This window comes from Mus musculus, chromosome 11, assembly GCF_000001635.26.
Source record: "Mus musculus strain C57BL/6J chromosome 11, GRCm38.p6 C57BL/6J".
Classification (NCBI taxonomy): Eukaryota; Metazoa; Chordata; class Mammalia; order Rodentia; family Muridae; genus Mus; species Mus musculus.
The window spans coordinates 64,156,364-64,228,452 of NC_000077.6; the positions used below are offsets into that span (position 1 = coordinate 64,156,364).

A 72,089-nucleotide genomic window follows, 5' to 3' on the forward strand; every position below is an offset into this window, starting at 1 on the left:
TGTAACTCCTTCCATGGGTGTTTTGTTCCCAAATCTAAGGAGGGGCATAGTGTCCACACTTCAGTCTTCATTCTCCTTGAGTTTCATGTGTTTAGCAAATTATATCTTATATCTTGGGTATCCTAGGTTTGGGGCTAATATCCACTTATCAGTGAATACATATTGTGTGAGTTTCTTTTTAATCCACCTCCAGCATTTGGCCTTTAGCCAATTATATCAAGGCCTTCCTACCGGAGCTTTGTTATCTGTGGATGGTAGGGTGGTTTGGGGAACCTCCATAGTAAATGAGAGTTTCAAGTTAAGTCTCTCTTTTTCTTCTATAAATGCCTGTGCGGAGGCAGGGAGGAAGAAGGCGAGCTAGAGACTCGATAACATCTTTAGAAACCAAGTAAGGAGCCATTAGGAGGGCTGGCAGTAAATAAATGCATTTTCCACCCAGTGTCTCTGTGGCCATCGGGAGAAACACGTGACTAGGAAAATGTAATGAAAGCAATTGTAACTCTGGGTAGAGAGGTAATTACAGTCCGTGGCTGCCTGACTGATGAAAATTACACAGCTTATAATAAATCGCCACACAGCTAAGTCTTTTCTGAAGCCCTTTGTATGATTTGTGTTTGTGCACTTACTTAAAACATCAGGGAACAATTTATAAACATGAGTCTTTTTGGACAGTGCCAGGACCAGCATTTACGATTAGAGAGCCTGTTGAAGACTTTCTGATTTATAGAGGACAGATCATATTTTCCCGACACTCTCATGGTCAATTACAAACCTGCATGGCACATTTGGTAACATAAAAGCAAATTTAATCATTTTCTTTCTTTCTTGTTTTTTTTTTCCTGTATATTTGTGAGCACATGACATGCCAAGCAAACATTTTTCTCTCAGGTTGGTGGAGAACCACGTTTTAGAGACATCTCACTATACTGATGGAACTGTCACTACTACACATCACTCATCTTCCTGTAGAACTGGCAACCTCCTTATGGAAATAAGGGGCTATGCGGTGAGCGCTTGAGTCCTCAGGCCTCCATTATAGGAATGTTCAAGAAGGCTGAATGACTTTGGTGTGGCCTCTCAGACACCAAGAATGAATGTGAGACATAGGGAGTGGTGGACTAGATAGAGCTTGTAGGGTACAGGTTCCAAGCACGCTTGTGCAGTGATCAGCCTGTGGCGGGAGGTGGTGGGTAGTCATCTCCTTTCTGGGTTCTGGTTCTCTCATAGTGGGTATGGAGTGTTTTCTTTTGAAAAAAAAATAAATAAAACAGGTCACTGGGACCACTTCTGTTCCAACTTAACATTGCCAACCCTCTTTGAACAACAGAAAGCAAGGCATGGAAGCAGATGACTCTAATGCCAGCTATCCAAGAGCCCGATACAGGAGGATTTCCAGCTAGGTCTCAGCTTTAACATGTCAGCAAGACCTAGCTTAAAAGAAAAGCATGAAAAGCCAGTGTTTAAGGCGCAGGCCAGGGCTAGTGCATGTGTGCATGTGTGCAGGTCAGGGCTAGTGCATGTGTTCATGGGTCCAGGGGTAGTGCATGTGGGCATGTGTGCATGTGTGCAGGCCAGGGATAGTGCATGTGGGCATGGGTCCAGGAGTAGTGCATGTGTGCATGTGTGCAGGTCAGGGCTAGTGCATGTGTGAATGAGTGCAGGGGTTGGCCATGTGTACAGGCCATGTTTCAGTCTCTAATACCATTCATACTTCAGATCAGTTAAGCCAGAAAATCCAGAGGTAAATATTACTGCTTTGGCCATTCTGGTGAATATTAGGATGTGGACCCTGCTCTGGTTTTATAACTCTTGAGCCAGTGGCTAGAACCAGTCAGGATGAAGCACAAGGTCCTACAAAATGAATCATTTCTGCTGTCCTGATCAGACAAGATGAGGAGACCACTCGCAGTCCTTCAGAAAATGAGTAGACTAAGGGATATGTGGGAGGAAGGGCTTCTAGGAGAGGTTCTAAAGAGCTATACCATTTAAACTAGTTTCTACTGGAGCCATTGCGGGCTATCCTGGTTCTGCATCTCTCTCAGGCTCATGATTCATGGAGAGATGAGCTGGCCTGGTGCTGAGCTGAGTGGAGTCACTCGGTGTTTAGCAGCCAGAATGTTCCTGCCCACGGTTTTCCTCCTGGGTGTTCTGGAGCTGCTGGAGAACTCTGCACTCGGGCTCACTTACTTTGGTTTGCACAATGTTTCATTGGCAGCTGGAATGAGGTTGCCCATGTGTTAGCTACACAATGGGAACTGCAATCCCGTGACTCTCAAAGCCAGTGACTGCCCATCTATCAGCACAAGTCTGAAGACTTGGAAATTGGGCACTGTCCTAGTGACAGTGTCTCCTATTACTATGAGGAGACACCATGGCCAAGGCAACTTATGAAAGAAAGTGTTTAATTTGGGGGGCTTGCTTACAATCAATTATGGTTAGTCCATGATCATCATGTTAGGAAGCAGACAGGCATGGTAACTGTTTAGTAGCTAAGATATTTACATTCTTAGAGGGGGGCGATGGAAAGGGAGAAGGAGAGGAGAAGAGAGGAGAGGAGAGGAGAGGAGAGGAGAGGAGAGGAGAGGAGAGGAGAGGAGAGGAGAGGAGAGGAGAGGAGAGGAGAGGAGAGGCTGGACCTGGCCTTGGCTTTTGAAACTTCAAAGCCTACCCCAGTTACACACTTTCTCTAATAAGGCCATACCTCCTAATCATTTCCAAATAGTTCATCAACTGAGGGCTAGGCCTGCAAAATATGAGCCTTTGGAGGCTATTTTTACCTTCTCATATATGGTTGAACAGGAAAAGATCCAGGGTCAATATTTAACAATGCATATTAACTCTGAGGGTAGACTGTTGCCTATTGGTAAGATAGCAGAACTATTTTCTGAGATAGATTAGCCTTAAAAGAAGTAGGAAGCACTATCTTTTTTCATGGATGACCTCCACCTTAATGGTAGGGGTACCTCATGGGCAACAAAGCAGAGAATACTATAGACATCATGGTAAAGGTATGTCATGGGCATCAAGGCAGAGCTACATCTTGGACATCATGGTAGAGATACAACAAGGACATAATGGTAGGGGTACATCCTGGACATCTAGTAGAGGCACATTATAGCATCATGGTAGGGGCGCATCACAGACATCATGAAAGGAGCACATTATGAATATTGTAGTAGGGGCATATCATGGACATTATGGTAGGAGCATGTCATGGTGGAAGAACTTGCACGGAAGAAGCTGATTACCTGCCCATGGCATGGAAGCAAAAGAAAGACCGTGACCTCTCAGCAGATCAAGCCTCTAAAAGGTTCCACCTTCTGTCAATAATACTAAGAAGGGACCAAGTCTTTAAGACATGAGCCTTTGGAGGACTTTGTGGGACGAAACTCCATCAGTCTTCTTCTATATAAGTTGTGAAGCCCACACACACCCACTATTTTGCTAACAATCTACTAATGCTTGAGCTTTGTCATCATTTTCTTGTGCCTTTATATTCTAGAATATGTTTTAGAGTGGCCACAGTAGGTCTACGACATGACTTATTGAATTTTTTAAAACTTGGCTATTGAAGTTCTCAGCAGGTATGATCTCCTACATTGACGATATTTGCCACAGAAGCCATGCAGCTGGAGAATATTTATCTGAGAGGAAGCTTTTAGAACTGGAAGCATCATACGTGATGCATAGTCATGTTGGTCTGATGTGCTGCTAAATTGTCCCACCATGTTGCATCTTGCTGGATTGAGTAGAGAGGCTGTTTCTATAGAAGCATTGGGCATTGTAAGTTACTGTCTTTCTATTGTCTGCTTTGTGAATCAGTAGAAGAGAAGAGCTAGAAGATGCCAGACACAAAGTTCTGATAAAGAGCTGGAGATATTTATTACCCTGATTTGATCAGTACATAGCATATATATTCATATTGAAATATCATGGTGTACCCTATAAATATGTATAATTATTTCATATTATACAAAAACATAAAGCCATGTGTAACAAGATGGAAATGTTCACTATCTTGATTTAACCATCATACATCTTATACGTGTATGAAATTGTCATACTGTACCCCATAAATTTGTACAACTAAAATAATAATTTTTCCAAAGTCATAACTATTGGGTATTATCACTTTAAAATATCTTTTTAACTTACTTGGCGAGAAGACATTTGAATGCTCATGTTTCCATGTCATTGGCCCCTGGTTAAGCTGAACGCCTGCCTTGCATTGGAAAGTTGACCTGAGGTGTTATTACAAGGAATCTGCAGGGCGATCATCCCAAGAAAGACTGAGCAAGCACCATCAAGCCAGGGACAGGATGGTGTAACCTGGGTCATCTTGAGAGTTTCCCGGAGACCAGTACCAGGAGGAAGGGTTTCTGCCTGGAGGGACACAAGCAAGGAGAGACAACTAGCTTTGCTCAAGAAAAGGGGCTTTCAAGAAAGACCCTCTAGCAGAACCCCAGCAGCCAAGTCTTGATCCATCTGGCACTGTGCTGGACACCCTATGGTACCCTCTACTTACAACACTACTTTATGTGGCTGGACAGGAGATCTGGAGTTGAAGAAATCAATGAATTCCCATTCCAACTTTCAACTCATGGCATATACTCATTGTTTTCTATGGCCACATAACCCCTTTTTATTTTACAAAGAGCTGTTTCCATTTCAAAGACATTAACTCTTCATTACATAGTAAAACATTTTCTCCCATTCGCCACTTGCCTTTTGGTTTCATGGTTTCATTTTTGTGATATATAGACCTTTCTAATTTTTATACGGTCCAATCTATCCATCTTTTCTCTGTTGCTTGTCTGTTCAATAAATCTCTGCAATACCCAGATCAGAGAATGCTTATTCCTGTGTCTTTTCCACCAGATTCTTTTCGGTTTTATTTCTTCCATTTGCCTCTTTCATCCATCTGGAAGGTATTTGGGCTTAGAGCATGGGGCAGAGCTCTAACTTATTTTTTTTCTAAGAAGACCCCTTTCTCTCACTCTGATGGGTGTGGATTTTATTTAGAAGCTGATGGGGAGTCTCTGAAGAAAGCTGAACAGGGCAGGGATGTGGTGAGGGTTGCTCTAAGGGCGGGCTGCTGCCTGTGCCACCTGGAGGTGCATGCAGATGAATTTTGATTGTGGCTATGAAGTTCCTACCATAATCCCCATGGCATCCCCATCATTCTGGAAGGTTGCCTTTGGCTTTCGCAGGTTAAAGAAGATCCACGGACACTTCAGGAACGCATCAGGGAAATGCATCAAGAGTTTGCTCCAATTCAGCACTTGCCAGAAGCTGGCCGGGAGACATTTGATGTGTGTAAGAGACTGGCGAGGTTCGTGTTAAACAGCCATTCATCTGCATTCTTTGAGCTCAGGCCTGATATTGAGTTAGCTCTTCAGAAAGCCATGTGTCTGGTCCATATTATCTCAGTCCCCTCCAGAACTGCCTCTCTCCATTAAGATTTAATGCCTTTCCCTAGCTTTTATCTAAGGGGTGTGCATGAAACATCCATTTTGAGAATCTTTCTGTATTTTTCATTAAAACACATGGCAGCCAAGGCTTGGTCTTTCTTTGTCTGAAGAAAATATTTTGCATGCGTTTTAAAGTTAAAAGAAAAAAATGTTTTTGAGAGGAGATCTTACTAGCTGTTGCAGCTGACATTGACTTTGAACTCACTATGTAGACCAGGCTGGTCTCAAACTCATAGGGAGCTAATTGCTTCTGCCTTGTGTGTGCTAGGATTAAAGGCATGTTACCACCATGTCTGTCCTTGAGGTTAAAATTTGTGTCAAATTCTTCTTGTGACTTATGAGCAATGGGCATAGAAATCAATGACTTCCAAAAAATCAAAAGCTTCCAAAGAGGTCTGGGGCCTCGTCTGAGTTCTGATTTCTGGAGGAGATAGCCGTAGACTGAATGACATAAAGAACAAGAATATATCTCTTATAGTTCTGACGGCTGGTGAGTTCAAGGTCAAGTCGATCCTTAGCATCTGGCTTGGGTCCCGGTTTGCCCAGGGGTGCCTTATCTAATTTCTTCCTAAGGAATTATCCCTCAGTGTATTTTAAAGCAAATGTTAATCTCATTCACGAGGTCTGTATTCCATAATACAATCATTCCCCAAATCTTCACTTTTTTTTTATATAATCCCACGAAGGCTTAGAATTCCAACACAGAAGTTTGTGATACATAATCATTTATTGCATAGTGTATCCTTTGAGATCCACCTGGTTAAGATTCTAGAATTTACCTAGTGACTGATATGGGCTGTAAGATATGGCAGCCATGCTGTCTACCTGGCTACCTTCTTTGATCTTCACCAGCTTGGGGGTTTGTGTGGGGGGGAGGGTCAAACAAGGCCTCAATTGCTTGAGCCAGTGTGGTGACATGTCACACCCAAACCATCACACTGGAGTTTCAAGAGTCAGGTACCTCTGTGTCATTGCTCAGTTGGTAGAGCAACCGCATAACATGTAGGAAACCCTGAATTGGATTTTATCCTCAGCATTGCATAAAATCAGCATGTTAGATGCCTGTAATTCCAGCATTTGAGAGCTACAAGCAGGAGAATCTGAAGTTCAAGGTGATTCTTGGCTACAAAGTAAGTTGGAGGGCAGCCTGGGCTACATGAGACTGTCTTAAAAACCCAGCAAAACAAAACCTACACAATGGAATATGGGTAAGTGATGGGGTTGGGCTGGGGCAGCTAGAGCCATTTAGTTAGGTAAGTAAAAGATGGAGTCTTAAAAGGTCTAAGCAAACAGATGTTCACTCTGAGACGAAGAGATCGGCCTAATCCAAGTTAGCCTGGGTGGGGCCACCACCCCATTCCTGTCGCACTAATCATTGCATCCATTGCTTTGGGGGTGATGGACCTAGACTCAGGGTGGGCATGTAGTGAGTGAAGGGGTTCTAGGGAGTAGCCAGTATTCAGCAAGGCTGGGCCTGTCGGGGGTGGGGCAGCAGTTATGGGGATGGAGAACAGGCCTCCTGCAAGTTCCTCCACTGCCAAGATAATGGGAGGAACCTCTTGGAAAGATATGAAAGCTAAAATGTACGGCACTGGGAACTGCGTGGAAGCCATAAACAAGAACTTCTACAGACTTCCCTGATCGGAAAAGTGCTTACCTCCTTGGCATCCCAACACACAGATGTGAATATAAAATACAAGTTGTGGGTGGGAAAGAAAATGATGTGGCACCCATTCTAACTCTTGATTTCCCCTCATCTCCTTCAGTGCAGGGACAGTACGCACTTTAGGGAGGGAGTCCCCACTCAGAGGGATCTTGCCAGGCTTTGGGAGGAAGGATGTAGCCTTAGGAGCAGTTTGAGGCAGGGAACTGATTACTGTCCCCTTTCCCCTGTCATATAAAGACAATGGCGTGGAATAGACACAGCAGTTTTAAATGAAGGTGCTTCTGTACTATCACTTCAAAGAGCTGTCAGGTTGTTCAACTTTCTTGGTTGTATAGACAGAATATTCCTTGAAATGTAAAGAGCCTGGGGTCCTAGCTCCTCAATGTCATGGAGGAGGAAGGCCATCGTAGTGTTTTGAGTTATTATAGTGTTTATCCTTCAAATATTCCGGGAAATGAAAATGTCTCCTGGGGACATAGAAACTTCTCAAGTGGCTTACAACCATCCCTAACTCCAGTTTAAGTGATCCAATCCCTTTTCTAGTTCCTGTGGAAACTGCACACATTTGGTGTACATACTACATACAGGCAAAACACCCTTACACAGAAAATAAAAGCACCTCCTACATGGCTCCTCAGAACCACTTGTAAATCTAGTTTCAGGGGATCTGAGGTCCTCTTAAATGTGTATGGTTCCCACATAATCAAGTAGGATCACACATATGCACATACATTAAAAATAAATAAGTCTTTGCCTTTAAAGGAATACTAGTATTTTAAAATTAATATAATAAATATTATATTAATATAAACATAAATTTTAAATAAATAAAAGTATTTTAAATAAATATTTCATTTTTAAAGGTACACAGTGATGCAAGCACCTTTAATGTTGAGACAATTAAGAAGAAGGGAATGGGAGAAAGGTATTTTTATTGAGTGAGAAAACAACTGAAATCAACACACATACACACACACACACACACACACACACACACACACACACACACACACACACACACTTCACAATTTTGTCCTTTTAAAATTACCATCCAAGGGTAAAAGGGAACATGAAAACACATGGAGAATTCCAGGGCCTGAGCATTTTGTCTCGATTCTCACTCTAGGCCATCTTGAGTCTGACTGCAATCTCAAGGTGTACGGTTTCGGATTAAATGTGGGACGAGAGGCCACACAGACAGAAATTAGTTTCGTGACTTCCGTTTGAGCTCTGCTCTCTCCCGTCACAGGTAACTTAATTCAGTCTGCTTAGCAGAACCTTCAAAGCTGCACAGCTGAATTCTTTTCCCTTCTTCCCACTGTGGCTGATTATAAAACAACAGCCCGGGCCAGGTGTTGGAGTCTGGGAGGAGAGGTGTCCTGTTTGAAGGGCTCTTTTAAGATTATCATGGGGGCTGTTGTCCTTGTGGCTCACCCCCAACTTGGCACAGAAGGGACTCTTCCGTGGCTCTGGGGTAGCACACCTGATTGCAGTGCGGATTTGGCACCAAGGTTCCTAAACAGATGCGCGGGCTCCGCCTCACATTTGGCAAGTAGCCCAGCATCTTGCTTTGATGTGTTTCCTTTCATTCAACTGGAGGCTTGCTGGGGCTGGTCAAGGCAACCTGTTAGCTACCTTCTGACCCTTGCTGTGGGCCCCAGCAAACTGAAAAGCTCCTTCTTGTTCCATTCCCAGGCTATTACAAAAGTCCCAGGTCCATTTAGGTATCTCATATTTAAACATGCCTTTCCCTTCCCTTCCTCTCCTCCCATCTGTCTCCTTCCCTCCCTTGTCTCCCTCTCTCTTTTTCATCTGCTTCAAACACCATCAGGGAGCCAACCTGTCCACTCCCCTTTCTTCCTGTATCCCAAGTATCCTGGGCATCCCCTCCCTCTCTCTTCTCTCCCCTTTGACTCGGAACATCCTGCCTCTTGCACATCACTTTGTCCTTTCTTGCCCCTTCCATCGTCTCAAACCATAATTCTTTCCTTGTTGTTTTGAATTGATATTATTGAGTCTCAGGATGTCAACCTCATTGTCAAGATTTTTTTTATATATATACGTATAAATTCATGTTTAACATCTTTGATGCTGACAATGGCTACTTGTCAGGAGAGATGGGGGAAAGCCATAGGAAGGGTGAAGTCAATAGGAGTGGGGTTGTTTAGGTAATATGCCGTGCCTGGAAACTCTCCTGTGCCATATTAATTAACCACTTTTGTAATAGAAAATAATTTGTAGGATTAAATTAAATAAATGTGTGGGAGTCCCATCATGTCTAGCTCACAAGATGAGACATACAGAGGTGGATGGTCCCATAAGCACAATCCTGTAGCTACTGTAGCTACTCAGTTGCTGCACACTGACATTACTTCCTGTCTTCCCACACATGCAGCCTGCTTTGTCAGTGTTCCTTGCTAGGCCATAGATGGAATTCCAGAGATGCCCAGAGCCTTTCTGGCTACTTTTCTTTGGGTAACAATGATCACACAACTCAGGCTAGGCTCTTTTCTCTTTCTCCTTGAGCTTGGGTTGTGGAGCTATGTCTGGGTGGTAGCTGAGTCTGTCAGCTCACCAACTCTTCTGCGCCATGCCACCAGGGCCAGCTCTCCTGCCTGCTGCAAGTTCTCCCATTCTTATGTCCTCTGTGCCATAGCTGGTTTTGTATGTCCCCTCCCTTACCTCCTCTCTCGTGACCAGGTCAGCTTTGGGGTGGGAGTACTAGACACTGAAGAAAAACAAACTCAAAGATTCATGTACAGAAAAGTTGGGATTGGATGAGCCATGGCAGCTGATGGAGAGGCACCAGAAGCCCAGAGATTCCTCTTGTTTGTTATATACAGCTGAACAAGAAGGCTGGTTGATAGGAATGAAGTGGACATGGGTTAGCTAATCTCCATAGGGAGTTTCTGTAGGGGAACAGTTCTAGGCTTCAGTCATCTGGGAGGGGGAAGCTGTGGTTGACAGTTTCTACACACATTACATTCAGCTAAAGATCAGTCCTTTCTAAGGTTTGCACTTGGACCAGAGAAAGGCTTTGCTAGTCCCCCAGGTCTGAGGCATTGCTGTTCTTGATATGGCTGTGTTCATGTCAATGGTGCATATGTACTCAGGGCTTCGTCCACTCCCTACACGTGTCCTAGCTGGGTAAGTTGAGGTAAACCTAGAGGGGAGCATGTCCCATGGGGTGGTGATACTGAGCCTGGCATGTATGTTCTGTCTGAGATACAAGGAACGCCTAGTACTTCTTTTAAAGCAAGGATTTTGCTAATTTATTTTCATGTGTATGCTTGTGTGTGAGCCTGAGTATGTGGGTACCACGTACAGATAGGGAACCTCAGCTCCCCTGGATCTGGATTACAGGTGGTTCTGAGCAGCCATGTGGCAGATGGAAAGCAAACTTAGATCCCTGCAAGAGCAGTAAGTCCTCCCAGAGATATCCTTCTACACACTCCCTCATCTGCTGCCTGCTTCTAAGCTCTCTACCATAGTTCCACTGAGTAGGAAGGAGCTCCTTGCCTGGCTTCTGATCAACCCTCATTGGACTCACCTTGCTGCTTAAGGGTAAATATATATATATATATATAGAGAGAGAGAGTCAACAGTTTTTGCTTATTTGTTTGTTTGCTTGCTTACTTGTCTGTTTACTTATTTCTTTTTATTTTATGTGCATTGGTGTTTTGCCTGCCTCATATGTATGTCCATTTGAGGGTGTTGGAATCCCCTAGAACTGGAGTTACAGACAGTTGTAAGCTGCCGTGTGGGTGGTAGGAATTGAACTTGGGTCCTCTGGAAGAACAGACAGTACTTTTAACCACGGAGTCCAGATGCAGCTAGTTTTAAAGTCTTGGCTAGGTCAGAAGGCGTGAACCTCATTGAAGGTAGCGGGTGTGCATTCCTTCCCCACACTCTGAGATTGCAGACCATCAGTCAAGCTCTTCTTGCTCTCTTTGGCTACACAAGGACCCTACTTACCAGTTCCTGTTCTGGGTGAAGCACTTACTCAGCCTGGTGGTCCCTAAATCTGTGGAGGGTAAGCTCAAGTGTCTGAATTGCAGAATATGGATGAAGACGGAGGAGGGGCAGTCTACATCTCTGTTCTTTGGGCAAGAAAACAGATACAGTGTCCTTTTGAGAAGAATTTGGATGCTCTATACTCTTTCACTATAACCTTGTGGTCAGTAACAAGGCAAGGTGGACCTGGTGCCTCTGGACCACTGACTACATAATGAAGCCCCTCACAAGTGAGGTTGGGCCAGGATTGGTGCCTCTGTTTATGACCCTAGATTCTCTGCTGAGATAACAGGAAAAATATTTCTTGGTTATTGATTGTCCCCAAACAAGTTTCTTATCCTAACTTCTGAAAGAATGCTCTCCAGAAAAAAGCTCACAATTTCAAGTCTTGATGGAGGTGACACCACAGGCCTTCATGTGGTCTTCTCTTCTCCCCACCCTCATTCCCTCCTCTTTCTTCCTCTCACCTGTCCCTGGTATATGCTTCTTACCTCACAGGACACATCTTTCCTCAGCCCCTGCTTCTGCAGAAGCACACAAACATCTGCAAATTGCTGCTGCCCGCTGTAGAAGGAAATACAGATCCCAGACTTGCTATACCTCTGGATACTCTTTTGGGCTTAACTTCAGCTGCAGGGATACAGGGAACTCAGGAGACATCTCCCGAGACTGATCTTAGGCAGTCTTTAGGTTTCTTTCCATGGTATTTTCTCTAGTGAGCAAATGCACCACTCGGGATTTGCGCTGTATAAAAGCTGGCATTTGAAAATGTGGAGATCCCAGAGACGCTGTCTTCTTTTCTCACGTACTCTTCTTAGATCCCAGGATGCGGTGGGTGGGCTAAGTAGAGAAAGGGCCACTGAGGAAGGAACACTCTTTGTTCTTTGGCTTTATGAGCATACCTGTTTTATTTTTTAAACGCCTGACTCTTTCCAGCATCTTCTGCAGATCACTTCTTGCGTCACCACAAGAGAGTCACAAGGATATGAGAAGTCATGAGTGCTCAAGGTTAACTTCAAACTCAAGCAGCTATCAGAGCATGCATGCATTCTGCACACACACACACACACACACACACACACACATACACACACACACATGAGCACACCCTCTAAGATAAGTATTCTCTTATTAAATGTAGTTGGAACTCCCCGGGGAAATTAACTGTTGTTATAAAGGGGGGGGGGGCGAGATGCCATTGGCCTTGGCCCCAAGATAAGCATCAGCCATCGGAGATTTGAATCATGCAGGGAGGAACGCTTTTTCCTCTGGGAGTAGTTAAATCCTGGCAGCTTTGGCATCCCGCCCAGAGGAACTATCTCTTTCTGCCTCAAGCTGGGGCTCTGCTCAGAGTCTGGGTGCTCATTCTCAGCCCTGGACATGATGTTTTGATTAAGTCCAAACAAGAAGGCTGAGCTATTATCTAAGGAATTTGGGGCGATCTCCGGTATCATAGTGGGAATTCTGGCCTCCACGGGGGCTCCCTCATCCCTTGATTTGTTCATGTCAGTATCTCATTAAGTGATGAGTGGAGAGCCAGCTTGTGTCAGGCAGAGAATCACCTAATTGAGTGCATGTGATGGGCTGAGGCTCACGGATCCTGTGGTTCTCTTAAGGTGTGGAGAGAGAAGAAATAAAATGGATGAATATTGGTGGCAAACCAAGGGAGCTTATGGAACTGGCTGGAGATGCGGGGACATCCTGGTCGCCATGTACTGATGAAGTGAATTTAAATTCAAGGCCACAAACATTTAAGTTTTATTTGTCTGAAGATCAGGATGACCGAGCTTAAGTAGCAGGTGTATTGGATTGGCCTAGGGATACCCTTTGGTTCTGTCTATGGCGTCAGCTAACCCTGGGCCCCCAAATACTTAAAGTGGTGGGAAGGTGGTTCAGTGGACAAAACACCTTGGTCTGCAAGTGTGAGGAGCTGAGTTTAAATACCCAGCACCCACATAAAAAGCTTGCAATCCCAGTGTTGAATGATAGAAGCAGGCAGACCTTGTATATGCACCAGAGAGCCAAAAGCTCATTGATGTCACTGACTATTGCAGCAGTCAGGTGTCAAGCCTCCCATATCAAAGGTGTGGCTGTAAACAAGGAAATGTGATGTTCATTTCATGCTCCCATGACTGGAATACAAAGCATTTCCATGTGCCTTGGTCCCTTTTTTGTTGCTATAACACAATACCCGAAACTGGATATTTTATGTTTATTGAGGGTCTCCATTCTGGAGGCTAGGAAGTCTAAGACTGGTCAGCTCTATTTAGTGAGCGCCTCACAGTACTTTGATGCATGGTGGAAAATGGAAGGGCTAGAGAGTGCCAAAGAGATAGAGCTTCACTTTCTAACACCCTGCTCTCTGTACATGAGTCAGTCTCAGGAGATAAAGGTTTAATCCCTCATAGCCTAGTTACCTCTTAACGCCCCCTTCAGTGCTGTCACATTGTGACTGGAGTAGGAGAAGGCAAGTCAGATCAAACAAGAGTCCTGGGTGTGTCTGTGAGGTGTTTCTGGGAAGAGTTCACCTTTGAGTAGCTGTTTTCTTTCTCCCAGGGAGTGTGGCGAATTACCCAGTAGGAGGCTAATCTTGTCTCCTCCTTGCTATAAGGATATGCTGAAGCAAAATGCTGTTGATGATGTAGGAGTCCCATGATCTCATGGTTCTGGGTGATGGAGCTTCGTGATGATAATGATGGTTTGGAACGACTCTGAACGTGGTTCATTTCAGGACTCTAGTCAAACTGTTTTGTTTGTGATCCACTATGTTTAATTAAGCTTAATTATAAGGCTATGTAGGATTGTGGACAACGTACAGTGGCTATACCACTGAATTAAAAACGACTCCTCTTCCTCAGGAGCCATTTCTTACAGCTCTTCAGGGAGAGGAGGGGAAGGCTAGAGGAGCCCCTCCCCCACCGGTGGTGGACAGTGTTGATTGCCCAGTCTCGTACCAGTTTTGTGCTGCTAACCACAGGCTATGAGGTCACCATTGCAATGTCCTTAAGACAATCTTGCAGCACTCTGAGATATCCTTCAGCTCTTACAACCTTTCTGCTCCCTCCTGGGTCATGCTTCCTGGGCCCTGGAGGAGGTAGTATTAGCATCTCACTTAGGGACAAGCAGTCACTCCTTTTCAGCTCCTTAACCTTTCAGCTCTTTTTCTGCATTAACTGCCGCCCACTGCGATAAGAAGCTTCACGGACCAAGGTGGAGAGAGTAGCATGGATCTATCGACATTAAGCAGAAAAACTTAGAGGCATTTTGACAACATGCCCATGTTAGTCATGGTTAGTAGGTTCTCCTTAGAGTCTGAGACATTTCCCAGCCATGGGCTTTAGGCTGAATTTACAGCACCAGGCATGAGTTCTGTCACATGAAGTGGTCCTCAAGTCCAGTCAGAAAGAATTAAAGTCATGCTGCTGTTATCCCTGTAGCCATATCCTACCTGGAAGATTAATACTGCAGCTTACAGAGCCAATAGTTGGGGAAATCCCTTGATGACTTTTCTCCTCCAGCAGCCTGCATGGCACCATCTGATCCTATGAAAGTTAGGCATCAGGGAAGAAGAGTCCAGCCCAGTTCCAATTTGATTGATTTCTCTTTGTCTTGCAATAATGGTATATTACACCTTTAACGGGATCTTAACCATCTATTTCTGTTGGGCAGCCAGGAGCAAGGGCAATAGCTAATACTGTTTGGGGGTGCCTCCAGGACATCCAGGGCCAACGACTCATAGGAAGTACTGCATGAGTGTCTTGCCTGCCTCGGTGTCTGTGCACCACATATGTGCTTTGCCCAAGTAGGCCAGAAGGCAGTGCTGGATACCTTGCAACTGGGATGAAGGTGTTGGGAATTGAGCCTGGATGCTTTGGAAGATCCCCCAGTGCTCTGAGTAGCTAAGGCACTGCTCCAATCCCAGGGACTCTGATTTTAGCTATCTATGGCAGCAGTGAGTAGCATTATCTGCCTACTTAGCTTATAGAGAAGCAGGTTTTATATAGTTCTCCCATGCATTCTTACTTTTGGTTAATTGTCCTGTCTATCCCATTCTCCCCCTCTTTACTCACACCTCTCTGCCCCCAGCACACACCCCCCATGTGCATTTATATAAAAACACATGCACTTCTATCCCTTCCCCCTGTGATCTCCCTTGACCTGGATTCACTCTTGTGTTCAAGTCTCTACTACAGTCACTTGAACGAAAACACACCAATCTAAAAATTGAACCCTTGGATACCCATATAAAAGAGAACACACAGTATTTGTCAGGGCTTGAGCTACCTCACATATTGTATTTTTTTTCTCTAGTTCTACCCATTTTCTTAAGATTTTAAGTTTTCTTTATGGTTGAATAAAGTTTTATTATGTTTATATTTCACATTTTTTAAAAACATTTTATTTTATTTTTTACTTATTCACTTTATATCCCACTCACTGCTCCGCTCCTGATCACTGCCCCCACAATCCTTCCCCTATCTATCCCTTGCCCCCTTTTCCTCTGAGCAGGTGGGGGTGTCCCCTGGGTACCCCCAACTCTGGCACTTCAAGTCTCTTTGAGGCTAGGCGCTTCCTCTCCTGCTGAGGCCAGGCAAGGCATCCCAGCTAGAAGAACATAGCCCATGCACAGGCAACAGCTTTGGAGATGGCCCCCACTCCAGTTACTCAGGACCCACATGAAGGTCAAGCTGCACATCTGCTACATATGTGCAGGGAATCCTAGGTTCAGCCTGTGTGTGTTCTTCGGTTGATGGTTCAAATTCTGAGAGCCCCAAGGGTCTGGGATAGTTGACTCTGTGGTCTTCCTGTGGAGTTCCCATACCTTACAGGGCTCGTATATTTCCACATTTTTATTATCTATTCATTAGTCATGGACATCCAGGCTATTTCCATTTCCTACCAGTTATGAACAGAGCAGCACTGAACATGGACGCAAGTGTCTCTGTTATGGGATATATGCTCAGGAGGGGTTAGGAGAGTCACATGTAAGCTCTATTTTTAACTATTTGAGGAACCTTTGCAATGATTGCCACTGAGGTTGTACCAGTCAGTCCTCCTGTTGGCAGTGGAGAAGAGGTTCTTTCCTCCCATGTCTTTGCCAGTATTGGTGGTAACTTTTTCTTGATGGTGGCTGTTTGGATATGGGTGAGAGAATCTCAAAGTCATGTTAACTTCCATTTCCTTGATGGCTAAGGATGTCGGGCACTTTTTTGTTATAGTTGGTTTTTGTTTTTGTTTTGTTTTGTTTGTTCTGAGACAAGGTTTCTTGGTGTAGCCCTGGTCGTCCTGGAACTTGCTCTGTAGGCTGGCCTCAAACTCATAGATCCTCCTGCCTCTGCCTCCCAAGTATCAGGTTTAAAAGTGTGCACCACAACCACTGCCGGACTTGGACACTTTAAAAATGTTAATTGGCCATTAGTGTTTTCTTTTGAGAACTCTTTCTTCAGCTCCTCATTCTGTTTTATAGTTTAAGAAACAGGTTGTCTGTTTTCCCCAGGCTTAGTTTTTGAACTTTTTGTGTTTCTAAATATCCTTTTCTAAAATAAAATGCCCACCTTTCTGATGAGGCTTGTTTTTCCGTGGAATCGTCACCATGGCAACCCAGTATAGATGCTAGTCTGCTGCCCATCACGGCCAGCCATCTGTCTTCCTTTGTCACTCATATGGCTTCTTTCTACACTAGTTTGGGTCACAAAGAGCATAAAAGAAAAAAATAAATTTTATTTTTAAAAATTTTACTTCTTTTTATCATGGAGATGATAAAACCTCACGATGGGGGAGACTCTGTCGTTTTATAACCTTGCATACTGGGCTCTGATGTGATTCATCACATTTGTGGCTCCAGAGCCCTGCTGCCTTTTGTAAACCTCAGATCCCAATTGAGGATTATGGTCTACTGCAGGCTCTGGGGTGGGGGTGGGGGGGTGGGGATTGACAAAGGGGCATTTTCAACACTTGCTTCTGTGAGTCTGGAACATTTGGTAAAAATGCGTTCATTACCTTATAGTAACACCTCATAAAGTTGCCCTCAGAATCCAGATCTGGCCTCTGAGAAGTCTTAGTGAAAATGGTTTCTGCAAGTGAGCTGAGGTTACTAACCAGACCACCATTTGGCCTTGATCTGGTTTGGTCTGTAAGGGAGCCAGATCCTGCACAGTGGGGTCCCTTCCTCCCGAGGATGACCTGGAGTTGGCAGTGGTTCTTGAGTGCTTCTCAACATTTCCAGCACCCCTTACCTACACAGGAAGCCTCTCCATTATATGTAAGGGGGCTCTGCACTTCTTTGAAGCCAGTCATTCACAACTAGAAAAAGCCTGTGGGCCCAACTACAAACACTACTTCATCCTTGGCAAGCCACTTCCAGAAGGGAGCTTCGCCAGGTATTAGTCATTGTTCTGATCTAAGTGAGCTCAGGAGTGACTTTGCACCTAAATTTACACTGACTGGATCAGTGGCTATTCAGGTTCTAAACAAGGGGCTGACTCCTCCCTCCTCCCCCGTGGTCCAGGATGCCATTCCAGTCCATGTGGAGGGATGCATCCTTCTCCTCTGCTTTACAGACGAGGGTAGTAGGGGCAGAATTTAATGAGGACTAAACACAGCTCCTTGTAGCTGGCAGTAGCCCAGTTGCAGGAGAAGTTGTGACTTCTAACATCCACATGTTAGAAATGCCAGTTGTTTGCCTCTAGGTGTGGTACTGATGAATTTGCATGGAATGGGGCTAAGAAAGCTTACAAGAATAGAAACCAGGGGTCCCAAATCCTACAAACATCCCTAGGCTAAACAGACAAGGGATGAAGTATGTAGTGGTTTGAAAGAGAATGACACCCTCCCCCTTCCCCAAAGGCTCATATATTTGCAGCTTAGTCTCCAGGTGCTGAACTGTTTGGGAGGGTTAGGAGACGTGGCCTTGTTGGAGGACATGTGTCATTGGGAGTGGGCTATGAGGTTTTCAAACCCCATGCCAGGTCTCTCTCCCTCCCCCCTCCCTTCATCTCCCTCTCCCTCTCCCCCCTCTCCTCTCTCCCTCTTTCCTCTCTCCCTCTTTCCTCTTTCTTCTTGCAGGTCAGAGAGTAGCTCTCAACTACTCATCTAGCACCATGCCTGCCTGCATCCATGCTCCCCACTGCAATGATAACAGACTCACCCTCTGAAAGTGTGAGCAAGCCCCCAGTTACATGCTTCCTTTCATAAGAGTTACCTTGGTCATGATGTCTTTGCAGAGTAGTAGAATCCTAACAGAAACAAGGTGGAAACAGGATGCAGGCAGACAAACACTTGTCCTGGGATTGCTTATGTCTCTGTAGGCTGACCCCTGGTATCCGTCTGCTGGAAACTCTAGCAGTCACTGAGCAGAAGAGAGGCAGTGTCCTCAGAGCAAGAAGGGGAGATCAGGAGGGCTGGCCAGAGGCTCAGGCATACACAGCACACAGAGTCCCTCTCTCTAAGATAGCTTTCTTCGCTGAGGTTGGATGCTGGGGCTTTGGACTGTCAAATAAAAAGAAGAATTCAGAATCAATTTTGTCTGAAAGTTAGGCTGTCACGGGCTGCTTTAGTCTTGACCCAAGTCTTCTTTTCAAATTTTATTAGTTTTTAAACTAGTCTTTTAAAGATTATTTTTAGATTACTTTATTTGATTTTATGCGTGTAAGTGTTCTGCCTTCATGCATGTCTGTGCACCATGTGTATGCCTGATGTGCAGAGAGGTGAGAAGAGGACATCAGATCACCTGGAATTAGAATTACACATGGTTGTGAGCTGCCTTGTGGGTGCTCGGAATCGAACCAGAGTCTTCTGCAATAATAAGTAATATAATATAATATAACATATAACATAATAATAATGATCTTGGTCATGCAACCATCCTTCCAGTCCTTGGAGGCAGGACTTCTTAAGGCAATGGAAAAGAAACCGAGCTATATATGATTTCAGCCCCCTCCAAGAGAGGCTGCAGCAGAAAACCACAAGACACCCCATCTACGCAGAATTTCTTGGGTCCTAGCTCTTCCCAGACTGCTGGATCATTGCACTGGTTCTAGATCAGGTGACAGATACCATGGACAAGAGCATCTAGAACAGTGAGGGTGGTGTGGAGAGATGGCTCAGTGGTTAAGAGCACTGACTACTCTTCCAGAGGTCCTGAGTTCAATTCCCAGCAACCACATGGTGGCTCACAACTATCTGTAATGGGGTCTGATGCCCTCTTCTGGTGTTCCTGAAGACAGCTACAGTGTACTCACATACATAAATAAAATAAAATTAAAAAAATCTTAAAAAAGAAAAGAAGCCGGGTGTGGTGGCAAACACCTTTAATCCTAGCACTCAGGAGGCAGAGACAGGTGGATTTCTGAGTTCGAGGCCAGCCTGATCTACAAAGTGAGTTTCAGGACATCCAGGGCTACACAGAGAAATCCTGTCTCAAAAAACAAGAAGAAGAAGAAGAAGAGGAGGAGGAGGAGGAGGAGGAGGAGGAGGAGGAGGAGGAGGAGGGGATGTATTACCATTCAGGGTAAACTGTTGTTGGTGTAGCTCCCATTATTTAAGAAGGAGGTAAATGACTGCAAACCAGACTGGAGTCGGTGAGGAAATGCTGTAAGATAGAGAGAAGGGGAGAGAAAAATATTGATGAAAATGGTACTGCAGCAAGCAGAAGGAACCATTTGACTCGGCCTCATTCTCCCCTGACTGGAGGAAACACAAACAAATGAGATGGAGGGCGAAAAACAAGCAATCTGAACTGAGAAGGAAACAGATTGAGTCTAAGCAGGAATTAAAAGAAATTAGATAAGAAAAGAATTTTGTGTAAGTAAACATACTCTAATGGAATTTAAAATTTTGCTCAAAGGAGATTCTTCCAATATGGAAATCAAATTAGGAATATACAAGGCATGTTTGAAAAGCTTTCTCCAATGCAGAAGAGCAAAATGAGAATCTTTTTTGTTTTGTTTTGTGTTTTTTTTTAATTATCAGCTACTAGGAAAAATTTGTTTAAATGAGATGACTTTGAAAGAATAGATTCTATTGATTTCTTTCTCATTACAAATAAATATGTATTCATTGCCAAAATATAGAGAAGAAAAATTTTACTTCTCACTAACATATTTTCTATCCTTGTAGTCTTTCTAGATGCATGAACTAGTTTGACTATACTATCTTCATATAGAACACACATCTACCACACACACATACATACACACACATACACATACACATATACACACACATACATACATACACATACATACATATATGCATACATACACACACACATACACACACACTCAATGAATAGATTGCATAGAATACACTCACAGATGTACAGACATACAAATGTACATTTATTGGCATATGTGTATATGCATGTATACACATATTTTTTTCTTTCACAATAAAGAACAACATAAAATAAAGCTGAGACTGGCAGCTTTTCAGTAGCTAGAGATCACCAGCTGACTATATGACAGAAGATACAACTCAGCTCCTTGTCCTTAGCTCTGGTACTTCTTAGGTCTAGGGCAGTTCATACAGAGGCCCTGTCAGGGAGAATAGGGTTCTAATTCTTGGCCTTCAGATTCCAGGGTAAACACAGTCTAAAAGATTTAGTTAAAAGTCTGTCTTGCTAAGTTTCATAAAGAGTGATTTTCTTCCTTCAATGGCAAAGGCAGAAAAGAAGACTTGGCAGTTGGGACTACTTGGGTGACTACACAGGTGGAGTTCAGGAATTTCCCAGAAAACACAGCAGCCATCAGCATTGTTTTCCCGCAGGCAGCCCTAGACCAAGCCATTCACTCATCTTTACTCCCATGTGAAGGCTGCCATATGTGTAGATTCACAAGTTAAACAGGCTCCAATGCTGACTGAAGGGACTATGACTACGGGGATTGGAACATGGCACGGGAGCAGAATGAAGGCTAGGGTTCATTCACCTTCATGCCATGTCATACGTGTAGATTCCAAGTGTGCTGGTTAGAATTTACAGATTTTCATCTGATTTCCACAGCCTCTTTCCTGTGAGTCTACAAAAGTGTGTTCTCCCTCAGCGGCCCTCAAAGGTCCTCATGCTGAGGTACCTCATGCTGAGGTAAGGAGGGAGGGAGTTTAATCTGCAGCTGTGCTCTTGTCTTCCCCTTCAGAGCCCCCACCCAGCACACTGAGCTCCTCGCAGTTCATTTAAAGTACATGCGAGGCTTTCACATATGAAGGGAAGAGTGTCTGAGACACAGTCTTTCCTGTGTGTCCCAGATTGGCCTAGAAATTGCTCAGCAGCTCAACCAGGCTTCAGATTGGTAGTGTAGCCCAAACTGTTTCCAAACTCAGTCCTTCTGCCTCTGCCTGTTGGTTCATGGAGTTACAGGCACGTGTGTTTCAATTCCTAACCATCCTGTGTGTGTGTGTGTGTGTGTGTGTGTGTGTGTGTGCGTGTGTGTGTGTGTGTCTTTCTATGTCTCTGTCTCTCTCTGTGTCTCTATGCTCTCTCTCTCTGTCTCTATGTCTCTCTCTATTTCTCTCTGTCTCTATCTCTTTCTGTATCTCTCTGTGTCTCTGTCTCTGTGTATCTCTATTTATCTCTCTGTGTGTCTGTATGTCCCTCTCTCTGTGTCTCTATATCCCTCTCTCTGTCTCTCTCTATCTCTCTCTGTCTGTCTCTCTCTCTCTCATCGCTCTTCTGCTTACTGCAACCTGGCCTTTGCAGCGGCCATCAGAGAACTGCCCTGGCTAGGGCTGTTCACACTCCATTTTGCAGTGAATGCTCAGAGTACTTTCAGGCTCTTAGTGAAGAAACTCCAGGGGACTTCTTGGGGCTGTTGACAAGGTTCGCTCTCTTCTGACACTTCTGTGATGAAGATGACCATGCTTCTCTGGTTTTTCTCTTACTTATCGGATTTCTTGTCAATCTACTTTGTTTCTGATCTTTCCCCCCTCATTCAGCTCTTAGGTTTTGGTGTCCTTAAGAGAACTCAAGATTCTTCAGTCAACACATTTTTCTCTCAGGACAACCAGATAAACTCCAGAATCATTCTGTGGTGGTCTTCCCTTATCTGTGTTTAGCTACAGCCAACAAGAAGGTAAGCATTATATAGTAAGATGGGAATGAGAAGAACAAGAAAGGGAGATGAACATAGACAGCTTTCATGTTTATACAATGTTTATACATCCTATTTAGGGTAATTATTATACTTTGTTATTAGTTGTCAACATCTCACTGTGCTTAATTTATAAATGGAGATGCAGGGAAGGACATGAGATCTACTGGAGATGATGCTATCTGTGGTCTTAGTCGTCACCCCCAGGTCTGAGGATATTGGTGATTCTGCATTTCCTACTGATTGTCTTTCTTAATGGGCCACAGATCTATGGATATTGGTGATGCTGCGTTTGCTACTGATTGCCATTCATTTGTTTAACAAGTATTTATTGAAATCATAGTAAATAAATGGAAGGACAAACAAATTCAAATGCTGGATAATTGAAGGAACCTACAAGTAAGTTAAGTGCTGTGAGGGAAAAGACAGGTAGGACTTCAGCAGAGGGACCTTGTCACGGATAGGGAAGAAACTAAATGACTCGTAGATACTCTACATCAAAGTCTAGTGTGTCAGTACACGTAAGATTCTACCAGAAAGGAAAGGTAAGTATACCACAGCTGGATGGGGTAGCACACGCCTGTAGTCCCTTCACTTGGTAGTCCGAGCAAGGGGACTTTTAAGTTCAAGGCCAGCCTCAGCTATAAAACTCAGAGTTAAATCTAGGCTGCTACAAAACAAAAACATATGTATATAAACACACACACACACACACACACACACACACACACACACACGCACATACACACACATGCATGCATACAAAGTAGCAAGTTTGGATGTGCTAATTTTTAATAATCGAGATTATTAAATTATACATTTTCAATTAATAATTGAGAAAGGGCACAAAGAGAGAAATATTCTAGTTTGCTGATTGACATTTTTAGTGGGTGGGAGAATGAGGGTAAGAAGATGTGATCCGAGGAACAAGTGCAATGACTAATCAGAGAGACATGCTGAGAGTCCCTCCGCTCAGATGTGGGCTTTTACACAATCTTCCTGCTACCACTCTAGACTGGGGTCTATAAACTATTGCTGTTTGGCCAAATCCAGCCACTGTCAAATTTCCTTCCTGGCACATGGCTTTAGCATCCCTGGAGGATGTCTCTGTGGAAGTTGTAGAACTGATGAGTTGCATAGAGACCATCTGGCTCATTAAAGTTAAATATTTACACAGTGCATCTTCACAGACAAAATATTCTAGCTCCTGGGCTAACTCTCATCTCTTCCTTCTTCCATGTCTGGTCACACTAAGTCCAGCTTCTATAGTATGTTATTTCCAGAGAATTATGCCTTCACTCTTTGGAAGTGTGAGTTAGAGGATTTTGAGTTCAAGGTCAGCCTGAGCTATAATTAATACTCAGATTTTAGCTTGGGCTGCTTCTAAGTAAAAACCATATGTATATAAACACACACACACACACACACACATACACACACACACACACATTCCTAAGAGGAGAGCAGTGACCAGGTGTGAGCAGATATAGAGAATATTCAGCAGCATATATTCAGATCTCATGTGAACTTCCATACAAGCCTCATGGCTCTAGCAGCCATTAGCTGGATTTTGTACCTCTAGGTTCTCATGGTGATGATCTTGGCGATACTAAGTGACCCCTTGGCTTGACTGCCTTCAGCTTCCCTGAGTCATTTCCCATGCATTCCTCTAACCTTGGCCTTCTGACATTTGTGGCTCAGGAATCAGGGATGCTTCTTAGCTCTGCTCATCTGGGACTTGTGTTTATGTTTCTTCCTTTTACTGTTTACTTAAGGCAACGCTGATTATCTCAGTGTTTAGAGGGAGTTCCCACAGTCTGAAGGGAGTGAAGAATCAAGTTAAACAGCACAGAACACATTGTAAATCCTCCTGGTGAAATCTGAAGGTTTGAACACACGGGTACCGACCATTGAAAATGGATCAAAGAAGCACATGAATCTATGTGAGAAAGCATCTCAGAAGATGATATCACTTCAAAAACATGACTTCTTTTCTAGGTTTTCTGTTGCAAACCACGGAATTCATTTTAGTGCATTCAACAGATGAATACGTATGGGCTAGTCTAGACACCGAAACATAAAGGCTTGGTGGTGTGTAGCTAGGAAGGGCATCCTCAAATTTGGGAGAGTATTCAAGCACAGTGCATTCATCCTACTGTGAATTTTTGGCATTTATGATGGAAGGATTTGGGAATGTCCCCCTTTCTGCTACTCCAAGAGTTAAAAATATACTTCTCAAGAGAGTGAACTGGCCTTGTGAAGCCACTTGCCATGTTACTCTTTGCTCCAAGACCCGCTATGTGCATGTCTGTCTTCTGTCATGCCTGCCAACTGGAGTCATATACCAGCAGACATGATGAGATTGTTTTTTTGTTTGTTTGTTTGTTTTTAGATTCTGTATCAGTGGTTCTCAATCTTCCTAAGGCTGCAACCCTTTGATATAGTTCTTTACATTGTGGTGACCCCCCCTCCAACCATAAAATTATTTTCATTGCTACTTCACAACTGAAATTTTGCTACTGTAAATTCACATCATAATGCAAACCTCTGTGTTTCCTGATTGTCTTAGGTGACTCCTGGGGAAAAGGTTGTGTGACCCTTAATGGAGTCACTACCCACAGGTTGAGAACCTCTGCTCTACATTTTGAGATGTAAAACTGGGCAGGAGAGGTACTGGCTTCTGAGGGAGCCAGGCCACAGCATTTTCTATGGTGAGACAAAGGTAATGTGGTAGTGTGCCTGAGGGGAGAACGACTGGACATCATCCTATTAGAAATCCAGACAGAAGAGGGAGAAAGATACAGAAAATTCAACCAGAAAAGTGATCCGCCTGGACTCGGACTGAAATGGGTGGTTATTAGCAATGTGATCTTAGGAACAAATCCAAATACTTAAGGGCAAGAGGTTATTCCAGGTATTCTAGACGGAAATGTATTTGACTCTGCAAAAGCGAGATGTTTTCATCGGAGCAAAGGAAAACCTAGGGTCACTCTGAGTGTGACTGATGGACCATCCTTGGTCTGCAGGTTGCTGCTAGGGAGTGTTCAGACAGAGAACAAACATTCACCAACATTCACCCACACTTAATATCTCCATGACATCTGAGGGTGTGAATTTGTCTGTGGTGAATCAGTAATTGGACTGGGACTGGCAATTTAAAAACACCGGGCCTTTGCCACAGAGATTTGAAGAAACGCTGCTGTTCATCGAGTACATATTATGTGTGAGCGCTGGGAAAGCGCTGCCTGCAATGCAACCGACGGCTAAAAATCTATACTATGTAAAGTTATGTAAATTTGCATGGGAAAATGGGAAATGCCAGAGCAAGGAGCAAACCGTGTTTCCAAGACATGAAATCCAGAAGGTCCTTAAGTCAGGTGGCATTTGTGCTCTCGAGTGGTCAGGGCCTTGACTCCACTTTCAAAATTTACCAATATTGAAGAAAGCTATAACATTTATTGGTAATGTGGAAGTGGGGAAAGGCCCATGCATCGCTAGTGACACTCTGCATTCTTATAAGCTTTTTTAGGAGGCAATTTGGCAGCATCTATTAAAATAAAAAACAAGCCGATGACACACTTTGACTCAGCAGTTTTCTTCCTGGGAATCTGCCCTATCAAACTAAAACCACCTTGCAGCAGTGGCCCCTCAGAGGCCTTTATTGCAGCCCTCATTGTGATTGCAAAAGGAATAAAATGAGTGCTAGTACAGGGGAAACAGCCGAATAAATTGTGGTCCACTTACCCGAGGGAACCTTATACAACTATTAAAAAGGATGAATTAGAGTTATATCAATTACTCTGGAAGGGCAATATCTCATAAAATATAAGATATTGAGAGAGAAAAGCGAGACACAGAAAGTACTTATTGTAATCTCATTTTTATAAAATGATAATCGACAAAATTCTGGCTTTGTATATATTTTTTTCCATATTTGTGTGTATCTTGAAATACTAGTATAAAAATGGATAAAAATAAAAGATACGTATGCCAGTTCATTAGCATAACTTATTGCAAATATGTAGTGAAGCATGGGAATGGTGAAGGGGTGGGGAGGGGCAAAGAAAAGCCTGCATGCTGAATTTATTATACACAATGGGACTTGATTCCTGTTAGTGTCCATTCCACACAAAAAGAGAAATAAGTCTACATAAAATACAAAAACTTACCTACAAATATGAAGGCATATATAATTATCGCATGGGTACCCTAAGATATTTAGTACAATTTATAAAAGATACAAAAGATGTTAGTCTCATACCTACCAACTTGCAGAGATGGCCAGGATAAAATGATAATAAGTCAATCAGAAAACCAATTAGGAAATCAATAAGAAAAGGTTAATATCCTGGTAGAAAAAAATGTTCAAAGGACATACATCACAGCTCACTGGAAGTTCAGTGGAAGTCACCAATAGCCATAAGAAGAACATTCAACTTTACTGCCACCCAAAGCCACCCCAAGCAGAAGCATGGAGGTGCTTGTAGCTTACCCATCCCTGCAATAGGAAGCTTAGTAACTGTGGGGGAAGAAAATTAAAATAGAACCCAAAGTTCTGGGGGAAAGCCTTCAAACATGTTTTATACGTATGTATTTACTGTGTGTTGACCGAAGCTCATTTGGAAACCTTATGTTCTTGCTGTGGATATATGGGTGGGAGGAGACTTGTTCCTGGGAAAAAGGGCAGGGCTGTCACCCTCAGCATCATTTCCAGGGTCAAGACACTGGGAGCTGCTTCCATTTTCAAGAGAAAGTAATTAAAGGAAAGGCTGAACTACTGCATGCACAGTGTTGCAGAAGCCTGTGCACGGTGAATTCTCATGGAAAGAAGCAGAAATAGCAGTTGGGAACTGTTGATGCTTGTTGACAAAGAAACTCTACACTCATAGGTGGGAAACCTGGACACAAAATGTCCAAAGCAGCCTTGGAGCACAGGGCAGGAATATGGTTAACAATCTCATTTTGAAAAACCTTTGTGCTTCTCTGTAGTCCTTATGCTTTTCTGTACCAAACAATAGTTTGTTCAGTTAGATTAGAATGGGGAAAAAAGGCATTATAGAAATGTTAAAAGGCTGTAAAGATTAGCATCTCCAAGCAGTCTAGTGAGAGGAGTCTCGGGTTCCCTTCATGAGGGTGGTGGCCACCAGTCTGTGTCACTCTCTCAGCGTCAGTCTGGCGGATGAACTCTAACCTTTTGCTTTCAAAGCAGGAGAAAATAATCAAAGGCAGGTCATTAGTTAATTGCTTTGAGGTTATTTCCGAAGTCCCTAGTGGGCTCTTGCAAATGATTAGTAATATCATTATTACTTATACAACAGTGGGCCAGTCATTCTTGCTTCCTCAGCACTGAATCAGGGTTTTATGGCCAAATGGTCCTCAACCTGGGGTTCTCTAACCTCAGAAGGTACAAAGTGGTCATAAGCACTCTGAACTACATCATGCACATAAAAGGTGTCAGGGAATTCTTGGTTAGCCTCACAGTGCTGCACTGGCCACAAAAAGATGTTAGTGGGCCCCTCCCCCTCATGTTATCGACAAAACTCTCATGATCTGTAATTAGAATCCTTTTTGGCAAATAAACATATCAAGAAAATTAATCTATTAACTGAAAACTATATATTCAGGTTTGAATAAGTCAAACATGGCATTACTTTGTTGGTTCTAAATTATTCTTGTGATTGTACTTACAATTCAGTTTTGACGCACCTACTGAAAATATTTAATTCTATTTATGGATGGAAAGTCAGTATAATGTTTCCGGTGCTGTTTAAAGGGGGATCTCTCCTAATTTAACAGCCATTCTCCAGTTTCCAAAGGAGAGAGACATCAGTTGCCAAGGGGGAGCACTGCGACAGGACCCTGTGTGGCTTGCTCTCTCCATTTCCTCTCTCCCCATTTGGGGCAATTTCCAAGTAGTGTGTGCCTGTAGATAGTGAGAAGTGCCCAGAGGCCCAGTGCAAACTAAGAGGAGAAGGTGGGGTGGGGACCCTGATTTATCATCCTCTCTTGTAACTTTCCACTCTGCGAGGCTGCTGCCATAATCCACCTTTTATTGGTGTAGGGAGTGAAGACTTGTTTAACGTCACACATTCAGAGGCAAGGCCAGAACCTGAACTTTGGGGAGTCTGATTCGTACCCTGGTTTTAATCCATCCTTAACATCATCGCATTCCTGTCTCAGAAGAAAGGAAAAGTCCACCGGAAGGTCTGCTGGAACTTCTTTAATAAAACGACTAATCCTGGCAGCTGGCCCGGAGAGGAGATGGGCAGCCCAATTACTTTTTCCTCCATGACTGATGCATATCTGAAATGGAGTTTCTTTTAAGATTCCTATATTTTTATTGTTAAGTCTTCAGAACTTACTACACAAACTCACTGTGCATTTGGGCCATTATTGGGCATCAAGGGTATTGTATTTTAATGAAAGGATTTTGTTTTAGTCAATTTAATTTAAGTTATAATAATACTTTCTCTAATCAGCTAATTGAATGAGAAAAAAATTTTATATGCACTGGATTTGAAGGTCTGAGTACAACAAAAGTGTGTGTGCATGCATGTATGTGCAATGCACTTTTGCATGTTTTTCTGAAGCTGTGTGAACAGCTTACAATGCCGCAGTGACAGAAAACTTGGGTGATCTTAGGAGACATGATCTTGGCAAAACCAAAGACTTCTTCCCAGGAAGCATAGGTACGAATCTCAAGCAAAACTTTTCAGCAAATAAGAAAAAAAAATCCAGTTAAGAAGATAAAATATGATGATGGGATATGTGCATGCATATGTGTAAGCAGGTATGTATATATGATTGCATATTCATGTGCATAAGTGTGTGACTGCACACACATGTGTGTCTGTGTGGTTGTGAGCATGGATGTGTTTGTGTTCATATGTTAGGTGCATGCATATATGTGAGAACGTGTGTGGCAATGTATGTATGGGGTACATGTGTATTAGTCTGCATATGTCTGTATATGTATGTGCATTTGTATATATGTGTATATATGTATATTATATATGTACGCATTACCCTTTGTGTAAGCTTATGTATGTGTATAGATATATCTATGTTTGTGTACTTTAATGTTTCTACATACATCTGTGTTGGTGCCTATGTGTGCGGATGTGTATGACTGGATCAAATAGACATGTATGTGAATCTATTCATGTGCATGAGTATATGAAGGGATGTGTGTGTAAATGCATGCATGTGTGTGCCTATTTGTGCCTATTAGTGTGTACAAGTGTGTTTGTGTGGGGGAGGCTTTTTTGCTTGCATATGTACATGTATATCTTTGCATGCATTTCTGTGTATGTGCACATGCAAACATCTATTAGTGTACAGATGCATGTTCCTTTTAATTTGTATGTGTGTACATGTGTTTCTGTGTATGTGTGCATGCATGTATATGCCTGTATCTTATGGTATGTCCATACATGTTTGTATACCCATATATACACATGTTTGGGTGTGTGTGTGCTCACATGCATGCATTCAAATATATATGTATATTTGTGGGTGTATGTATATCGAGGGTGAAGAGGACAAACAGAGAGGGCCTCACTTGTTGATCCCCCTGCCTTCATTTAGGCCATCACAATACAGTGGTAGAATGTGACTGAAGACAGTGCATCCCGAAGTGAAGCCACCCAAAGGCCCCATCAGCTCAGCATAACTTCCATTCCATGAGAACCATGGCCTCTGGCCTACCTCCTGATGGGACAGAGTACACCAACAGTTCTACTTGGCTGCAGACCTTTGCGCTATCGCATTAACATTCCAGGAGCTATGTGCTCACTGGTACAATAGTGGTCCCACGGTTATGGATAGAACTGCTTTCTGATTGGCATTAAAGCCTGCATGAGAGGAGAACCATGACTGGCCCTATAATACAAAAGCTCGTGCCTTGGGAGGTCATAAGGCCCTAGCAGAGAAGCCAATACTGTTGTTTTGTTAAATGGACACTGTACTAATTTGCTTCTCTGTTTCTGTGCTAAATACAGAACACAGGGGAGGAAAGGTTTCTTCTACTTTAATTTCCACAGCACAGTCACTGAAGGAGGTTAAGGCAGGATCTCAAGAGGAACCTGGAGGTAGAAACTGAAGTAGAGACCAGGGAGGATTGTTGAGTATTGGCTTGCTTCCCCCGGTTGGCTTAGCTACAGTCCCTGTACAGCCCAGGCTTCCTGCCCATGGGTGGCACGCCCATATCAATCATTAATCAAGAGAATGCCCCACTGAATTGCTTATAGGCCAGTCTGATGGAGTTAATTCCTAGTTGAGATTCCTCTTTCCCAGATATGTCTAGGCTTGTGTCCAGTTAATAAAAATGAACTCACACAGAAGAGAAGGAATTGAATCCTATCTTCTGTTCACAAACCAAATGGGTGTGGTTGTCAGGTGGCATCTCAGGCAATTCCCTGGAATGTTATGCAGTAAACGCTGAGTAAATTCTGAAAGTAGTTGTCAGATCCCTCTGTCTCTGGGAAGGATGATATGGGAAAGAACAAAATTGACCTTCTCCTTCAGAAAAAGAAAATGAGAGAGATGATGTAAGGAAGAGAGTAGGCAAACCCAGACGGTGGCAGGAAGCTGCTGCAGTCAGTGACGTCACAGGGAGATCTGACAGGACAGCACAGCACAGAGGCTTCCTGTCAAGCTAAGAAGAATTCAACCAGCCCAGATGGAGCACCTGCAGGGATGCTCTGTGGGGGATTTAGAGGTGGCAAGATGTGAACTTGTCTCCTGTGATGATGACAAGAAGTAAGGATGCTAAGGTCATCTGGGCAAAACAAACTTTAAAACATGCTATATAAATATTATAATATATGTAAAACCTAATTTTTATATGTACATATGCAATACATAATATAATATAAAATATATCCAATATTATAGACATGTATTGTAGGATACACTCATGTACCTATGTTTGTAAATAATTTTAAAGTAGTATTACCTATCTTCCTGGTAGCCTTAACTCAGTGCCTTCCTAATTTGGGAATGATGTAATCATTTCTAGTCCCCCATTAGAGACAGGGACACGACACTCTAGGACGGCACTCTACAAAGCAGGTGGTGTGATTTACCCAACAGTAGCATACAGGGCAGACCAGGTCCCTTTCTCATAGTAAGATTGTGACATAGGTCACTTGTGGTGGCACAGATGACAAGACCTTAGTTATTTCTACCCCTAGAAATAACTGGTAGCTATTTCTACCTCAAGACACAGTTTGTGCTGAGCCATAGCTCCCCTGGGGCCTAGTCTTCTGCTCAGGTGGAGCTCGGCAGACCCAGGAAGCTGTACAGAGGTCATGCACAGAGCTTTGCACCCCCATGCTGCCTCAGAACTCAGGGACAGACTCCCTTCATTACCCACATGGACAAAGATGGTTTGGTTTTGTGCCAGAGTTCTTGACTCTTTGGCTCTTGTTCCCCAAATCATCGATCTTATGCAGTGACACTGACGAGGGCAATTAACTGTCCCCGCTGTCCTTAAACTCTCCACTTGGTGGAAACAACAAACACAGCTCAATGCACTAGGGATTTCTCGCTTAATGTCTGCTGGCGTGTGGGGCTTTCACATCACTGACCTGAGTCTTTGGGTACCGGGCAAATGCATAGATCCCCTCCCAAGATTCTGTTTGTCTTCCAGTGTCAATATTAGTATAGGGAGGGTGATCAGTGGGAATGTGGCTGCTCAAATCAGTCACTGGAACAAAGAGAATCAAAGACCATGTCAACACTGTTTTGACTGAATTTGAGCCCAACAGGTGAGTCAATTCAGAGTAAAAGGTTGAACCCACTGGCCATGGAAACTCAGCAGAGGAAGCATGTCAGAAGCATGTCAGAAGCATGTCACCAGCGAGTACACCATGTGGCTTTAGAACAGTGGTTCTCAACCTCCCTAACGCTGCAACCCTTTAGTACAGTTCCTCATGTCATGGAGACCACTAACCACAAAATTATTTTCATTGCTACTTCCTAACTGTAATTTTGCTACTGTTATGAATCATAATGTAATATCTGTGTTTTCTGGTGGTCTTAGGTAACCCCTGTGAAAGGGTCACTTGACACCCAAGGTGGTCTTGACCCACAGGTTGAGAGCCACTGCCTTAGAGCCAAGCTCCACTCAAGAGATAACGTTATTTGTGCTGGGAAAACAGCAAAAGTTGCAAATAGCTGAGTTACATGGAAGGCCTTGTGCCCTGAGCAGTCCTGGATGTCTGTGTCTCATCAGAAGGAAACAACAACTCCCAGGGGCAGGCGGCTTGTCCTAGTTACTACTCACAGCAGTGACTCAAGGACCCTGACAAGGAGCAGCTGAGGGATGGCTTAGTTCAGCTCACAGTATGAGGGTGCAGGACATCATGCCTGGGAAAGGCCCATGGCAGGAGGATGGGTGTGGCCACATCACATTGGCAGAAAACAGAGAGATGATCTTATCTGTGAATTCTTCCAATGCTCTGCTTGTTTTTGTAGTCCCAGCCTACTGCATGGTGCTGCCCACACACAGTGTAGGTCTTCCCAGCTCAGATAAACCTCTCTAGAAATCTACTCTGCCCTAGACATATACCCACAGTAATTCTAGATCCAGTCAAGTTGGCAACGAGGATTGACTGTTGCACCAGCAAAGCCAACATGATGCCAGATCATTTTTATTTCTCAATAGCCACTCTTCAGTAAATGATGATTTCTCTCAGTGTATTAGGAGTCTCTAAGGCAGGGGTTCTCAACCTGTGGATCTTGACCGCACTGGGGAAGAGGTCAAGAGACCCTTTTACAGGAATCTAATATCAGACACCCTGCATATCAGATATTTATATTACCATCCATAACAGTAGCAAAATGACTGGTATGGAGTAGTAATATAAATCATTTTATGGTTGTGGGTCACCACACTATGAGGAACTGTACTAAAGGGCCACAGCATTAGGAAGCTGAGAACCATTGCTCTAAAGATCAAGAAGTTACAGAATGAATATATAATCGTATATATTCATACATACAAATATACACATATGTATATTATATGTGTACATTGTATTTATTAAAGAGGCATATAGGCTGTGTCCCAGCTAGTCCAACAATGGATATCTGTTTACAGAAAGGGTAAGAGTCTGGTAATTTCTCAGCCCCCGAGGCTGGATATCTTGTTTGATGTGTGGTCTGAAGAAGTAGGCGCTAATGCCAACAAGGGAATGCCTCAGCCGCAGCAAGCATGAGACCAAGCAGGAAAAAAGCAAAGGCTTCTATCTTCCATGTCCTCTTAGATTAGCACTACCAAAAAGTACTGCCCAATTTAAGGTAGGTCTTCTCACCTCAAAGGACCCAAATAAGAAAAGTCTTCACACGTATCATCAGATGCTTGGGTTTTTAGTTGATTCCAGATTTTGCCCATTTGACAACAAAGATTATCTATCATACTTGCCAATTGGCTATTTTTTTCTGCACCAAAGAATTAACCACAAAGGCTCTCTGGGTAATGTTTTACTCTCTTTTAAACCCTTCCACAACAACCCCTTATGATTTTCAGAATATTTCTTGAGACAGTCATGATGGTGCATACTGTGATCCCAGCGTTCAGGAGGCGGAGGCGGGATGACTACATTAAGTTCAGCGTCCATCTTGTCTACACAGTAAGGCTGTTTTGAAATGTTGAAAAGAAATATTCGTTTGAGTAAAGAAGGCATGCGGAAAAAAAATTGCTGTACTCTATGCTCGTGATGTCTATGCATGTTAATATTATCAGTTCTGTGCGGAAGAACAGACTTTGGGCAGAAACAGACAAGCCAGCATTGCTTTCCATGGGTGCTTCCCACAACTGGAGAAACAGTTTTGGGGAATAGGTGCCTGAGATTGTCTTGTGAGGAGCACACATGATTCTATCATGTTCCAGGCCACCTAGCCAGGACTTCCATGTGAAATTTACTAGGAAAACCATTTTATTTAGCCTCTGCTAAGAACAGACAAACAAAATCCCAGACCTTTTGATGAACACAACTGTTCAAAAAGACCATGCTCCTTTCCAAAAGGAGAATTGTTATGGGGAATCGAGTTTAAGAGGTATCAGGAGGATGTTAAGTAGGGTTAGCCTGGGGTGCATCTCCAGGAGCTCTGATCCCTTTAACCCGTGCCAAAGAGAGGGGGCTTACAAACTCCACCCCGTCTTCAGAGCCTCCAAATCCTCCCAGGGACTATGGAACTACATCAGTCAGATGTGACCATGTGACTGAGCCCAAAATTTATCTTCTCTCAGAGCTCCCCAAGACCAGGACACACCACTGAATAATCTCCCAGAAGGAATTAGAGCAATCCTCCTTTCAAGCCATTTGAAGTGAAGTCTTTTGAGCGCTCTTTTCTCCCACATGCCCCCGCCCCTTTCTTCATTTTAAAAGGATTGTGTCATAGGCCCTCTTCCTCCATAATTAGCCCTGTCACTGCTACTCAAGATGGGTTTCCTCACTGGAGGATAAATCTCTCAGAGAAAACAGGTGATGGGCAGTTCTAAAGTAGAACATGGAGACAGTCCTCTTAGGCAGTGGCAGCATCTAGTCATGATCCCCAGACATGGCTTGACACTGCTTGTAATGTCTTCCCCAAGATAAGAGACAAGCCACTCAAAATGAATCTCCTTAACAGGAGCTCCTGTGACCCCTCTGAGGCTTCAAAGTGCTCATTGCCTGATGGCAAGAAGTTCCCCCCAGATTAAGGCTTCAGTTATTGTTAATTGATGACTCTTAAGAAGGACCAGTCAGTTTTCCTAACTTAACAGCCCAGTTGGTTCCTGAAAGCACTTTCATAGGATCTAAAGGGTGTGGATTCTTAGCAGCCAGAGTGAGCCCCCCTGTAGAGCATGAATGCTCTCAGTGAGCTTAATTGGGGCAGGGGGCTGATTTTCATCACAGTTCAGTGTTGCATAGGGAAGTTCAAAGGAAATGTCTGTGCCAGTCTACAAAGGGGCACCAGAGACACTGTCAGGTGTCACACTTTCAGAAGAAGGCCTTGTCCTCACGGCATAGTCTGATGGAGAAGCAAGGAGTGTTGCCAGTTCCCATGTCTCAGATGGCTGCCTTTTGTTTTGGCATCTGCAAATGAAGCATGGGAGTAAAGATGGACCCAGAATCCTTCTGTTAGGTGATGGGAAACCAGGCGCCTGGTCCTTTATGCTCCTTAAGCCCTTGAGGAAATTGCATTCTCTGACCATCTCAATGTTCCTTTTGGATCAGTATACACCCCAAGTCACCCTCCCCTGCTTCCAGCATCACAGGTCATCTGTGTAGCCAGCCCTTGGATGTCTCTTCACTTGGGGACCTGACCGACTAGGGATTGTATCCATGGAGACATGCTGATTACCTACTTCTATTCCAATTGGAATAAAAAGAGTCTGAATGCCTGTTGATTTCTGAGCCCTTAAAGTGAGTGTGGACTGGATAATTCTCTCAGTATCCATGGTTTCAACCACTTCAAGACTGAAAATATTTAAAAAGAGCAATGCCTGTCCTGCATATACATATATGTTTCTTATTTCTTAGACAGCATAGTAGATTGGTTTCCACATAGCATTGAATTATATTAAGTGTGATAAGTAACTCAGAGGCAAGTCATAACATACCTGGCAATGGTTTAATGGGAAGCTGTTTGGGAATACTGACCAATCTTACATCAAGGATTAAAGCATTTGCAGACTTTGGTATCTGCAGGGGGCCTTAGATCCAATCCTCTGTGGCTATTGAGGGAAACAGTAACTAAACATGGCTCATGTTAATTTGGTGAAACAAGAAACCAGTGACACGAGGTGTGAGAGTGAACACAGAAGCCACAGCTGCATCTTCATGTACATGCAAAGATGGCACTGGAAACAGTATGTGTGTGTGTGTCTGTGTGTGTGTCTGTGTGTGAGTGTATGCAAGGATGGTGTTGGAAGCAGTGTGTGTGTGTGTGTGTGTGTGTGTGTGTGTGTGTGTGTGTGCAAGGATGGCTCTGGAAGCAGTGTGTGTGTTTGTGTGTACTCTGGAAGTAGTGTATGTGTGTGTGCAAGGATGGTGCTGGAAGAGTGTGTGTGTGTGTGCAAGGATGGCACTGGAAGCTGTGTGTGTGTGCATGCACGAGCGCACCTTTGCTCACTTCTGCACTATACCTAACTGTACTTCAATATAGCTATGTAAGGCATCATCTCAGCTTGCTCACAGATGATTTAATTTAGCAAACACTGCTTCAGCACCTCTGAGGTCCAGGGATCTGGCCAGGCATACAGAGATAAGGAAAGCCTCTGAGGGTGCACATATGAGCAGCTGTGATATATGAGACACACCATGAGAGTAACATAACACAACAAGCTATGAGCTAGGACAGGAGGGAAGATGCAATTAGGAACAGTGGGGCATCTATAAACTAGAGTTAGTGGAATTACACTGGTGCACATGGAGGAACCATTTCTTAGTGTCACAAGACATCCATTAAAGCAAGCAACAGCTTATCTTTGTACCCCAGCTTCTCTACTACCAGTTATGTATTTGATTTGGCTTTCTCGAAGGAGCTAAAGGCAGCAAACTAACTAAAATTACTATAAGCTAAACATAATCACCCCACCTACCCCACCCCCGCCATCACCACCACCACCACCATCAATTGCTTGGGATAGAAAAAAAAGCTAATTCCAGATTCTAAGGATGTCTGGTGCCACAGCTGGACTGACGTTCCCAATAATTCAAGAAGTTACCACATGGGCTGCTATAAAGTTACATGACGATTCCAGGTTGGTGTCCCTCTGGTACAGTGTGGGTTAATTACACTATGTCCATGCTGGTCATGGTAACAGCAAGAAGAATAAGGTAGTGGTTGTGAACACACTCTGACTGCACAGGCTGGGGGTGGGAAAGAGTCGTCTCTAAGGGAAGATACAATGTTGGTTACAAGAGGAGTGGGGCAGGGGGTGACAAGCCAGTCAACGGAATCCTCTGTTTCTGCTCTCTTCTCATTCTCTTGACAATTTTTCCCACTTCACCCTGAGGACCTTAGGGAAGGGAGACACATGCAATAAATAAAAAGAAAAGTACTGAGATAAATTTCAATTTCTGATAACACTTTTTTTTTGGTAACAAGTATGTATTATGGTGGCTTGAAATGTAAGTCTAGCCAAGTGTATTTTAACTGGCAGCTTTACTTTAGCAAACTCTTTGAAGAAACCATCATAGATACTAAAGCACTGAAGGTGTTAATAGCTCGAAATATTTCCTGAGTGTGGCATTTAAAAAACAAGCAAGCAAGCAAGCAAGCAAACAAACAAACAAACAAAAACAGGACACAAAACTACTTAAAATGGTGACAATCAGCCATGCATACATCTCTGGTTGGTACTTTAAAATGCCAAGGACTTAGTCAGGCATGGCAGCATACACCTGCCTACGATCCCATTACTTAGCTTTCATAGAGTAGAGGCAGGAGGATTGAGCATTTGAGGGTATAGTGAAACATGCCCTTAATCCCAGAAGCTGGGAAGTGGAGACAGGGACAGAGGCAAGTAGATCTCTTTGAGTTAAAGTGTAGCTTCAGATGCTTTTTTTTAGCTAAACTGTTGGGCCCTCATGCCAGGGTCAGAAACCAGGAGGAAAGGGACTTGAGAAGTCTTCTCAGCTTTTCTAATTTCATAGCCAGTTAGTTCTTCATTCTGCTTTCTTTCAGATCATTTCTGGCTCAGAGAACACATCGGCAATACTGATAAAAACCCACCTGGGATAATTTTTCCATTGTAAAATGGTAAACATAGGATGGGAATAATTTTTACAAATGAGTCCCAATGGGTAAAAGACCGTGCAATTGTTTCCTAGCTGAGTCTAAGAGATTTGTTCCCTGTGTGTGGTTTTAACTAGTGAGTTTGGACATTATTAACATTTTTCGTCATGAGAGGTTGCAGACGTCTGTAGGTTGTGCATGTGAGCAGAGACTGCTCTTGAGATGGTGGTCACTTTAGGGTAAAAGTTCTGAGCTTACTTCTGGGTTTAAAAAATTCTCCCTCAATTTCAGAGCTCAAAAACCCACCCATCAGTGGGCTTGGCCCAAAATCAGGACCTGAAATTCCACCAATCTCCACTCTGGGTTCTCTACCCTGGAAAACTTACCGTCAAGAAATTCTATAGAAGCCCATCTCCTGCTCAGTTTCCCGTTGCTTCTCTCCTGAGTAAAGGCGCCACCCTCTTGTGTCTCCCAGTAAATCTCTTCTGTGAGGTTTGTTGTGTGGTGTGACTTTGTAATATGCCTGTGTTCCTGACTGTCAGGATACCTTTTCCCTTCAGGGCTGTAGCATTTGTGCTGAGGAAGCCTTTCCCCTCGGAGCTGAAACACTGAAAGCGTCACTAGGTGCTGATTCTAGTTCCACGTCTGATCCTTCTCTTGGATGGAGTTGACCGTGTGATTATGGCTGAGTCTTTGGCTTTGACTGCTTTTATAAGCTTGCTTCCAATTACAAGCCTAGACCTCATACTCTAGTCTGTTCTGAATCACCTGCAAAGCTCCACGAGAACATACATATGTCTGAGCCTCAAACTCAGTAGCCTGAGCAATTTGATGCTGTTGTTTGGGGCAGAGCCCACGTGGGTAAGCATTGAAACCGGTTTCCCAGGTAATTCTATCATACACCGAATTATGAGGAACACTGGGGCTGCTGGACAGTCTGTGATGATGAGACCAGTGCTCTTAAGCTGTGTTACGTAGGAAGTGCCTTGAGAACCCCCTATAGCAAGCTCCTCCTCCGACCCTTCATGTGCTAACTGAGATATATTTAGAATTTGCAAATGGAGAAAAAAAATGATCCAGAGTCAAGATCACCCAGGCTGTGTGTGGTGGCACTGGAGATTAATATGCCAGTCTTCAGTACTGGTGTTGGGACATACTCCCTTGTCCTTATATGGTAAGGTCAGCAGCTTGAGGTCAGGTATCTCAAGGCTTCCTTCTGGGACAGACCAGTTTCTCCGCTGTTAGCTGAGTTCTTTATGTGATTCAGAGGAGCCCAAAGACAGCAAGAAGAGTTTGGGCTGGCTCACTGACTCCTAGAACCTGTCTTCAGAAGGTGTGAAGTATGTCTTCATGGTGGCAAGATCAGGGGAGTCTTCTGAAATCCTATGATAGTAAGGAGATGGGCATTCCCCTCACAACTGTCCAACCTTTCTTCAGATGCTTTCTTGGAGAGTGACTTCCTTTGGCTGAGAGACAGCACCTCTTGTCACATCAGTTAGGAGCACCTCCAGTGGTCCTAGCATTCCCTCTTGGATAGTGGAGGTTTTAAAGTTGCTCATTTTAATCATTTTTTAAAAATTATTATCAGTAGCTACTCTAGTCTGTTTGGATTGATATAACAAAACATTGTAAATTGAGGTGAGTATAAACAGTAAGGAGACTTTGAAGTCCAAGAGTGAGACATCAGCACGTTGGTATCTAGGGAAGAAGGGCTTCCTGGTTACTAGATGGTTTCTTTGTGCTGGGTCCTCACATGGTCAAAGAGGATCAGGGCAGTCCCCCGGCCTTTCTGATAAGGTACTGACCCTACTCTACATTTTCCACCTCAAGACCTAATCTCCTCAATTCACATGAAGAATCAATTAGGAGTTGGTAAATAGAATTTTTGCAAAAAGAAATCTTTTGTTTGCTGACCACGCTGCATGTGTCCTATCTAAACACAAGTCCCACAGAGACACTCAGTAAGTGAAACAGTGTGATGTTGGGGTATTTGCTGAATGGAAAAAAATTTTTTCCCCAAACCCCGAGTGTAGGTTTCTACAAGGCCCGGCCTTCTCTGCTGTTGTGCGTGATTGGCTCAGTTTAAGCATTGTAGGGCTTTCAGAGCTCGCTTCCAGCTGCTTGTACCCAAGTGGCTTGTTATTGCAAACAACCCTTCAGTGAATATGCTATTTTCTCTCACATTCCTTGTTTCTTCCTGCTGATCACTCATGCTAAGCGCTCACAGGGGTCTGTTTGCTCATCAGCTCCTGCCTGTGCTAGACAAGGGATGAAGACCTTCGGATGTGCACAGGAGAGGTGGCCTGGGAGATGTCCTCGGCCACCCAGCAACAGAGGCATGCCATATGCTGAGGGTCCAGTGGCTGGGTGACGATCAGTTGTCAACACGGACGTCCATGTCTCTGATGTGGGTGACCTGGGAGCCAGGTCCCGAATCAATAGTCAATGAGGATGGTGTATGATGGTATTTCCTTTCTCTGGGGAACAATTCTCCTGGCTCAACTCGCTGACAAAGGTTTATTTTACAGACATCGTCTAGTTAGAATCTCTGAGCAGAGTCAGCTGGTAGACACTCCATTAATTGATCTGGCCTTCCTTCACATGGCAAAGTTTCTGATTTCGGGGAATATTCAGATTTCCTAGTCTTGTGTCCTCCTGGGCTGTCTATGCCTTGAGTGAGGAGTCCATTGAGGCTGAAGCACAGTGGGGAGTCAGGAGGTCACTGAGAAGTATACAGAGCTACTGGGCTCCTGTGTATTGTGTAGTTGGGCTCCACATAGGATTTTGCCTCATCTTCTGCCAAGGAATTGCTTCTTCCCCTGTTTGTTGAAGATTCTCTGGGACTTTAATATCTAGGCACACGGCCTCTCAGCCTTCTTTTCTCAGGCCTGCTGGCTCTCTGACCTGCTGTCACCCACAGAAAGCCATGTATCTGATAGGTGGGGACTTTTAAACAGTGAACAGGAGCTGCCGAGGATAAAGATCAGCACCCTTCCCCCTCCATTGCCCTACCTGGCTCTGTGGCAGGTCTGTTTTTGCAGCTTTTCCCACTAAGATTCTTGGCCCCTTTTTCTCAGGGTTGGTTCTTTCAATTGCAGATCTGTTTAGGATAGCTGGAATCTTCTCAATTAATCACGTTTTTCCTCCCGTAGTTCAAATATTGTGACTTACACAAAAGTGCATAATAAGGGCTGGGGAGAAGGTTGGCAGCTAAAGCAACTGTCAGCAAGCAAGAAGGTTAAAGTCTGGATCTGCCCAATGCCCACACATAAATGGGAATAGATATGGCAGAGTGGCCTGCAAGCCTGGCCTCTAGATGGCGAAGATGGGGCAATCCCAAGGCTTTGATTGACAGCCCCTGCCTCAAGTGCACCCGCACACAGGCAAACACACATAAAAAGAAGAAAAAGGGAGAGGAAAAAAAAACCACCCCTCTTCTTTATTTTGCAGGGGAAGAAACTGAGTCAGAGGAAAGGGATGTGCAACTTTTTTTTTTTTCCAGAGCTGAGGACCAAACCCAGGGCTCTGTGCTTACTAGGCAAGTGCTCTACCACTGAGCTAAATCCCCAACCCCAAGGGATGTGCAACTCTTTTTAGAAGGGCGCTTACACTGAGAACTGAGGCAACAACTCAATGCAACCACTGCCTGACTTGTTAGCCTGTCCTTAGCCAAAGCCCAAATGCCTACAGGCTGGTGAATGAGCTGTGTGCTGCCTGTTTCCATAGGCCACACTTATTTATTTATCCACTAGTTTTTGATTGTGAAAAGAGTGTACAACATCTTTGTTATAAACAGAACAATACAGACAGTAGTAATCTATGTGCTTCGGGGCTGGCTGACAGCTTGGAGGAGGCCTGGTGTGACATGAGCTTACTCCCCATCTGATCTAATAGGGACTGCCCAGGTACAGCTTGCTATTATTGGTCTGAGAGTTCAGACCCATGGCTGGACACTTGTTCAGATAAGCATGATACCTGGGTATGTACATATAAAAATCTCATTTTTTTAAAGCGCTTCAGATTGTTTAAAGTTTCTTTGAAGGCTATGCACGAGGCCTCTGGGTTCAATCCAGGCCCTGGATGGACCATGGATTTGTGGCTTCTCCTTCTGCCGGCATCATTCCACCCTTTTTCAGAGTCAAATCCGGTCCCTCTCGTGTGACACTGGATGTCTCCTTCCCACCCTGGAAAACCTCCAGAGCAAATACATTTTGAGCCCTGATATTCCCTTAGACAGAACGGGAAGTGCAAACTTGATTCATTTTCAATTTAGCCGTCCTTCTACTCTTAGCTAAAGTTCAGAGAGAAGGAAAAAGTTTAATGGGGGAATTCATTAATTAGAGTGTTTAGTTTTCCAGTAGGAATGAAAAGGGTATCTATGGAGCAATTCTTTTCCTAGATGGCTATCAAGAAAGGTCAGACATGAAGAAAGTATTGATTGCAGCTGTTCAGGATGATCACCCCTCAGCTCAGTGCTGAAAAAGTCATCCCAGTGTGTGTTCTCAGATCCGTGAGCAGATGAAGTGATGCAGTTGAAAGTCCTATGTAATACAATACAGGACAGTGACCTTTGAAGGGTTTCGTTCACCTATGAGGAATAAAGACAAAGACAGAAGGCTGTGCTGCCAAGTTAGCTGCAAGGACTTAGCACAGCCAGATTCTAGACCAGGGACTGTAGTGTGTCAATTCAGCCCAGTGCTTGTTTTTGAAAATAAAGTTTTTTTTTAAAAAAAGATCAGTGAAACGGTTCCTAGTGATATTCTGCTATACTCAAAGATCTAAGCCCAGATCAGTTATTATCAAAACTTCCTCTAGCAGCTCATGGGAACAGATAAAGAGACCCACAGCCAAACATTTGGCACAGAGAGAGTGAGAGAGAGGGAGGGAGAGAGACAGACAGAGACAGAGATACACACACACACAGATTGGAGATCTCTATCGGGCCCCCCGCCCTTGGAGCTTAGAGCTTAGGCAAACCCCTCAGGAGAGGAGGAAGAAAAAGTAGGAATAAGAACTGTAGGAGCGCCAGAAGGGTTAAGGATACCAGAAGAACACAGCCCACCGAATCAACTAAGCAGGGCTCACATGAGCTCACAAGACTGAAGGAGAAATCACAGAGCCTGCATGAGTCTGTGCTAGATCCTGTGCATATATACTATGATTGTGGAGCCTGGTGCTTTAGCAGCAGGAATGAGGGTGTCTCTGACTCTTTTGCTTGCTTTTGGAACTCTTTTCTTCCTACTGGATTGCCCCATCCTGCCCTGATTATGAGGGTTTGTTCCTAGTATCATTGTATCATATTGTACGATGTTCGATTGATATCACTGGGAGGCCTGATCTTTTTGGAAGGGAAATGGAGGAGTGGATCTGGGTGAGAGGTGAAGAGGGGAGAAGAGGGAGGAAAACTATGGTTAGAAAGTATTTTATGAGAGAAGACAACATGAAACAAATAAATCAGACAATAAAATGTAATTGGCACTATCACGAACATTTGTTTCTGTATCTGTGAATGCTCTGGGGCCCTGCGTGTAAACTGAAGGAGATTAAACGAACAGTGCATGCGCCTCAAAATCAAACCTGTATTCTATTGGTTGTTTATGCCAAATGTTTACCGACCCCTGACATAAACCTAAGGGATGCTAGGTCTTTCTTTAGCCGTGAAGGTTCAGGATGTGTCAACCGCCCAAGAGGTGGTTCAGAGGTTAAGGGTGCTCACTGCTCTTGCAGGGGATCTAGATTTGGTTTCTAGCACCCACTTGGTGACTCACACCACTTGCAACTCCAATTTTAGAGTATTGATATCCTCTTTGGACATCTGTGGACTTATGCAATATGTGGTGCACACATGTACACATAAAAATAAGTGATTTTTTTTAAAAAATAAAAAGATACATTAAAGAGACAGGACGGCTGTAACTGGTGTTTAGTCAGTCCTGTGTCCGCATGGATTAATCAGACTCAGAATAAAAATATTTAGGGACCCTGATGCAACCCCAGCACTTGAGAGGTGGAAGCAGGAGGAAGGAGTTGAAGGGAAACCTTCAACTTGGCTACACAACCAGCCTGGGCTATGTGAGAGCTTATCTTAAAAGAAGGAAAGCTGGTTTGAAGAAAACTCTGTGCCTGCACTGAGCGCATGCAGGTTTCTTTTTCCTGACACCATTCCTAAACAGTATGATGACTATTTATATAGTATCAACATTGCACTAAATATTATTAGGATGCTAGGAACACAGGAGGGTGCATATAGGACACACAGATGCTAAATATTTTACACAGAGACCTGGGGCCAGCCTCCCATAGATGCCAAGACAACTGAATGACACAGAGGTGGGAATAGAAGTTTCATGCAGAGGAATGCAGCTCATTTTGAGTTGGTTAGACAGGAGTAGTAGAGGAAAGGGATGGCATGGGAGGAAATAAAGACACAGGAAAGTAAGAGTGTAAAGTCTCCAGGGCACCTCAGCCTTTGGGAATCTCTGAAGATCCTTGCCATGGCCCATTGTAGCTTCTTCCGGGTGGCTATTGTCTTCCGTTTAGATTGGAAACATCTGAGCTGATGCATCCCTGGGGATGAGGGAAATTGGGGCACAGGGGTACAGATGGTTCTGCATGAGCATGGGGGTCTCATTTTATGGGGAGAAATGAAGGACTTTGCAGTATGTCACATTCTGCCAAAGCCACAGCAACTGAGCCCAGATGGACTCAGGACTAAAAGTGGGGTTTCCCAGATGGTCCCACAGGGCACGCTGTTCCTTCCTTCTTGGCAGTTTCCCCAGAGGTACAAACTATTCTGAGAACGTCCTGAGAAGGCTTCTCTGGCAAATACTACTGATTGTAAGTCCATGGTTTATCTGTTTCTTCATTTCCCGTTTTACGTATGTATTTGCACACTGGGGCGAGAGCACAGTTTGCAGTGTCCCTTGCATTGACCGCACAAAGTCCAATCAAAAGGATAATATGGAAGTCATGCACGCTCCAGCTTTTGGAGATGATCCCTCAAAGTATGCTTCTCTCCGTCTTCCATGAGCTCCTGGATGTCATGAATGCTTAATGATTGACTTCAGCAGCCGTCTTGGATCATGAGGCTGTCTTGAGTGAGGAAGTCATGGATGGTTAGAGCAACAAAAATTCAGGAGCCAGTGCTTCTGACACACCATAGCACCATGGTAGCTTCAAGCAGGCTATGTTCACATTGTCATGGACCTAAAACCAATGTTAGGTTGGGTTGCAGTGTTTTTTTTTAGATCTGAACATTTGGTAGAGGCGCCTGGAAGTGATTTTCCTCAAATTTCCCAACTTGTGAGCCGTGTAGCCCTTAAGAGTTCTTGCTTTTGACCCTAAGCTGGCAGTGTGCCTGGTCTTGCTCTTCTTCTGCTTCAGTAGTCTTGGTAGAAGTATCTGTGCACCCAAGATGGACTCCAGGCTTGAACTGACTGGGACAGTGAGAGGATGAGGAAAAGACATGGACATTAAACAAACAAACAGACAAACAAACAACTGGGAGCAGGTGTGTTGTGGATTTGGTCTAATGCTACCTATGTTAATTTGGTCCCCCAAATTACAAGGAATTCTGTACCTAGACACTGAGGGTACCTGACCCCAATTGGTTTTGGTTGGTAAATAAAGTTGCTAGTGGCCAATGGCTGGGCAGAGACACAGAGGTAGGACTTTTGGAATTCTTGGACAAGGGACTGAAGAAGGAGGAAGGAGATAGCTGCCATGCCAGAAATGGAGTAGCTGCCATGCCTGAGAAGTGCAGGACAGAGAGACAGCCTACATATCAGAGTTGGGGATTGCGGCCCAGGAGGACTGCAGGTCTGGGTCTGGGGCAGCCAAAATGGCTTAGTAAGTGATGAGTTGGGATTATGGAAAAGTACATCAGCCTTGTGGAGTTAGGAAGTGGCCCAGCCACTGAGCTGTTTAAGGCATATTAAAATATAAGGCTGTGTGTGTGTGTGCGTGTGTGTGTGTGTGTGTGTGTGTGTGTGTGTGTGTGTCTTTCATTCCAGAACCCAGAACTCTGGGGCGGGTAGCCAGGAGTGCTGCCACAGCGGGTAAGATTTGAATAGAATTAATTGGCTAATCCTACAACACAGGTGGTTTGGGCACTCTGATAGAAATGCTTCATCACTCTGGGAAGTATTTATAAACACTGAATAGGGAGGTTGGGTTATTACATACAGATAACACGGAGGTGGGAATATTATCCACAAATGGATAAGGAGTTAAGCTTTAGCTCATCTCAGTAAGAGCAGGCTCTTTAGGGAACAGTCTTCAGCAGGTGAGTATTCTGGAGTGGGGAGTGCTGGGGGGGGGGCAGCTATATTGGACACTTTTTGCACACACTGTCAACATGTGCACTTGGACCAGAGGAAGGCTCTGCCATATTTCTGAGCTTCATCACAGATAGGTGGGGCTGGAACTTTGCTATTCTTATATGTTTGAAGCATTGGAGTCCTTGACATGGCTTGTGCCCATGCCAACGGCACAGAACCACTCAAGACTTCCCTCACTGTCTACAGGTAGCACTGATCCACCAGTCTTCTTCCTATTTTCAGTTTGTTTTGTGCTTTCCTCTGAAACTTTCTTCTCTTTAGAATCTACATTCCCGGCCCCCAGTTTCCCTTTGTTCCTTTAGCTGAAATTCATAGATTTTGATTATTTGTATTTTCATGTTATTTGGTTCAAAATGTTTTCTACTTCCCCTTGACACTTTCTGTGTGACCGTCTTATTATTTAGAATAGTGTTGCCTAGCCTCTGTGTATGACAAGATTTTCTTCCTAGAATTTCATTACTGTTTTCTGGGTCAGCTCCATGGTAATCAGAGAAGGCCCTTGAGTGACTGCTACTCTGGACATTTGGAGTTTATTTTGTAGCCTAGATGTGCCAGTCTCAGCAAATGTCCCTTCCGTACTCAGAAGGAATAATATGTGCTCAGCTATTGCTGGGTGTGACATTTTATAAACACCAGTTAGACACAGTGGGTGACAGTGTTGGTTATTGTCTGTACTTAGTGACTTCCCATCTGTGGGTTATATCAATCACTCACTGGAGGAGTGTTGAAGTTAACTAAAGGGTGAGTCTGCCTGTGTTTTCTCCCTTCCCTTCCCCCTTCCCTTCCCCCTTCCCTTCCCCCTTCCCTTCCCCCTTCCCTTCCCCCTTCCCCCTCCCCCTTCCCTTCCCCCTTCCCTTCCCCCTTCCCCCTCCCCTCCCCTCCCCTCCCCTCTTATTCCCTTCAGTCGTGTGCCCTCCCCCCTCTACCTCTCTCTTCCCTTCTATTCTTTCTTTCATGGCTTTTATGTGTTATATATTAGTGATCAAGGGGGAAGGGCCCTTGTGGGTGGTCCCATCCTTGGGCTGGTAATCCTGGGTTCTATAAGAAAGCAAGCTGAGCAAGCCCAGCAAAGCAAGTCAGTAAGCAGCACTCCTCCATGGCGTCTGCATCAACTCCTGCCTCCAGGTTCTTGCCCTGTCTGAGTTCCTGATCACAGATAGGAACTTTCTTTGGTGATGAACAGCAGTATGGAAGTGTACATTTAATAAACCCTTTCCTCCCCAACTTGGTTCTTGGTCATGATATTTTATGTAGGAAAACAAACCCTGACTAAGACAAGGACACTCTCACTGGACACAGAATTCTGGCTGGACTGCATCCTCCATTGCTTCTGATAAGAACTTTGGTTACTGGGGTCGTTTTAAAATTAAGTCCTGTAGATCTGGAGTGGTGACAGTTCCTCCTGCTCTTCCTGAAGACACGAGTGAGATCCCACCCCCCCCCCCCACCCCCCGTGGCTTCCAGTCTTCTGCAATGCCAGCTCAGGTCCTTGAAATCCAAGCCTCAGTCTCACTCAGAGACATTTAAATTCTTGTACATTGTAGTTTTGATTTCCACCAATAGTTTGGTCTGTCTTGCCTTGTTTCTCTGCTACTGTTTCCTGCTTGTCTGGAAGTATGGGTCAGTCACTCAACTTTAACATGGAGTTCCATCAGCATTTACTTCTGTTGAGTGACACTTCCTGTCTGAAGTGAGGATTTCTGTTTTTTTTTCGTGTGTGTTTGCTTTTTGTGGGACATTTTTTTTTTTTTTAAACTGGGAACCTGTGAGGCTTTGAGTCTGACGTGTGTTGTAGAAAGGATGTTGACAGGCCGGTTTCAGCAGCCATCAGGCTCAGGCTGAAGTTCTGACCAGCCGTTAGTGGGTTGTGGTTTCCAGGCTGGTCATGTTTTCAAAATGTTTATCTGGGTCTGTCCTGTGTACGTTCCACCCTGCGGTCAGTTCACAGTTGGGATCTCTGTGCTCACAGACTTTAGCACACTGCTGGGATCCATACTTAAACTCTCACTGCTTCTGGCTACATTTAGCGATTGGGAGGCCCAGGGGATCTCCTCCAATTTTCCTGATTCCTTTTGCATTTTCAGACATCCTGGGGCTCTCCTATGGATAGAAAGCTGAGGTGTTATTTATATCACTGTAATCTGTACTTTCTGTGATTGTGCCTGCTAAGCCAGGAGGTAGGGCAGCAAAGAGAAGATCTGTGGGGATGCAGGCATACTTTCTGATGCTTAGGACTGTAGTTCTTATCAGAAAGGGAGCTTTGTCTACTCTAGGGCTTCAGGCTGTCATGGGTCGCCTAATCCAGTCTCCGTAGGCATTGTATGGTGACCTTCAGTGACAAAAATGGGAAATGAAGGAGAGTGAGAAAGCAAATAGGAACACATCCTTACTTCTAAGTGTGAAGACACGTCACTTCTTTCCTGTTTTCTGAAACAGAACTAGAACTGGAGCCCCTGGCTGGGTCTGTCTGCACAGATCTCCGCTGACCCCAGGCTTCCTTGATTTCACGTCATCAGGGAAAAGGTGGTGAGCCCATCACACTCCCAGTTCCGAAGCATATGTTTCACAACCTCACATTCTTTCCAGAGTGCTACCCTCATGGGCTTTGTATCTGGTCCTTTTCTCTGTCACTCTGTGATGGAGTTAGTATGGTTGGGGCTTGCTCAATACTTCCTCAAACTGGAGCCATCCTAGATGTTGGACACTAGCAAGTTGTACCACCAGCTGCAGTTCTAAACTCTGTATAATTTGTGACCCTATCATGCACTTTCAGAGCCAAAAATGAGCTGCTGTGGCCAGAGGCTGTACTGAAGAACAGCATGAACTTCAGAGGGAAAGCAGTCATTTTCGGTTTCTTCTACTGAGTTACATACAAGGCATAAGAAGACCTGCAATGTATGCTTTTTTCCCTTTGTGGCCTGACATCCTCCTCCGGTGCCCTCATGGGAGTACTCACAATAAGAACAGTTCATTTGACTATAATGTGTCTGCCTGAAGTTGTTAAGAATTTGATATCTTCATTGGAGGATTCAGAGACTATTGCATTCCATTTGGGATTCAGCCTGTCTAGAGACAATCCTGGTTTTAGAATCCAAGTCCCTTTTTTTTTTTATTTTCTCCCTTCCTGTGTTCTGTGTACCCTACAACATGGCCTGCTTTAGAATTGCTACCACAGTCAAGCTTGGTGACTCTCATCTGCAATCTTAGCACCTTGGACACTGAACCAGGAGGACTGCCAATGGTTCCACAGGATCCTCAGCGACATAGTAAGCTCTAAGCCATTCTAGGTTACAATAGTAGACCCTGCTTCAAAAAAAATTAACCAACCAACTAATCAAACAACCAAACAACCAACACCAACCAACCAACTAACCAACCAACCAATGAACCAACCAAACAAACCACCACCACCCACCACCAAATACCACTGGGTACCATACCTATTTCGTCCCCTAAGCAAGAGTGAGTTCTCCTCTGCAGGATGAAAAACCCCTCCCTTTCTACATACCTGGCTCTGCCTCCAGCCTCTTTACCCTTGGCACAGAGCACAAAACACCCAAATCTGAGGCAACACTCTGCAGTGACTCCTTTTTGCTGTTGAAATAACACCCCAGTCTATCTTAGCCATCCATTCACACACAGTAGGGGTGAGTAGAGTTTGTGGCACGAGAATCATAGCTGGCAGACAAACAGACCCAGTGATCCAAGAGCCAAGAATTCCATCCAAGAGATATTTCACTTAATAGGCAGCCAACTCAAACTAGATAATGAGGAAAAATTTTGGGCTATTCATGTCATTGACTTTAGCTTGTATTTATTTAGTCTCTATAGTATTGTACAGACTCCTGTGTATGAGTGTGTCATAGACTTCAAACAGGCCGTTCTTAAATAAGCTTTGTCTCCATGCTACCTCCTACCCTAACTTGTAAGTCCACATATTCTCTAACCCAATCTTCTGAACTATGAAATTTTCCAAAATAGGCTATATATCTTTTGTTTCTTTCCAAATTCTTTACAGATGTCATTTACTTTTCTGGATGCATGTCCCTGCCCATCCTTAATGCTGAATTTTTTACTCCCTCCTGTAACCAGGGAGCACTGTCCCCCCCACACCCCCCCCGAATTTTATATAGCCTAAGGCTGTAGAGATGAACTCAGAGAACCCTCAGATGGCAGTAACTGCAGTCTTTAGAAGCTTAATGTTACTCCATTTGATCTGAAGCTGTGTAATAGGCCTTGAATCCCTTCTATCAGGAAGCAGTGGTTATCGTTATCATTTCAGAAAAACATACTGTATGCATTTTAATGAAAGAAACAGAAAATCCCCAAAAGGATGCCATGTGCCCAATGTGATGGGGTGCACCTGTAATCTCAGCACTCAGAAACAGAAAGCAGGAAGACAGTGAGTTCCAGAGCAGCCTGGCGCTACATCCTGAGACTGTCTGATGTTCCGAGTACCAGAACAATTATTTGATCTTAGATGAGTCTGGCACTCTAAGTTTAAAATCTTTCCCTTTTACAGTTATTGTATTTCCATCCTAACACTCTCTGAGGAGAGTGATGGAATAGTTTTACATGCATATTCTATGGAATGACTAGGATAAGTGAATAGTAGCTTTGCTCTTTGGGTCTGGACTTTGCCCTGAAAGCTGGGCCTTTTGGTGTTCCAGGGGAGTCAAAGGGAGGGTGCATAACCCTGAAACCAGAGGGCTTCCTCACTTTCTGTGCAGTATTTGGCTCTCCCAGACACGAAAGCCTCATTAGCACTCCTGATGTGATCTTCCTGGCTGTTCCTATCTTCTTGCTTCCTCCCAGCCCTCCTGGAATCCCCTTTCTGGGGTGGCAATGGATATAGCAGTGAAATCACTTAGAAGGAATTAATTGCCTTTGCTTCTAATTACTTTCCTTTTTCAAGGTCGATGGATTAATTATGGAGACAGTAACCACATGTTAGAGTCCCCGGGTGAAAGACACTTTCCCTTTAACATGATCACACTGTACTGGTGATACACATCGTCCCTGAATGCTGCTAATGTAATTATCTCTGAAGCAGGTTGTTCTATACAAATATTCACAGAGCTTATCACACTGAACCCTCCAGTTGCATATTAAAGGGGGAAAAAATCAGAGATTAAAATTATTTAGCAACACACACACAGACACACACACACACACACAGAGACACACACACACACACAGACACACACACACACACACACACACACACACACACACACACACGGTATCTATATATAGCAAGCCCAAACTGTAACACGCTGCAGCTGTGACAATTTTAAAATGAAGAAAACACTACAGTGTTTGTCTCCAGGAACAAATCAAACTCTCATGTTTACACTGCAGTGAGGCCTTAAGAGAAGTGGAGACAGTTCTAATATGGCTTCAGGGATACACGCCTAAGACTCAGTTTCCCAGAAGCACCTGTTCAGTTGTTTAAGATTCGAAACCCAGAGACATGCAATGGCAGTGCAAAGCCCAACGAGCTGGACTCACTGAGTGGAAGGTGAGAACTGACTCCTGCAAGTTGTCTTCTGACTTTCACATATCTGCCCTGACACATGTACCATCCCCACAGATAAATTTTAAAAAGAATGAAAAATTAGAAAACAAATAGTCTAAGCCCAGGAGGCTTTAAGACTGTCCACATTCAAGGGCTGCAATAAAGAATGCAGAAGGATGCTAACCCCTGACTTCAAATCAAGGGCTGATCATTAATAATAGGAAACATTCATGCAAATTCTCTTCTCCCAGTACATTTAAGGAAATGGTTTTCACACTTGAGTGGGTACCGAATCCCCTGGAGGGCTGCTTATTAAAATCCAGATGGCAGGTCCCCACTCCCTTCCGACTTACCAGGGCTGGGGTGAGACCCCAGTTGCATTTCTAACAAGTTCCAAGGTGTGGCAGCTGCTACAGAACAGCACATTGGAAAGGGCCAACTTAAGTCACACTTATTGATGACAGTGATTCTGAGCATAGCTGCATTGTTACTGGAATTTTGGGGAATCCCTTTGTACTTGCCAGATGATAACGGGAGGGGGGACATCATCAATAAAAGAATTTAAGAATGGACTTATGTAGCAGTTCAGGAATAATGTGTTAGAGTTTCATTAAGAGTTTAAATGAGAAACACCCCAGGGCAGGGTAGTTATAAATCCCAGCAGCTGCCTGGAGGAGGAGAATAAAGAGAAGTTAAAAAAATAAAAAAGATATTTGTCAAGCAAGTGCATGGCAGGGCGTAGGCTTTAGAGAAAGAGTGAGAAAAAGTAAGCAAATCTAAAGTATCAGAAAAAGCACAGTTCTGACCAACACGGAAAAGAAAAAGATGGGGAAAAAAGAGAAAGGAAAAAGCAAGAAAAGAAAAGACGACAAGCTCCACCTTGTCGAGACTCAGAAAGGGGAGAAGCCTTCACCACACCTTGTAGCTGCATCACTCAGGGACTATGCTAGGGAAGGGGAATTTCCAGAGGGAAACGTACAGTCCCTTTAAAGGGAAAGCTCTCTCACCCACCTCTTTAGCATGGCTCAGACTGAGCCCACCTTCCTTGGTGTGGTCTCTTGGCCTGTGATGGACTCAGCCCAGCTGGAATGCAGGGTCTGCACCCAGGCCAGAGAGTCAATTCTCCTGACCAGGATTGTTTTTTTTTTTTTTGTTTTGTTTTGTTTTGTTTTTGTTTTTGTTTTTGTTTTTTTCTGGAAGTGGACCACAATTACTACTTGAACCTTGAGAGTTCCTAATTTAGCAAGTGTTCTCTACATTTCCAACTTAAAGTCCAAGACTCTCCTATTTGACATGTTATAACTGTTGACCTAACTATCAGGGAAAACATGAATAGGCTTTAAGCTAGCATCTAGAAAAAAAAAAAAGATAGAAAGGAGGAAAGGTAAATGCCCTTTGAATTAGAACTCAGAAAGTGGGTAGCTTTCGTGGTGAGAGTGGTTCCATTGCACAAGGGGCTTGGGGAAGACAAGTCGTAGCCTTCCTCTGAGCTCCATTTCCCACTAAAGCCTACGCAACTCAGCTGCCGCAGCTTTGCTCTAACCTTTGCGCGCACTCCTCAGGTTTCCTCCAGGACCCGCATTCCCGAGTCCTGATGTTTTCCCTGTCAGAGCAGCGGCACAGATCCACACTCTTCCTCAGGGTACACTCCTAACGGGAACACTTTCCTCTCCCATCACCACCTTTCCCTTAGCCTTTGACATTAATGCATGCCTCCTTCCCAGAATGCACTTCGGTCCCCACGTTCTCTGTCCTCCACTGCAAATGAGCATGTCTCCAGATTCATATCCCTCTGGATTTTTTGAACTTTAAAATAAATAAATAAATAAATAAATAAATAAATAAATAAATAAATAAATAAGTAAAACAAACCCGTTATTCATATCCATAAGTTTTCCTTTCAAAAACATCTTTATGCATATAAAAATTCCCAAGGATTCGAAGCAAAGCTATTAAGCAGGTAATAGGGTGGAATGTGTGCTTGGAGGCACACTTTAAAGAGAACGCAATACTGACCAAGGGTAGGAGCTGGGCCACAAATACAAAAGTATGAGGCATTTCAGAGAAGGCATTTGGGGAAATAGTAACACCTTCGCTGGATGACAATGTATTAGCTAGAACCTCGGCCTGTGTAAGGCGATGGGGCAGCCTCAAGGGCTGCACTTAATACCGAAGTGCCAGGTCTTAGAAAAACAAGCAAGCAAACAGAAAATTCTAATTTGCAGCCTTTGCTCATTTCTACAGTGCCAATAATCTCAGAATAGCTGAATGTCAGCTAATGGCTCTATGACACTAAAGTGGATTTAGGAATAAATATTCAAGTCATTCACAGCAACTCATGAGAACCACTGTCCTGATCCACTTGGTTCTTAGGGTAGGCAGTGCTGAGGACCAACTCTGAATTCCACATCCACTTTGCTACCAGATTCCAGAAGCTGGGGTCTTCCAGATGGATACTGTTGCCTGGTTGGCTGGCTGTTTTCCCCAGGACTTCACTGTTCTGGGCTCATGTCCTTCTGGATCCATGTCCTCTGCACCTTTTCTCTCCTTATCTCTTAGTTTTCCTTCTAAAAGTACTCTATGTTCACAGAAATCTAAGGCAATTAAAGAAAAAGATTGAGATAGAATGGCAGCATGTGGGCTTGGGCATCAGCATCTGTAACACACACCGGGGAGATGCTCAAAGCATTGGCAAGGTCAAATATAAGAGCTATAGAAACAGAGCGGAGGAAACAAGAGGCTTTGTTCCGTATGAACTCGTGGAAGATTGATAGCATTCCAAGTGTAGGTGGAAAAGCAAAGATGAGGGGCAGTTCATCTAGAGCATGCATCAACAGGCCCTCGGGTTAAGAGAGGAAATAGAAAGAGGAAGCCCAGGATTCTTGGCTGAAGCCTGCTGGGGGATTATGGAGATGGGGCATGGAACTGAAGGACACATAAGCCTTTATCCAAGCCAGGCCAATGGCTGAAAGAAGAACAGGGCTCTCATTGTTTCTGGGCTCTGAAGTGGGAGGCAGGTTTCTTCCTGGAATTTGCACCTATGCAGTCAGCTCTGTTTCCTTGCTAATGGCAGTACAAGCTCCTTCTCTGTCCTCACTAATAGCAGCCCTGGCAGAACAGAGTGCCAAGCCTGAAGACTCACCCAACCTGGTCCCGGTGTTTGTTTCTGCCCCCCTAATCCTGGGCTGAAGGTCAAACAGAAGATTCCCCTCCAGTCAAATCAGGTGTTACTGAGAAGGTGCTGTCTTGGCCAAATTAACCTCATAGGACAAGTCAGTAATGAAATTCCTACCTAGGCAAGAGAGGTGACACTCAGGACAAGTTTATGGCTCACAAAATGTCATGAATCTGCAGGAACCATCTGTCTCCTGAGGTCTGAGCTCTGGTAGCACTGTTTTCCAGGAGACAGAACAGCGGAGCATCTGACCCTCTCATTGGGTCCAAGCCAAGAAGGATCAGACCTGAGGAAAGTCCCACATTTCTTACACCAGGGGCTGTGTCAGAAGCAGGTACAGCTCTTCACCACCTCTAGCCTCACATTAATTTGTCTGCAGAGGATAGGTAGTGTTGCCTGTTCTACAGGCTACTTAACAAGCCATAATCAGCCTCCAAACGCTGACACCATTGCATACACTAGCAAGATAGAGCTGTCTCTTGTGAGACTATACTGGGGCCTAGCAAACACAGAAGTGGTTGCTCACAGTCAGCTATTGGATGGATCACAGGGCCCCCAATGGAGGAGCTAGAGAAAGTACCCAAGGAGCTAAAGGGATCTGCAACCCTATAGGTGGAACAACAATATGAACTATCCAGTACCCCGGAGCTCTTGACTCTAGCTGCATATGTATCAGCAGATGGTCTAGTCCGCCATCATTGGAAAGAGAGGCCCATTGGACTTGCAAACTATATGCCTCAGTACAGGGGAATGCCAGGGCCAAGAAGTGGGAGTGAGTGGGTAGGGGAGTTGGGGGGGGTATGGGGGACTTTTTTGATAGCACTGGAAATGTAAATGAAGAAAATACCTAATTTTTAAAAAAAAAAGAAAGAAAAGAAGCCAGGGCTCATGTCACAGACACACCAGCGCAGCTGAGACAGAAGGATGGCAAGTTTAAAGCCAGCTTTGGCAACTTCGTGAAACTCAGTCTCAAAATTCAAGTCAAAGGATGCACAGGGATACAGTTCAGTGTTAGAGTGTTTGCCTAGTACATGTAAGTTCCTGGATTCAAGTTTCAGCACTAACACAAACAAACAAACTAGCTAACAAACAAACAGAAACCAAGTTAAAAAGAAGGCTTGGGGTATAGTAACACACTTACTTAGTATATTCAAGGCCCTAGTAATGCAAGAAAACTAATGTATCAAGAGCTTGAAAAGTTTGTACAGTTTAGTCTCCATAAATTCCAGTTATTACTATCACAATAGGATAAAGATAAGATAATTTGGCAGGACCTGAAATGCTAGGGATCAGAATGCCAACATTAATAGCCAGCTTTCTATGGCTGCGGCAAATACCCAGGGACTTAAAAAGGAAGGGTGACTTTGCCCCAATTGTTCTGGGCTTGTGGTGAGGCATTTTAGTCATTTATATATTTTTTTATTCCCTGTGATATTGTCTATTCAGTCCAGAGCTGCCTTCTTAAGACAGTGCTAGGTTACGCCACCAGAATATGAATACTATAGTTACTTCATTTTACCAACAGCTCTTGATGCTTTTCTTTTCCTTTTTCTTCCTTTCTCTGTTTTCATCCTTCTGTCTTTCATCCCTGCTCCCATTATTCCTTATTGTTGTGTGACACTACTCCTGGGGACATGTGCATAAATGTCTACTCACCTCAGGTAGATACAGAGAACCAACAACAGACCAAAGTATGGATATGATGAAGCAGTGAATTTTATTGGGGTTATTTACAGGAGTGTGCATAACTGGTTACTTATAGGTGCAGGATGACACCTAAAACAGTGGCACTACCAGAGTCAACCCCAGCATGGCTGAAAGCTCACACAAGCTGGGAACCTGGAGCTCACTACACAGCTTGCAGGCCACTCAATAATTTCCAAAGTGGCTTAGCAGGTTTCTGCTTTTTCCAGTCTTCTTGGATTCCTGGCTTCTCTCAGAGCCTTCTTTTGATGCTTGGCTCGTCTGGGAGGCTTCTCTCAGCTGACTTCACAGTGTATGTACTCTTGAGGTGGTAGGGACCTAGTGAATCTGGTCAGTTTCAGGGACTTCCTGAAGCTCTTTTGAGTTGTTTATTTCCTGTCTTACAAGCTTCTATACAAATTAGAGTGCTTCATTTCCTTGTATTTGTCTTAAAGTACCATGGTGTTTTACCTCCCCTTTCATATCTTATGTCTTAAAATGTTGCTCTACAAGATGGAAGGTTTTAACCTCAGAGGAAACTGCTACACAAGTTATTTCTACCCATGTCCTCTCCAGCTTTCCTTCTTACACTTAGAATGTCCCCCAAAGGTTTATATTTGTGAGCCCATAGTTGATGGTACTGTTCTGAGATGTGCCATCTTTGGGTCTAGTGTTTAGCTGGAGAACTAGACTTCTGGGAGGTAACCTTGAAGCTGGAGATCTACTGTTGGTTTTAACTGAAGCTCTCTTTCCTTCTGGAACAATCAAGATTTTTTTCCACCATGTATGACACCATGCCTTCCATACTTCAATGGCTTGAACTGTGAGCAAAAATAAACCTCTTTCTGCTCTTACATTGCTTCTGTTAGGCATTTGGCCAAGTGATCTAAAATAACCAGTGGATTTTTGACAAATTAAGGTATGTCTACTGAGAATGTACAACATGCCACAATCAAACATGGGTACACTGAAGCCTAGCTAATTTGAACAAGAGAGAATGTATCATCTCATATGTTTGCCATCTAGTGATGTGAACACTTGACACCTACTTGTATTAAAAAAACAATATTATCATTATCTTTTACAAGTGACCTTCTGAACTCTTCCTATCTAATTAAACGTATGTATCCTTTGACAGCTCTTAAAAATAAATCATACAGAGAAAGGACAACCATTTTTCAGTAGAACATTTTATAGTTTAGGAGGATATAAGTTACATATTTTCCAATCACTATCTAAATTGTTTTTTCAAGGTTCTTCAGCATATCCGTAGAATTATGCAATTATATAATCAAAGTCTAATTTTAAAACATTTCTGTTATAAGAGAAAGAATCCCCTCACCTGTTAATGTCATTTTGTATTCCTGGAAACCTCCTATTTTCTGTCTCCGTAAGTTTCCTGATTTTACACATTACATGTAAAAGAATCACAGATGCTGTACACATTACATGTAAAGGAATCACAGATGATGTACACATTATATGCAAAGGAATCACAGATGATGAACACATTACATGTAAAGGAATCACAGATGATGAACACATTACATGCAAAGGAATTACAGATGATGAACACATTAAATGTAAAGGAATCACAGATGATATGTTCTTTTGTGACTGATTTTGTTCACTTTACAAAATGTCTGAACGTTTATCTGTACTGGACTCTGCCTTTTCACTGTGAATGACTGAAAGAGTCTCAGTGTGTAGATATGCTGCTGCTTCATTGATGAACATTTAAGATGTTACCATTAATTGAATAGTATGATATTGCTGTTTATAAATACTTGTGAACACGAGAGAGAGAGAGAGAGAGAGAGAGAGAGAGAGAGAGAGAGAGAGAGAGAGAGAGAGATATCAGGATCAGAGTTCATCAGTTTCTTATGAGTATCTAGGGGTAGAGATTCTAGGTAACACTATAACAACATGTTTAACTTTCAAGGAAGTGCCAAGTTACTTTCCAAAGCAGCTGTTCCATGTTACTTTTTTTTTTTTTTTTACCAGCAGTCAATGAATGTCCTATTATATCCACATCTTTGTCAATATTTGTTATAGTCTGTCTTCTTGTTAAAGCCTCTTCAGTGAGCATGACATTACAGCTTTGATTTGCATTTCCATCATGACTAAAAATGGCAAACATGACGATGGTTGACTTTAGTTGTCAACTTGGCTGGATTAAAAATATACCTCAAGAACTGTTAAAACAGAGTCTGGGCAAATCTTTGAGGGTTTACAGAGAGGGTTGTCTTGAGTCTGTGAAATGAGTGGGAACATCTATCTGTGACCCAAGTGAGCACCATTCAATGGCTTTAGATCCAGGCAGGATAAAGGCAGCTCCTCCTCCTTCTGAGAGATAGATTGTGCTCTGGACAGGAGAACTCAAGGCGATCTGGACGTTGACACTCCAGGTCTTATGCCCCATTCCTTCCAGGTCTTTAGTTTCCAGAAAGCTTTTTGTGATACATCTCTGCCTCAGTCATTTGATTCAATTCTCTCTCTCTCTCTCTCATATGTATATATAATGTCTATCTGTCTATCATTCTGTCTGTCTATCTATCAATCATATGTATATATAATGTCTGTCTATCGTTCTGTCTCTCTCTCTCTCTCCACCCATCTATGTAACTTATTGAGAACTTCAGTGAAGCCTGATCGAGAACACTGTCTTCAATTTTTCTGTTCCTCTGAACTATCAAAAAATCTTCAACAGAGTTTTGAATTAGGTTTGAAGTTTTCTGGAAGCTCAGACTAAAGAAGACAAGCTCAATGATCTCATTCTTATTTTTTCTCTTCAGAAACTACAGACAACTTCACAGGCAGAAACAACTACTCACTTGAAATGGAAGCAAGAAAGACTGTTAATGCAACGATGTGGATGGTAGGTTCTCCTCTAGAAAACATTTCTCAATGTCTCTTCCATAAACATTCAATGTAATAATATATATCAGGTAAAAGTTTTTTTCCAACTTGACATAAGTCATGGGAATGGGAATAAAGAATTTCAACTGAGAAAATACTTCCATCTTTTAGCCTTTAGGCAAGTCAGAGAAGCATTTTCTTGAGTGATGATGGATGTGGAGGAGCCCAGCCCACTGTAGGTGGCACTATCCTTGGGCTACTGGTCCTTGGAGGCAAAGCCAGTAAGCAGTCCTCCTTCTGTTTCCTGCCTCTGCTCCTGCTTGAGTTCCTACCCTGACTTCCTTCAGTGACAGACTGTGATGTGGGAACATAACACAGATAAACCCTTTCCTCCTCAAATTGCTTCTGGTCATAGTGTTTATCACAGGAATGGAAAACCAAACTAAAACGCATGGTCATGTAAACTTTGGGGATGCAGACCACTCTACTCCTCCTTAGGTGTGTTCCCTATATTCACAGAGCAAAGGTGCCACAGATTGTTCCTTTGAAGAATCTTGTTGAAGAGTCTCACCTGCTCTCTTCTACTCAGATTCAGCTATGAAGCCCTTTTTGTATATTATGTCTTCCAACACGGAAGAAATGGAGATCTGTAGAACATATGTGGAAAAAGAGTGAAATGTAAGGAAATGAGTCCAGTCCAGTTGTTGGCTCTTGGTGGGATGGGTAACGCCCCGGGAACAGAGTCCTGGCAGATGGAAATAGCTACCCATTTTGGGTATTCAAATGGAAGCTACTTTTCAGTAAGAGACACAGGAATATTCATCCAGTCCTGTGTGGGTCTGAAACATTTTAGCTCATCATGGGCCAACATCCAGGTAGGCAGCAGCATATGGAAGTCAGGAAATAGGGAGAGGAACACGCAGCTAACCTGACATCCTTTAGAACTCGGCAACTGGAAATGGCAGGAAGCTACACACTAACAATCAAAGGAGAAAGGTGAGCTCCAGAGGCCTGGAGGTTTATAAGAAGACCTCCAATTAAAGCCTGCAGTTCAGGAACAGAAGCATGAAAATAAACAATGCATTCATCTCTAATCTAGGAATTCATCAAGAAGCAAAACTGATGAAAACCAGGTCATAAAGGGGAAGGGTGGGTAGATTTTAGACGCTTGGCACTCATGGAGCGAACTCACAAAGCATTTACACCATGTAAGGAAGAAGATCAAATGTGATTCTATAAACCCTTCATACTGTAGACATCATACTTACAGGAACTAATTTGAGCTTATACCTCTGAGCTAAGGAAAAAGAGGTTTACGAACCAAGGAGAAAGGCAGTCATTATAGAATGGAATGTTAACACATCCCTTAGCTACATCCAAACAGCAGGTGGCCTAGGGCCCAGTTATTCCTCCTGATCGTGTCCCAGGCTTTTTAATTCCCATCCCAATGCTGCCTGCATTATGCTTGATTACACCTGAATCTGGCTGCCATCCCAGGATGCACTTTTGTAGCTTCTGACACCCAAGAGGGCAACTAGCTCCTCCTCCTCCTCCTCAGGCTATTCTGCATCACTTCTTAAGGAGAACCTCTTCTCCCAGAGCAGCTGAGCTATCCTGGCCATATAAGAATACTCCTGCATGGACTTGGTGGATGTCCAAGTCAAGATTTTAAGTATGAGAACTTGCTGTAAAATTACCTTGGATGACTGTCAGTACTCTGGAGCCAGCAAACGTTTCTCTACCCAATAAAGTTCTAAAGATGATATTTGCCAAACTGTGGGCATATTTATGATTTTCTCTTCTTAATTCATAACTATGAAGCCAAAGGTTTTTCTTCAGTCCCTTCAGGGACAAGAGAAGGCCACTTTATAGAGAAACACTGTAAACTATGTAGTTAGATGTGGCAGGCATTTTTTTTACTTTTGCTTTTTAAAAATTAAAATATTATCACACCATTTCCCCTCCTGTCATTTTATCCCCCAACTCTTTCCATCCTTGCTTTGTTCCCTCCAAATTCTTGAGAATTAAAATCATTTTCTTTATTATTGCTGCACATAGAGGTGCATAAATGTATAAATACAGTCTGTTGAGTCCATTAGTATTGGTTGTACGGATATGGTTTCATAGCTGACAGCTTGGCATTGGATAACTGATTAAGGGGCTTATCCCTATGGAAAACTAGTTCTCTGCCTCTCAGCATTTCTTAGTTGCCTGTGGTTTTTGTCTAAGCTTGCAGCCCTGTGATAGTTCCCTTCCTATGTTAGCATGTCTATTGATGATGATTTTTCAGGTCTTCTTTGGGCAGCCATATTGTTGAGATATTATGGGTAGAGATTCCATGTTATTTTTAGGAGACACAGTATCACAGCAGATTTCTTGCCTCTCTTCCACTCTTTTCTCCCCCGTCATCTGAGATGTTCCCTGAATCTTAGGTGTAGGGGTTGTGTGCTGTATGTATCCAAGGAAGTGAACAGCCTTGATCAGCTGTTCTCTGCATTTTGAGTGTTTGTGGTTTTCTATAATGGTCTCTGATACAAAGACAAAGGGAAGCTTCTTTGATGATTGGTGAGAGCTATGCTTGTCTGTGGATCTAAGTCTAAGTACTTAGAATATAGTTAGGTCTGGAAAACTGGAGATTGTAGGTGCTCCTTTAAGATCCACGATTTCTCCAGATATGGGTAGCTGACTCAGTTTCCAGTACCAGACAGAATTTCTCTCCTGTTGATCAGGCCTTAAGTTCAATTAGATAACTGTTGGTTGCTACCAAGATACGCATGTGACTCTCACAACCTTAAGGATACCTTGCCATGCTGGTCATTGTTGTGGTTTGCTGACATCATAGCTGTGTAGGACTACCAGCTGCTTCCCTCCGTTGGTAGCTCACACAGAACCTTCTGGTATTATACAAGCTAGTCTTCCGGGAGGAGGCTTTCAGGTCGCAGCCAGCTTGGATCCTCTGAGTCTTGTGTTCAAAGGCATGTTATCTTTAGCAATATGGGCTTGCCTTCTGAGAGGAAATCAAAGGCAACAGCAATAGCTTATATTGTTTTAAGGAGTCTCTTAGAATATACGTGTAAATATATAGTGTCTATATTAGATTACATTTATATGTGCATATTACAATATTATTATAGCATAAGTATTATATTAAACATACATTTTATATGAGTATTTAATATAGTATTATTATCATACAATGTTGTATAATGTATAGTATTAACATTATAATATTAAATATTACAATATATTTAATTTTATTAAACATGCAGCCAGCTGGGAGACAAAGGAGGATGGGTTACATGACAGAGTCCCAGAAAACTGCCATGAGAATGAAAATGGAATGAACAGCTCTACTCAGAGTGAAAATCACAGCGGCATCCATGGAAGAGGAGATACTGAGGGGAGAACTTGAGAGATAATAGAATTTTCTGCTGTCTGGTGGACTCTGAAGGATTTCAATCTGAGAAATATATAAAGGAGAAACCACAGAGACTCTTTAAATACAAAGCTATTTGCTCTTGGCTCTAAGATGTTACAGTGATAAGTACAAAAGTAAAAATTATAAGTAAGCCGGGCAGTGGTGGCACACGCCTTTAATCCCAGCACTTGGGAGGCAGAGGCAGGTGGATTTCTGAGTTCAAGGCCAGCCTGGTCTACAGAGTGAGTTCCAGGACAGCCAGGGCTACACAGAGAAACCCTGTCTCGAAAAACCAAATTTATATATATATATATATATATGTATATATATATATATATATATGTTTAAAAAAAGAGCTACTGAGAGATTGCCTGATGTTTTGCATTTCCCCAAACTCCACAAGTTTTCATTAGAGAAACATGAGGAGAATGGGGGAAATGAAAAGGGAGGGAGGGGAAGGAGGAGGAGGAAGAAGAGAAAGAATGAGAGGAAGAGGAAGAGAACATTTTCCTTCCTGTTGTAGTTCTGAGCTTCCTTCACTAAAGACAGTGACAGCTATTATGCTTTATTTAACTTTCAACTTTAAGAGTGGAAAACCTGGAGCGAGGGTCAACACGGCGACAATCATGTACAAAGGATGATGGGAACTGATGAGATGGGGTGGAGGGCTGGAGGGTGATGCACAAGGGCTTTCTGGTTCCAGAGGAGTTTGGCAGTGTAGTACAGGTAGCAAAACCTGTATGTCACCTTGTGGTAGCCTCGGGGCAGAAGACCTGTGTGAGGTTGTCTTGGTAGTAAACCAGAAGTCTGGATGAAGGTAGAAACCAGAAAAACCCAGTAGACTATAGTAAAGGCATAGAGAGACCAACAGAGAAGGTGACAACTACATTGAAAATGTTTGTGCGGCTTGTGAGAGGCAGGGCCACTGAAGGTCTTTGATGCCAAGTCTGATGACCTAACTTCAATCCCTATGATGGAAGGAGAAAACAGACTCCTACACGCTGACTTCTGACCTCCCACTAATGTTCTAGGGCGATTTGTTCATGCATGCTTACACACACAAAGTAAAAGGAATCATCCTTTTTAAAGGGAAAGAAAAAGTAGCTTATAGTTTACAACTACTAAGAGTGAGATGTGTCACGATGCTGGGGCCACACAGGGAAGGGACAGAGGTAGGCATGAGATGCATTGTGATTCCTGCATGAATAACCTGGCTGGAAAGACCAGTAAGCTTAGCTTACTGTACTCACACAGGGCTCTCTGGCATAAGGGCTGTCCCTGGTGGTCTGTTAGCTGGTCCTGGGGAGATCAGGGATGGTAGATATCAGCCCCGGAGCTTGATAGAGGGCATGATTAGTGGGTGGGCTCTGGTTGACAAGTTCAACCAGAAAAATACCCTCTGAGTAACTAGCTCTAAAAACTGGCTAACCCTGAAGCAATGGATGAGGGCCCAGCTGTCAACACACCTGTGTTAGTTACTTTTTCATCACTGTGACCAAACACCTGACAAAAGTGACTTAAGAGAGGAAAAATTTATTTGGGCTTATAGCTTCAGCCCATGTGGAAAGAAAGGGTGGTGAGCTAATAGCAACTGGTATGTGTGACAGTGGCTTCTTTATATGCATGGCGTGGACAAGGAAGCAAAAAGAAGTAGGTAGGTAGAAAGTAGCATTAGTTGTAACTTTCAGGGCCCTTTCCTAGCCACACCTTCTACCAGCTAAGGTCCATGTCCTAAACACTCCTCAATCTCTCAAGCTCCCAAACAGCACCACCTGCTGGGAGCCAAGTGTTCATACACCCAAGCCCGTGGGGGCACATTTTAAGCTCAAACTGCAATTTCATTCCAACATAGGATATAAAAACCACGATTAATGTACTTGGGGGATCTTATTAAGACAGAAACTTGGGATCCTGCCTTCTGGAACGCATTTGGTCATCCAGGTGGGGTTTACAATGTGCATTTTAAATAAGCTTTAAACGGTTAATATTGCACCCACTGATCTGTGGCCCTGTCTTTAAATAGTGTTGATCTGAAGGAGATGAATACAGTAGAAGTTGCTGGCATCCTAGACGCCAAACAGCCCCTGTCTAACCAACGATTCCACAGGGAAGGAGGCACTCAAGCTATCCAGCCACCCACAGAACCAAAACTAGGTTGTCTGAGCTCTACAGATACTGGCTTCAATACTCTCCAAGGAGAGAAGTCAAAGGTAAACTTAATATACATACTGACGGTCTTAGCTCAACTCAAAACCAATTTGAGCCTCCTCCCAAATGTACTTAGATGCATGGAGGGCAGCAAATTTCCACAAGTTACCATTTGATGATGACTACATGTATATGAAGGTGCAAGCTAGATGTTGTATGGTTTTATTTAAATGATGTGGGGTTTTGTTTTTAGTACAGTATAATACAAATCATAATTCTGATACAGCTTCAAAATGCAAGGACTGTAGTACCTGACATCATGAATTGGAATATTTAGCCATATCTCAGGAGAGCTCTCCTTCTTTCCTCACGGTTTCCATGCTCCAAGCAATGATTTCTATCATAGACAAGTTTTTCCTGACTTAGAGCTTTGATTTGTTTGTTTGGTTTTGGTTTTGGACACTTAAATTCTCCTTGCTGTGTAAAACTTTCCACTTCTCTGTAGCATTCCATCGGATGACTCAATATATTTCTGTCTTTCTGGTGATGGGCTGTGTCCAGTTTATGTGCTGTCAGGAACATCTTTGTTCACGGTCCATGCATACTGCTGGTAACAAATGAAAAGTCCACATCTTCATCAACACAGCTGGCTGTTTTATTTCAGACATCCTGGTTGGGGCTCAGCAGTATCACACCATAGTTGGGTGTGCATCGTGAAGAATAGAGACAAAGGAAAGGGAAGGTTTGGAGAGAAGTAGAAGTTCCATTTGGGGCAACTTGCCTGGGGTGCGACAGCCTGTCTGAGGCAAAGTAGCTTGCCTGAGTTGAGATGAGGAAGGGAAGTGGAAATTTCAGCAGCCATTAGAGCATTCATGTGCACTATAGAGACAGCACCGAGCATTTCCTGTGTTCTGGAAGCTGGTAACCTAGGCACAGTGGGTATAAACATGAATATTTTACACCAGTCCCTAATGGGGATGACAAATACTGGGGAGAGATGGGTGAGAGACACAATCAGGCAGTGTGGTAAACAGGTGCAGTAGGGATTCATGCCAAGTCTTTGCCCTGGAATTAGGAAGGTATCCATCAATTTGGTCTCCTAGAGCTGAAGAATATGTCATTGGGAGGTGAATTGGATCCAAGGCCTGATAAACGAGCGGTGGTTCATTAAGAAGGTAATGGAGAGACAAGCCTGAGCAATGGCTTAGAGGTTGGGAAGATGGTGACAGGGTTGAAGGCAGCCCAGGGCTCTTGTCTAGAGGCATGGGGGTGGGTGAGAGCAGGCTGCAACAGCGGTTTGAGAGCAGACACTGAAAGGTCCCTGTGCTTCACTGAGCATAAATTTCGGATGGCCATTGAAGTCTGCAAAGATGGCACTGCCGGAATCCTTCAGAAAGACATTGCTGTAACAGGCTTTGTGATCTAAGGTAGATAGCAGGGGAAATAAAAACGAATCGACAGAGTCGCTTTTGAATAAAATATGGCACTGTTCTCTCTTGCAGGACAAGAATCCTCATTTATGGGGAACTGGGAAAGTACTTAAAGTGATGATTTTGTTCTGCCAGGGTGAGCCCGGTCTGAAGGTAATTTCTCTAAAGCAGCTGTTCTAAGTGTTAGCTAAATGGCACCAGGGGATTCCCTGGACACAGGTGTCATGTTCAATCTTATTCATCTATCAATAAGCCGGATTCCATGTGTCGCTCGGGTGGCAGCGTTGCACCTCTGAGACAGGAATTCTATTAACAGACACATTTTGTGGCTCCAGCCCACATCCCAGCTGCAGTGCCTTCAGAGATACGTGAAAATTCTTGGTCTCTCTCTCTCTCTCTCTCTCTCTCTCTCTCAATCTCTCTCTCTCTCTCTCTCTCTCTCTCTCTCAATCTCTCTTATTTATTTATTTTTTGGGTTTTCAAGACAGGGTTTCTCTGTGTAGCTCTGGCTGTCCTGGAACTCATTCTGTAGACCAGGCTGGCCTCAAACTAAGAAATCCTCGTGGATCTGCCTTCCAAGAGCTGGGGTTAAAGGCATAAGCCACCACTGACTGCCTGGCCCTTGGTCTCTTTCAACAGTGGCTTCACATTGAATAATCCAAATGCAAGTGACACATATTTTGACTAAATAACTCAAACACCCATGACATGTGCCTTCTTCCTACTGCCTGGGGTGGGTTCCCATGATGATCTTTTTAAAAGCGAAAGTGAAATACAAGTTTTTAAGTTATTTTTTAAAAAAAGATTTTATTTTTTAACAATGTGTGTTTACTTCTGTGTGGGTTTGTGCATATGAGTGAAGTGCCCTCAGAGGCCAGAAAGGGACATCAGATGCCATAAAGCTGGAGTTACAGGTGGTTGTGAGCCACCTGGCGTAGGTTCCTGGGACTGAACGTGAGTCCCTTGTGATGGTAGTACAGGCTCTTAACTTCTGAGCCACCTCTCCAGGCACTACCTAGGTTTTTGAATAATTAACATGGAAGGCAACACATGGATTTCTCTCTTTCTCACCCTTAAAGCGGCAGCTATCTCTTCCCAGCTGCACACCAGTGCTGGTTTCGTGCATATTTGTTTCAAAGGTACTTCATATAATTAGAACGATTACAACTATACTTGTTTTTAAAACCACAGATGATAGCGCATTTTTCTGCTCCCCTCTTTACTTAACTCTGGCTAGACATCTCTAGTTTGAAAAATCGTAACTGAGATAGTTCAAAGTGTGAAACATTTTGAATGCCAACATGATGCTATCAGTGGAAATTCCACACTTGGCCTCATGATGGATCATGGGTCAAACACCACAATACTGAGATAATTGTATAAAGTTATCTTCAGGCTAAGACATAGAAGTAACCTAAATAATTTGTGTATAGAGCTGTAAAACATCCCCAGTATACCTTATTGTGTAGATATAAATATTCCACAATAAAAACATCAAAACTCAAACCCCTTTGTTCTCACACATTTCAGATAAGATGTTGGATCTGTGACTAGTTCAGATTTCCCTTCCATTCTTTTTCCATTTTGATTTTATTTTTAGTTTGTGTTTGTTTTCATTCTTGTTTTTGTTTTTATGTTTGTTTGTTTTTTGAGACATCATTTTATCATTTTATAGCCTGTTGTTTTAAAACAAAATCCCAAATGTTCAATTTACCAATGAACACTCAGGAGCCAGATGCTGAGGTGAAAGCCTGCTTGCTCAGAGAGGGGGGAGAAAGCACCCAGCTGACCTTCCTAGTTCACAGACATCCCGGAAACAAAAGCTCTTTTTTCTTCTCCACAATATTTTTTAAAAACCCTTTTAATGGAACATTCTTCCTTTCCACTTTCTGTGTCTCTCTCTGTCTGTCCTCCCGACTTCCTCTTTCTCTCTGTTTTTTTCTCCTATGTTCTCTGTTTGTCAGCTGGTTGATTGCTCTGTCTGCCTCTGGTTGCTTGCTCTGTCTGCCTCTTGACAGATCTATGGTTGAGTTTATTCAGTCTTGTTTACAATAAACAGAAAGCTTTTGGATTAAAGGTGTGTGCTAGGACTGAACCACACCACAAATGGGGAGAGATTTTTTCCAGTATACAGTCTTAGGGTTCACAGTGTGGTCAAATAGCCTGCATCAATAGCTACCATCTCTCATACTCCATTGCTGGGGTGGATTTGTGCTTTTTAGCTCTTAGGAAATATGTAGAAGAAAGTTCCTTGCACTTGCTGTGATTGTCACATCTTATACCTCTGTCCTCCATGCACCAGAGTCCCAGACTCTGCACTGCTCTCTGCACATGGCATGATCAACGTTCTAACACTCTGAAGGGGTCCAATTACAGTTTGTACTTTGCATTATTATTATTAAGTTTTGATATTAAAATTACATTGTTTGACCCTTCTATTGCTTCCCTCCTAAACCTAAATACCATTTCTTCGGCCTGTATAATGTTACTTGTTTATATGTCTTCAGGGCTGACCATTTAGTATTGGGTACCTAACTGGTGAGCTTTTTCCCAAGGAAGACTATTTCTCCCATTTAGCATTGTTTAGATGCCTCTAGTTTTTGGATAGGGTTGAGGTCTTGTGGGCTTTTTCTCATGCACATTGATATGTGGATTAATGTTGTTCTTGCTTAGCTTAGGTAGTCATATTGATTAGAGTATCCGTAGCTGGCATCACTACAGACAGACTCTCACATCAAATTCTCTGATCCTCTCTGATCCTCCTCCTCTTTCTGAGCCTTAAGTGAAGGAGTTGTTTTGTAGATGTATCCATTGGGACTGGCCTCCACAACTCTGCATTTGTACTGGTTATGCTTTACTGTAATGGTCTTTTGTCTGTTATGAAGAGAAGGTTTCTGGATGAGGGGTGAGTACCATACCTAAATCTGAAGATTTAGAGCTAGGAGTCTCCAATGAGAGAGAACCTGCGATGTTTGACTTTCTGGGTCTGGGTTACTTGGCTCCGTATGATCTTTTCTAGTTTCATCCACTTACCTGAAAAGTTCATGATTTTATTTTTCTTTACAGCTGAATAGTTTTCCATAGTGTATATGTTCCACATTGTCATTAGACAGTCATCAGTTGATAGACATTTAGGTTCTTTCTATTCCTTAGTTATTTGGTAAAGGGTAGCAATGAACAGGGTGGGGCAAGAATCTATAGATCCTTTGGCATTCTAAGTCCCTCAGGCATATGCCAAGAAGTGCTGTAGCTGGGTCATATGGTAGCTTTACTTTTAGCCTTCTCAGAATTCTCCACTTTGATTTTCATACTGGCTTTGCCAATTTGCATTTCCATCAACAGCGAATGAGGGTTTTAGGTTCTACACATCTCCTCCAGCACGTGTTGTTTGTTGCTATGCTGAATGGGGTAAAATGAACTCTCAGAGTTGTTTTGCTTTGCATTTCTCTAATTGCTAGGGATGGTGATATATATATTTCTTATTTATTTTTTCTTTCTCCTTTTTTAGAATGGTTCTTTTAAAAAATTTTTGTTTTTAGTTATTTATATATTCTAGATTTCAAGCGACTGTTGAATGTGTAGCTGGTAAAGGTTCTCGCTCATTGTGTCCTCTTCCTGTTTACACTGTTGCTTTTTTCTCTGTATAGATCTTTGAGTTTTAAGAAGTTCTACTGATCAGTTGTTGGTCTTTACTCTTTAGTCGTATTCACAAACTCTTTCCCTATAGATAGGATACTATAGTAGGGTACCCCACTGTTCTATTTTAGCAGTTTTAGTGCTTTGGGTTTCACACTTAGGTCTTTGACCAATTTAGAGTTAGTTTTGGTGCAAGATGACAGGTATGGGCATAATTTTATTCTTCTGCATGTGGACAAGCACTTCCCCTAATAACATTTGTTGAAGATACTTTCTTTTATCCAGCTTCTATTTTTGTAATCTGTGTCAAATATTAAATGGTTGAAATCATGTGTACTTATGATTTGGTCTTTGATTTTGTTTTATTGGTTTATATGTTTATTTTTATGTCAGTACCATGTTGTTTTTATTATTATGGCTCTGTAACATATCTTAAGATCTGGAATGTCAATACTTTCACTATTTTTCTTTTCATGCAGTATTATTCTGGCTATTGAGAGTCTTCTTCATTTCCATATAAACTTTAGGATAGTTTGTTCTATTTATATGAGGAATAAAATAGAGATTTTTGATTGAGATTGCATCGGATTTGTAGCTTTTGGCAGAATAGACATTTTCACGAAATTAATTCTACCAATTGATGAATACGTTGTGTCTTTCCATGTTCTAATGTCTTTCTTCAGAGGTTTAAAGTTTTTCTGGTAGAGGTCCTCCACTTCCATGGTTAGGTTTATTCCTACATATTTTTCTTTCTTTGAGGCTATTGCAAATGAAAGTGTGTCCACAATCTCCTTCTCTGTGTGCTTGTTGGTGGTGAATAGAAAACCATTGATTTGTGGAAGTTGATTATTCTGCATTGTTGAATTTATTGTTTTGAGAAGTTTTCTGGTAGGATTTTTTTTTATTTCTAATATACAGTGTTATGTCATCTGCTAAAGGGGATAATTTGACTTCTTGTATCCTTACTCGTATCTCTTTGATTCCTTTCTCTTGCCTTGCTTTCAGCTAGTACTTTGAGCATTGTACTGAAAAGGAGTGAGGCTAGTGGACATCCCTGTCCCATTGCGGGTGTCAGTGGGACTGCGTCACACTTTTCTCTCTTTGAGATGATGGAGGCTGTAGATTTCTAATACATGGCATTTATCATGTGGAGGTGTGTTTCCCTTCTTCTTACATTCTCTAGGACTTTGATTATTAAAACACAATGTGTTTTTTTCAAAGGCTTTTTTCTGTATTTATTGGGGTGATCATATGACATTTGTCTCTAAGTTCATTTATGCAGTTCAATACATTTATTGATTCATGTATGTTGTACCATTCCCTGCATTTTGGGTATATAACCAATTTGGTCATGGTGTACATTTTTTCTAACATATGCCTATATTCTGTTTGCAAGTATTTTATTGAACATTTTAAAATTTATATTCATTGGGGGTATTGTTCTATGGGATTTCTTGTGTGTGTGTGTGTGTGTGTGTGTGTGTGTGTGTGTGTGTGTGTGTCTTTATCTGGGTCTGGTATTAGAGTGATATTGGCTTCGCAGAAGGAGTTTGAGAGTATTCTTATGCCTTTCTTTTTCCTTCCTTCCTTCCTTTTTTTTTTTCTCATAGTTTAAGAAGAATTGGCTAAAGATCTTTGAAAGTCTGTTAGAATTCTGGTTTGAATCCATCTGGCCCTGTGTTTTGTTTTTAAGCTGGAGTCTTTATGTTACTACTTCAACCTTCTCATTTGTTAGGGGTTTGCTTATGTGGTTGGCCTCTTCTTGATTTGATTTTGGTGGATTGGCTCAATCTAGAAATTCACCATTCCTTTTAGGTTTTCCACTTTAGCAGAGTGAAGATTTTTAAAATATTCCCTTACAATATTCTGCATTTCTTTGGCATCTCTTGGAATGTTTCTCTGTTTTTTTGTTTTTT

The 72,089-nt window shown here is 43.1% G+C and overlaps 1 long non-coding RNA gene across 1 annotated transcript; it reads left to right on the top strand.

The window, feature by feature from the left end:
• The first annotated feature begins 8,077 nt into the window (after nt 1-8,077).
• Nucleotides 8,078-25,811, top strand: Gm12290 (predicted gene 12290). Its single transcript, NR_166814.1, has 3 exons — nt 8,078-8,386; nt 22,081-22,217; nt 24,011-25,811. It is a non-coding gene; the product is annotated as a predicted gene 12290 (long non-coding RNA).
• The last annotated feature ends 46,278 nt before the right edge of the window (nt 25,812-72,089 follow it).